This window comes from Acomys minous (genome assembly GCF_964271855.1).
Source record: "Acomys minous genome assembly, chromosome: 11".
NCBI classification, from domain to species: Eukaryota; Metazoa; Chordata; class Mammalia; order Rodentia; family Muridae; genus Acomys; species Acomys minous.
Window position 1 is genome coordinate 44894932 of NC_140492.1, and position 71298 is coordinate 44966229.

General features: G+C 44.0%; 2 protein-coding genes across 6 annotated transcripts; both read right to left on the minus strand.

Annotated features, from left to right (window-relative positions):
• Positions 1 to 29256: 29256 nt before the first annotated feature.
• On the minus strand, positions 29257 to 40098 carry DPPA2 (developmental pluripotency associated 2). 2 transcript variants are annotated; one of them, XM_084802600.1, is made up of 7 exons: positions 39943 to 40098; positions 38330 to 38459; positions 35468 to 35619; positions 35324 to 35377; positions 33649 to 33910; positions 31160 to 31313; positions 29257 to 30469 (listed from the first exon to the last, which is right to left on the minus strand). In XM_084802600.1, exons 1-7 carry the CDS (start codon positions 39973 to 39975, stop codon positions 30352 to 30354), a joined length of 903 nt encoding a protein of 300 aa, XP_084658726.1. In that variant the 5' UTR covers positions 39976 to 40098; the 3' UTR covers positions 29257 to 30351. The 2 variants fall into 2 exon arrangements, with proteins under 2 accessions (XP_084658726.1, XP_084658725.1); XM_084802599.1 differs by having other exon boundaries at positions 31160 to 31355.
• Positions 40099 to 49773: 9675 nt separating this feature from the next.
• On the minus strand, positions 49774 to 59077 carry DPPA4 (developmental pluripotency associated 4). Of its 4 annotated transcripts, none has more exons than XM_084802253.1 (7): positions 57319 to 59075; positions 55516 to 55627; positions 54193 to 54251; positions 53943 to 53993; positions 52921 to 53221; positions 50934 to 51129; positions 49774 to 50293 (listed from the first exon to the last, which is right to left on the minus strand). In XM_084802253.1, the coding sequence occupies exons 1-7, from the start codon at positions 57337 to 57339 to the stop codon at positions 50260 to 50262; spliced, it is 774 nt and encodes a 257-aa protein (XP_084658379.1). In that variant the 5' UTR covers positions 57340 to 59075; the 3' UTR covers positions 49774 to 50259. The 4 variants fall into 4 exon arrangements, with proteins under 4 accessions (XP_084658379.1, XP_084658377.1, XP_084658380.1 ...); XM_084802251.1 differs by having other exon boundaries at positions 54088 to 54251; positions 57319 to 58960; XM_084802254.1 differs by lacking the exon at positions 53943 to 53993 and having other exon boundaries at positions 57319 to 59077.
• Between the last annotated feature and the right edge of the window lie 12221 nt (positions 59078 to 71298).

Consider the following 71298-nt stretch of genomic DNA (forward strand, 5'->3'; position numbering starts at 1 on the left):
CAGGCAGTCCAGCTAGCCTTTCTTGGCAAGTGTGATCCCTCCATGCGACACAGGATTTGTCTGCACAGGCATTATAGTTCAATGTGGAGTAGATGCAAGTAGACCATCTATAAATTACCCAGTCTGATATAGGAGTATATACTACTATGTAATATAATCCATGATACTATAAAATCTTCAATTCTTCTTCCACTAATAAGGAACTTTGCCAAGAGTTATGATTGGAAACAGGAAAACAAATAACACACACATAATAGATGATAGATAGATAGATAGATAGATAGATAGATAGATAGATAGATAACTTTTAAGAGAGAGAGAGAGGCACCAAGCCATGGTGGTACATACCTTTAATCCCAACACTTGTGAAGCAGAGGCAGGCAGATCAGTGGGAAGATAATGAAAATAAACAGCTTCATTGCCAGCTATTCACTGTTATGCAGTGCGCGGTCCAGGACAGCCAGAGATATACAGAAAAACTCTGTCTTTAAAAACAGAGAGAGAGAGAGAGAGAGAGAGAGAGAGAGAGACAGAGAGACAGAGAGACAGAGAGAGAGAGAGAGAGAGAGAGAGAGAGAGAGAGAGAGAGAGAGAGAGAGCATCAGTTGTGACTCTTATTTCATTTACCAAACAAATTAAGCTCTTAAAACATACTCAAGCCAGGTGTGGTGGCACACGCCTTTAATCCCAGCACTCAGGAGGCAGTGGCAGGCAGATCACTGTGAGTTCGAGGATAGCCTGGTCTACAAAGTGAGTCCAGGATGGCCACAGCTACACAGAGAAACCCTCTCTCGAAAAAACAAAAAACAAAAACAAACAAACAAACAAAAAATACTCAATATTGACAGGATAGCATTCAGTAGACTAAGGTAAGGCCACAAGAAGTGTTCTCTCTCATGAGAAAGGTCTGTCATGGGAAGATGGTGAGAATGATGAAACTCATGTAGTCTTACAAGGTGCTATGTGACTGTGTATCAAAGAAGGAAATACTTTTCATTTTTAAAAAATCTACCTTCTAGGCAAGATAGAAACTCAGTGTTTAAGGTAATAATTGAATATAGGGCATAAAGGAGAAGTCAATATTTTGTACTAGTTACCTTTCTTTTTAGTTAATTAATTTGTTCATTTTATGTATATGGGTATTTTGTCTGCACATACATCTGCATAGTAGCAGATGGCATCAGACAGGTGGGAGCTGCCATATGAGCCCTGGGAATTGAACTCAGGACCTTCAAAAGTGCAGTGAGTGCTCTTAACCACTTGAGCAATCTTTCCAGCCTTCAGTTAGTTTTCTTACAGCTGGGATAGAAAACCCAGACAGAAACAACTTAATGCAGAGGTGGCTCATTTGGGCTTAACGAACAAGTGGCTCAGGGAGTTTGGACCATTTTGGCTGGGAAGCTATGGTAGCTCACAGCTCTAACCATTATGGCAGGAATTCATGACTCACCTAATTACATTTTTCCAAATCAGAAAGTAGAAAGCTAGGCTGGAAATCAGACCTACATCTATGCTCCAAGTCCACCCCTATATCACTACATCTGTAAGTGGGTCCCATGTCTAAGAAGTCTGAGAACTTCCCAAATAGCATCACTAGGTGCAGACCGTGTACTTGAGCATCTGTGCCAGTGTGGTATGTTTTACTCCCAAATTACAATAGCTAAACCACAGAGACATAAATGCACAAGCACAAGCCATCTGAAGTCACTCTTTTATTGTTCAACAAAATGAACTTGATGCCAGGTGGTGGTGGCACACACCTTTAATCCCAGCAGTCGGGAGACAGAGGCAGGAAGATCTCTGTGAGTTTGAGGCCAGCCTGGTCTGCAGAGCAAGTTCCAGGACAGCCAGGGCTATTACACAGAGAAAACCTGTCTTGAAAAACAAAACAAAACAACAAACAAAATGAACTTGACATACAATCCTCTCAGACCTGAATTTGGAAGCAATTGCTTCCATTTGAATCTGTGAACTTAAATTCTTGAGTCTGTGTTACCACTGTCTTGTGATGTACTTCTATAATCCCAGCAGATATATTTTTCCTAGAAAAATATTGTATTTCTTTATTTAATAACCTCTGCTAAAGTTGGACATGATGGTGCATGCCTATAAGTGTCTCAGCACTTAGGGAGGCAGAGACAGGTGGATCTCTGTGAGTTCAAGGCCAGCCTGTTCTACAAAGTGAGTCCAGGACAGCCAAGACTAAACAGAGAAAACCCTGTCTCAAAAAAGAAGGAAGGAGGAGGAGGGGGAGGAGAAGAAAATGAGAGGGGAGTGAGGGAGAGAGAGAGAGGGAGAGAGAGAGAACAAAAGAAATAACCTCTGCTGAATGGTTTTTTCCTCATTAAAAATCAATTAGAAGTATAAAAGTCATAGAACTAGAGTTTGCTGCAAGAAATAATGATTTCTCCCAAAGGGCTGTTATTAAAGGAAACATTGTCCCACAAGCTTAACTTTAGTGGAGTTTATTATGCTTAATGACTTTATTACACCTAAGCTTACCAACAAAAGATACACACAAGGGGTAGAGATGGCACAGCAGTTATGAACACTTGCTGCTTTCCCAGGAGTGGTTCATAACTACATGTAATTCCAGTTCCAGGATATCTAACAAGATCTTCTGGCATCTGTAGGCACCATCATAAATGGGTGCACTCACCTGTATGTGTGTGTGTGGCATGTGCACACTCTAAATAAATGACTAGGTAACTGACTAAGTAGGCGATAGATGTGCAGAGCCCTGGAATCTGTGTTATGATGTTCACCTGTCAGTGGGTCATTGTGCTGATACAGGGCAGCATAATTATGAAACGTGGAGCATTGTAAGCCAAACATGCAGCGTCATGATGGTAAAATGGACAACTGTGACTGTACAGTACAACATTAAAATGGCACATTGGGCTGCACATGGTGAAACACATCTTTAATCACAGTACTTGGATGGCAGAGACAGGCAGATCTCTGTGAATGCCAGGATGGCCTAGTTACACAGAAAGTTCCAGGATAGTCAGGGTATCATAGTGATACTCTGTTTCAAAAAAAGAAAAAGAAAGAGAGAGAAGGGGAAGAGGAGAGGAGAAAAAAAAAGAAGAGAGAGAAGAGAAGAGGAAGAAAAGGAAAAGAACAAAAAGGTTGGTACCTTATAATATTGTGTTGTTACAATACATTACAGAGGGTCATTGTAATGCCATGATGCAGCATTGTGGTGGCACGCTGAAGCACTAGGTATCAAAGTCAATGCTTTTGAAGGCAAAAAAAAAAAAAAAGTAGCGCTGTGATGTCACAATTGAGCACTGGGAAGTTACAATGCAGCATTATGATGGATGGAACAAGGAGTATTTATAATGTCACAGTGGAACATTTTTTGTTATAGTACAGAATTATTATGGCACAATGAAGCTTTGTGATGTCACAATGCAGTCATGTGATTGCACAGAAGAGCAGTGAAGTATCATTGTGCCAGCACAACGCAGCACAGTTATGGAATGCAAAGTGAAGGGCTCTCGCAGGCCCAAGCAAGGCAAACATGATGCTGACAGCTCTAGCCCATCTCGCCTCCCTCTTCTTTGCTAAACTAAAGCTAGCCACCAAGGTCTGTTCCCCTTTTTGGCCACTTTCTTATGCCTGACTAATTTCTGCAGCTAGTCACCAAGATCCAACTATCAAAACATCAAGGTCCAGCAATCAAAAATACCATTTAGCTACCAATCAGAGCCAGGCACGGTGGTGCACACCTTTAATCCCTGCACTGAGGGTGGGGGAAGGAGGGGACAAAGCAGGCAAATCACTGTGAGTTCAAAGCCAGCCTGGTCTACAGAGAGAGCTCCAGGACAGCCAAGGCTACACAGAAAAAATCTTGTCTCAAAAAACAAACAAGCCGGGTGTGGCGGCCCACACCTTTAATCCCAGCACTTGGGAGGCAGAGGCAGGTGGATTGCTGTGAGTTCATGGCCAGCCTGGTCTACAAAGTGAGTCCAGGATGGCCAAGGCTACACAGAGAGATCCTGTCTCGAAAAACAAAAACAAAAACAAAAACAAAAAACAATCAAAAAACAAACAAAAATACCCAATCAGAGCTTACCAACTCATTCTCCTTCTAGCTCATTCTAAGACACACCTCCCCTTTCTCCCTCTTAAAATTAACATTTGCATAGCTATTTGCTGCTGTTTCTGCCTTATTCCAACTCAGTAACTTGTCTCTTTGTCTTGCTTAATAAAGCATCTCTTTGTGTTTGGTTTGTGTTTGGCAAATTGGTGTTTGAGTGTGGTCTGTACCTAATCTGGGATCCAGGGGGAGTGCCCTGAAGTACACAGGTCCTTCCACTAAGTACTGTGCTTTGAAATACAGCACTGTGAAACAGAGCAGGGTGCAGCATTGTAATAGTAAATGGAGCCTTGTGATATCAAAATGTAGGATCATGATGGTAAAATGGAGGGCCGTGATTACATAATGCAGCATCAAGATGCTGTACTGGAGCATCATCTTGTCACAATAAACCACTATGATATCAAAGTGCAGTATTGTGATAAGACAAGGAGCATTATGATATCACAATGGGACATTTTCTGACATAGTATGGCATTGTAATGGAACAATTTTTGCTGAGCATCCCAACACTAAAGGCAGAAGGTATTATTGTAATGTAACAGTGCAGTGTGCTAGAATAAGGAGTATTGTGTATCACATCACAACATTGGATGGAATATTGACATGGAAATGATACATTAGATCTTTATTATGTTAAAATGCAGCATTAATTACGACATCACAGTTGCGCAATGCAGCATTAATATGGCAAAGTAGTCATTGTGATGTCAAACTCAACATTTAATGGCACAAAGAAGCAATGGGTAGTCAAAATACAGCATTGTGATGTCACACAGAGCTTTATGATCTCAGAAAGCAGCAGGGTAGTGGTAGAAAGAATCAGACTGATGTTTCAATAAAGCATTATGTTCACACAATACAGTATTATGACACAATGAAGCTTTGTGATATCACAATGAAACATGAAATATCAGGATGGAATTCTGTGATCTTATAGCACAGCACTGGATTATTACAACAGGGCATTTTGATGCCCCAATGTGATATGAGGTTGATACCAGAGCAATATGACATCACCATATAAAGCTGTGTTGGTACAATAGGTATTTGTGATCCGTCAGTAGCAAGGCAGCCTTGTTATGAAAAAAAAAAAAAAAAGGAGGGTTTTGATGGCACAGTTAGGCATGATGATGCCACACTAGATCACTGTGACAATAGAGCACTGTGAGGACATGATAGATCTTCATGAGGTTTTTTTAAAATATTACTTAAAAAGTTAAACTTTACTCCTTCTATTTACTATCTTAGTTGCTGTGATATTGCTGTGAAGAGACACCATGACAAGGGAAGCTTATAAAATAAAGCATTAGCCAGGTGGTGATGGCACACACGCCTTTAATCCCAGCAGAGGCAAATGGATCTCTATGAGTTCAAGGCCAGCCTGGCCTACAAAGTGAGTCCAGTACAGCCAAGGCTACATAGAGAAACCCTGTATGAACCCCCTTCAAAAAATAAATAAACTAAAAATAAAATAAAATAAAGCATTAATGAGGACTTATCTATGGTTTCAAAGGTTAGTTCATGATCATAGTGGGAAGATGGCAGCAGGCAGGCAGGCATGATGCTGGAGCAGTAGCTAAGAGCTTACATCTTAACTTCTGCAAGATGAAAGGAGAGAGAGAGAGAGAGAGAGAGAGAGAGAGAGAGAGAGAGAGAGAGGAAATGACATAGGTTTCTGAAACCTCAAAGCCCATTCCCAGTGACAAATTATCTATCATATTGAAACATTGTGCATGGAACATGATACATGTCCCATGGTGTCATTAAAATGCTCTGTGGCAACATCACCATGGTACATATGAGTGTTATAATGCTTCAGAGTACCATCACAATGCTCCATTGTTATATCAAAGTGCTCCACTGTGTGCTATCACCATAGTGCACTGTGTATGGTTATACTTTGTTATTACAATGCTTACAATATACAATGTTATTACAACACACTGAGACATCACAGCACTACCTTGTGATATTACGGTGAGCCATCATGACATCATAAAGCTGCACTGTGATATCACAAAGCTTCACTGTGATATTATAATGCTCTATTGTGCCAATACAATGCCCCATTTTGACACAATGATTTCTTGTGGCATATAGTACTCTGTGTGCCATCAGAATGCTATATATTTTTTAAATCACCATGATCGATCATAATGCTGAATTATGACATCATAATGTCCCTTGGTGCCACCACTGTACTACACTGTGACATCACATAGCTCCACTTTACCACCCCAGTGCTAAAGAGTATCATTGCTCTGCTCCATTATGACATCACAGTAATCCACTGTGATTAGGTCATACTTCCTAATCCTTCCTAAGTGGTCCACCAACTGGGAACAAGACATTAAAATATATGAGCCTATGTGGGGTATGCTCAATTAAACCACCACATTTATAATGGGGTCTATGTGACAACATTATAGAGTAACATTATAAGGGCACAAGTGGATCTCTGTGATGACATTATAGAGTAACATTATAAAGGCACAAGTGGATCTCTGTGATGACATTATAGAGTAATAGTACAAGGGTACCAGTGAGCATTGTGATGGCATAATGAACCACTAAGATTGCACAATACAATTTTACTGCCCCAATGCAGCACTGTGTTGGTAAGAGAGAGCATTGCAATAGCACATGGTGTATTGTGATGGGACAAGGAATACTGTGGGTCAAAATGGGACATTGAGATGGTGTAGTATATACAGCAATCAGATGCCACAAGGGAATTCAGTATTGTGATAGCACAGTGGTGCACTGTCATGTCAAAATATAGCTTAGTGGTGGCATACAGTAGCATTCTGATGTCACAGTGGAGTTATATGATGGCACAGAGAACTACGGTGGCACATTAGATTGCCATGATGTCATAATAGAGCATAGTGATGGCACTCTCCAGCATTGGGGTGGTAAAATGTAGCTATGTGATGTCACAGTGTAGCACAGCGATGGCACAGAGGGACATTATGATGTCATAATTCAGCACTGTGACCAATCATGGTGATGTCTAAGTTCATCATTGTGATGGAACATGGACTACTGTGTGTCACAATGAATCACTGTGATGTCAAAATATGGCATTGCTATTGACACAATAGAACATCAGATCACAGTGGATCTTTGTAATGTCACAATGCAACCTTTGATGTCACAATGTAGCACTGTGATGCCACAGTTTAGCACTGTTTTGACAGAGGAGAACACTGGTAAAAACACAGAACTTTGTAACATCACAATGCAACATTATGATGACACAAAAGAACACTGGAATTAAAAAGTGGAGTATCATGATGACACAAACCACCTTGTAATGTCACCATACACTACAGTGATAGCACAAGGAAGCACTGTGATAGCACAATGGACAACTATGACATCACAGTGCAACATTTTTTTTTATGGCACCAGAGTTGTCAATTGCAGCACTGTGGTGACAAGGATGCATTCTGATGTCACAGTAAGGAATCATGACAGGACAAGGAGCCAGATGATATGGAGGCATTTTCTCAGTTGAGGCTCCCTCCTCTCAGATGACTTTACCCTGTGGAAGTTGATATAAAACAAGCCATCACAGTCTCCATAACACCACCTGGCTTAAAGCTCTGTGTGCACCTCAGGCTGGCCTGACACTCACTGTGTAGACAGGATTGCTTCTAACTCAGTCTTTCTGTCCCAGCCTCCTACGTGTTGTGATTATAGGCATGCACTGTTATGCCCAGCTCTATGTAATACTTTAAAATATGAAAAAGCAAAAGTTTCAACAAACTAAGGTGGGTCTATAGTCAGTTTTATTTAGGACTTAAAGTTATGTAGGAGATGGAGTTTGATTTGTGGAACTCGGGACCTCATGCATGCTAGTCAGGCACTACCCCTGAGCCACACCCCTAGCCCAGGAGATAGGATTTCATATTATTATCATACACACAAAAATTATAACAAAAATGAGCTGAAGAAAACATCCAGCTCCTAGTCCCTTCCATGTGTTAATAGACATGTTTTCCAGATGGCCAATGCCTTAGTAGTACAAGAAAATTAAAATACATTTCAATTTCTCCTTGCAGAAAGTGTTTTTTAAACAACCTTGAGCATCACTAGACTACTGTGGAGTGTTTAGCTGAAAGACCCTTTAAGGTCAAGTACGAAATGGCTGAGCACATCCGCAACAATGATGAAAATGGCAGCGCCAATTAGAGCATTAGTATATCAAAGATTAGACATGAAAGAAAGCGTCAAAATCTTCTCACCCTAATCTCTTAAATTACACAGGAGAAAATTGGGTGTCAAGAGCTGTGGCGGTACCGGGCTGCAGACAGAGGAATAACTTCTAATGTTCTCTAGCGCAGTCGGGTTAACTGCGGTGGATGAGCTTCAAGATAACTAGCCGAGAAGGTTCTGAATCAGTCCCACATGAGTATAGGATTGCTATCTGGCATGACAGAGACGGACATTACCCTAATCTGATGATTATACATTATATACATTTACTACGAGGTCATATAACACAAATACATGCAATCACTATACATCAATTAGAAGTAAAAAAAGATTATTTTTCAAAACTTGTGACAGTTCTGAGAGCTTACCATGCTTGTGAACTAACGCCCAAAGCAGAGGATATGAGAGAATCCTAGGGTCAGAATCAAACGAATCTGTCTCTCGGGTTATAGCATGCTGCGTGAGTTTCTTCTTAATGTTGGTTTCTATTACTAAGTCTCTTAGGTAGGGATGAGAATATGGGCCCAAATAGATACTGTACAATCAGACCTGCATGACCGCTGAGAGATCCTGCTTGGAAGTCTTCCATTTTACTGGCTTTCATGAAGTTTGCCTGCAATCCCAGTACGCAGGATTTAGGAGCTTAAGGCCAACATGAGCTTCAAGAGACCCTAGTTTGGGCTGGAGAGATGGCTCAGAGATTAAGAGCACTGACTGCTCTTCCAGAGGTCCTGAGTTCAATTCCTAGCAACCACATGGTGCCCTACAATCATCTACAATGTGATCTAATGCCCTCTTCTGGTGTGCAAGTGTATATGCAAGCAGAACACAATATACTAAATAAATAAATAGACTCTAGTTTAAAAAAAAATCACTAGGCATTGGTAGCACACGCCTTTAATCCTAGCACTTGAGAGGCAGAGGCAGGCAGATCTCTGTGAGTTCAAGGCCAGCCTGGTCTACAAAGCGAGTCCAGGACAACCAAGGCTGTTACACAGAAAGACCCTGTCTTAAAAAACGGAAAGAAAAAAAAAAGATTAAAAATAAAATCTAGGTGTGGTGGTACACACCTGTAGAAGGAATCTCTTGTGTTTGTATGGAAGTATCACCTGTCAATAAAAAGCTAATGGTCTATCGCTGAGGCAGGAAACAGAAGGTGGGACATCTGGCAGGCAGAAAGGAGTTTGGGATAGAGCTCTAGAGGAGTGGGAGATTTGCAAAGAAAACCTGAAAAGGGACAGATACATAGTCCCTGAGCACAGATAACTAGCCATGTGGTCGATTGCAGATTAGTATAAATAGGTTGTTTTTTGGGTTTTGGTGTTTTTGAGATGGGATTTCTCTATTACATAAAGCCCTGGACTCTCTTTGTAGACCAGGCTGGCCTCGAACTCACAGTGATCCACCTGCCTCTGCCTCCCAAGTGTTGGGATTAAAGGCGTGTCACCACCACACCAGGCTATAAATGTGTTATTAAGTTATGATCTAGTCAGAGAAGAGCCTAGCTATATGTATTTGTAACTATATTTTGAGTCTCACGAATCATTATTCTAGGAGCTTGGGACCAGGAGGAAAAAACCACCCCCAACATACACCTTAATCCCGTCGCTCAGTAAGCAGAGGCAAATGAATCTCTGTGAGTTGAGAACATCCTTATCTATGTAATGAGTTCCAGGCCAAGCAGGACCTGGTCTCAAAAAGGAAAAGAAAGAAGGAAAGAGAGAGCCGGGCGTGGTGGCGCATGCCTTTAATCCCAGCATTTGGGAGGCAGAGACAGTCGGATCACTGTGAGTTTGAGGCCAGCCTGATCTACAAAGTGAGCCCAGGACAGGCAAGGCTAACACAGAGAAACCCTGTCTCGAAAAACAAGAAAACAAAAAAAGAAGGAAAGAGAAAAGAACTCTGTGGGCTGACAGACATGACCTCAATTCTTAAAAGTTCTTGTTATCTGCCTAGATATTGCAGAATTTACTCCCTCCCTCCCTACCCTGTCTGTTTTGACTCATCTTCAAAGCCCAGGGCTCAGTTATAACTGACACACAGAAAAAAATCCTACTTTGAGAAAAAAAAAAAAATGAGGTCAAATTGCTTTCTGGGTTAGTTCTATTTTTAGTCACGATATGGCATAATTTATCCTCGTGTCAGAGGAGCATCCGTCTGAACACACAGGATCAGTCTGTATGCATAAATTTAACAGGAGCTTCAACAGATTCTCATTAAGTGAATAAAGAAATTAACTGGATGATGATACAGTAGAAGAAAAAGGATGTAGCAAAGATGTTTCTGGAAGCACAGGCTAGTGCAACACCCGAGGCTAACAGGTTTAGGTTTCCTCATCTCTAAGGTTTTTGTAGGGTCAGCCACTGAGATTTGGATCATAGTGAGCCTTTTGTACTTCACCTTAAACTGAAGTGTAGGGTTGGAGAGGTGGCTCAGTGGTTAAGAGCGCCACTTGTTCTTCCAAAGGTCCTGAGTTCAATTCCCAGCAACCACATGGTGGTTCACAACCATCTATAGTGTGATCTAATGCCCTCTTCTGGTGTGCAGGTGTACATGAAGGCAGAGCTCTGTATACATAATAATAAATAAATAAATCTTTTAAAAAACACAAAAATCTGGGTGTGGTGGCAGACATCTATAATCCCAGCACTCAGGAGGCAGAGGTAGGTGGATCGCTGTGAATTCGAGGCCAGCCTGATCTGCAAAGAGGGTCCAGGACAGCCAAGGCTACACAGAAAAACTCTGTCTCAAAAAACACCCACAAAAATAAATACGTAAATAAATAAATAAAATAAAATGAACTGAAATGTATCCGTCAATGTCAGGTTGCAGATAGTGCACAGACTCTATTTATACCTCAGCAAAGAGCTATTTGGGCTGAAAACATTAACAGAGATTATTCACTATTAGTGACTCATATGATTTTTCATTCAATAACGAAGACAAGACATAAGCCAAATATTTGTTTAAAACATCCATTTATTATGTATGAATGAATGAATGAATGCATAATCTATGTATAAATTAAATAGGATGATAACACTTCCCAGTGTTAATCCCACTGAATGAGAGTAAAAATCATCAGTCAATTTTTTTTTTTTTGGCTTTTTGAGACAGGGTTTCTCTGTGTAGCCTTACCTGTCCTGGACTTGTTTTGTAGTCTAGGCTGGCCTCCAACTCACAGAAACCCACCTGCCTCTGCCTCCCAGAGTGCTGGGATTAAAGGCATGCACCACCACACCTGGCTTAGCCAAATTCTTTAGTCAATTTATGCAAGCTTTGTTTTCTGTCAGACATAGTTATTTCCCTAAATTGGGGCTGGGGAAAATGGCATCAAACATGGAAGAAGGTAGGGTGTATACAGCCTCAAAGCTGCCAGGCTAGGAAGTCTCCAGGGGTTGGGGGATTTCTAGAGGAATGGCAGTTATGTAGAAAGTTGGCTGAATGTTTCAAAATTATTTGGCAGAGTATTTTATCAGGGTAAATTCAAGGTCTTAGTCAAACTCCATAGGGCGGGGAACATGTCAAATTTCAGAACACATTAGAGCATGGTCTGTAGGCTTTGAACATTTCCAAACCTACTTTAGTTGGGATTCTTTAATGCTTATACCCACAAGTCTGTTTCCCATGCCACGCTTGGGATCAAAACAGAAAAATATTCAATCTTGAATTTTGCAGTAAACAAAAACAAATTTTTATATATAGCTTCCATCCTTAAGATGGAGTCAGGCGGGGCTGCAAGGATGGCTTAGAGGTTAAAAGCACTGACTGCTCTTCCAAAGGTCCTGAGTTCAATTCCCAGCAACTACACGGTGGCTCGTAATCATCTACGATGAAATCTGGTGCTCTCTTCTGGCCTGCAGGTGTTATATGCAGGCAGAATACTGTATAATAAATAAATAAATCTTAAAAAAAAAAAAAAACAATGGAGTCAGGCTGGTCCATCCAGCACTGGAGAACTGAAGACGGGCCTCAGAAGTTCAAAAATCATCCAAAGCTAGCCTGAGCTACATGAGACACTGCCTCAAGCTGGGGTGGGAGTCACCACCACAAGCAACAAAAAAAAGTTAAATATTAAATAAATAAATGAGCTTCCTTAACCTAAAAGCACCATTCCTTATGCTGGGATCTGGAGCTGCATAAAAAATAGAGTGAGCTGGATATTCATCACTCTGTTCAGGTGCGTGGGCTACATACTGAGTGAGTGCGAGGCTAGCTTAGGCTACTTAGTAAGATCCTATCTGAAGTAAAAAGTGAACAGAGAAGAAAAGCACAAGTGTAGCTCAGTGATTCAATGCTTGCATTGGCAGCATACGAAGGTCTGCAGGAAGCCACATATGAGCCATGCATGGTGGCGCACATCTTTAACCCCAGAACTCAGGACCTTTGGAAGAGCAGTCAGTGCTTTTAACCTCAGGGAGGCAGAGGCAGGTGGATCTCTGTGAGTTCATGGCCAGTCTGGTCTACAGAGTGAGTTCCAGGACAGCGAAGGCTACACAGAGAAACCTTGTCTTGAGAAACCAAACCAAACAAACAAAAACAAAATAGTACTTGGTAACAGGCATAGTAGTACACACCTTTAATCGTAGAATTCCAGAGGCAAGAGGCAGGTGAATCTCTGAGTTCAAAGCCAGCCTGGTCTACGTGGAATTCACTGCATAGACCAGACTAGCCTCAAACTCGCAGAGGTCCTCCTGCCTCTGCCTTCCCAACGCTGGGATTAAGTCATGCAGTACCACAACTAACCATCTTATTTTACCCTATAGAAGTACAACTGTCATCTCAGATACTTGAAATTGCATGTTCAAGGTCAGTCTTTTTTTTGGGGGGGGTTGGTTTGGTTTTTGGTTTTTTCGAGGCAGGGTTTCTCTGTGCCACCCTGGCTGTCCTGGACTGGCTTTGTAGACCAGGCTGGCCTCAAACTCGAAGAGATACACCTGCCTCTGCCTTCCAAGTGCTGGGAGGCTTGTGCTATCACCTGGCTCAAGGTCAGTATTGCTGGATTACTTCATTGCAGGTTTTTTTGTTTTTGTTTTTTGTTTTTCTGTTGTTGTTGTTGTTGTTGTTGTTGTTGTTTTGTTTTTGAGGCAGTCTCTTTGCCTAGGCTGGCCATGAACTCACAGAAATCTGCCTTACTGCCTCTTTAGTGCTGTGATCAATGGTAAGCACCATCACACTTCATAGAAATAGATGGATAGATAAAATTTAATGAAGGGAAATGCTTGCCTAGCATGCCAAAGTCTCTGGGTTCAGGCACTGGGATGAGAAGGAGAAGAGTGAGACTGTCTAAAGTCATAGTTAACCAGAAGGTCCCAAGAACAGAAAAGAATAAAGTATGACAAGATGATAAAGGAAGTGGATGAGAAAGAGTGATGGGGGTGAATATGAAATAAGTACTATGATACACATAAATTTAAAATACAGTGAGAGCCATTGTTTTTACGCTGAAAACCAAAGTAATTAGTTAATTGATTTTAAAGATGTATTTATTTTATGCTTATAGGTGTTTTGCCCCTACATAGCTTTTATGTTCATGCAGTGCTCATAGAGGCCAGCAGAGGGCGTCAGAACCTCTGGAACTAGCGTGGTAGACAGTTTTTACCTGCCAGGAGAATTCATGCTGAGTCCTTCACAAAAGCAGAGCTCTTAATCACTGAGCATCTCTCTAGCTCCAAAATTATTATTACTTTTTTACTTTTTAGAAATGCATATATTTGTATATATCAGGATGTCAGATCCCCTGGAATACAAGTTACAGACAGTTGTGAACTGCTACCTGCATGCTGAGAATTGAACATCTAGTGCTCTTAACCACTGAGCCGTCTCTCCCATCCGCCCCCAAATCACATCTTTAAGAAGGAAAAACTGGGACTGGAGAGATTGCTCACTGGGTAAAGGCACTTGTCACACAAGCTGACAACCTGAGTTTTATCCCTAGAGCCCAAACAATAACAACAAACAACGGGAGATTACACATGTACTAATCCTAACACGTGGAAATTGGAACAATCAGTCACTAGAGGATAGCCTGAGAAACATTCTACTACAGGTTAATTATACATAAGCATAAAGCCAGTTATGAAAGCCTCAAAAACATGATCCGCAAAAATACCGTATATGCTTAGTTTGGTTTTAAAATTTAATATTATATTTATGTACTGAGAAGGGTACATCCATCAAGTGAGTATAGAGCACTGCGTAAAAGTTGAGAGAGTGAAATCTTTCCTTCCGCGATCTGGGTCACCAGGATCTGGCTCATTCCTCTCTCTTTCTTTCTTTTGTTTTTTGTTTTTTGTTGTGGTTTGGCTTGTTTGAGACAGGTTTTCTCTGTGTAGCCTTGGCTGTCCTGGACTCAATTTGTAGACCAAGCTGGCCTCGAACTCACAGCGATCGCGATCTGCCTGCCTCTGCCTCTCAAGTGCTGGGATTAAAGGTGTACGCCACCACACCTGGCTCTCATAGTACTTTTAAAAGACATTTCTATTGTCAAGAATAACAGTAGCCAGGTGTGGTAGCTCACACCTTTAATCCCAGCACAGGCAGGCAGATTGCTGTGAGTTCAAGGCCACCTTAATCTACAAAGTAAGTCCAGGGCTACATAGAGAAACCCTGTCTCAAAAAACCAAAAACCAAAAATAAATAAATAAATAAATAAATAAATAAATAACAGTAAAGGGGGCTGGAGAGATGGCTCAGAGGTTAAGAGCACTGGCTACTCTTCCAGAGGTCCTGAGTTCAATTCCCAGCAACTACATGGTGGCTCACAACCATCTATAATGAGATTTAGTGCCCTCTTCTGGCATTCAGGTGTACATGGGGACACAACATTGTACACATAATAAATAAATATTTTTTAAAAGAACAATAGTAAATGAATTTCTTTACATATGAGATCTCAGCTGAATGTGGTGGCACACTCCTGTAATCCCAGCACTTGGGAGGCAGAGGCAGACAGATCTCTGTTAGTTCGAGGCCAGCCTGGTCTACAAAGTGAGCCCAGGACAGCCAGGAGTACACAGAGAAACCCTGTCTCAAAAAACCAAAAAAATAAAAAATAAAAAAACAAAACAAGACCAAAAAAAGAAAGAAAGAAAAAATAAAGTGAGATCCCAAACCTGTTCATCTTTAATATTGTTAAGGATGCAAACAATGTGTTTACAGAGTCCATATGGTATTAGTGTTCAGCAGTTGATGACATTAAAAGCCGATGATTTCTTTTCTCAGATAGGGTTAGCAGATGTGGCAAAGAGTAAACACCCCACTCTGTTTCTCTTTTCCTTTAAGGTGAAGAGGAAGTGAGGTTGGGCTTTAGCAAAAGTGGTCAAAAAAGATTGTTTGGTGATAGCCACAGGCATGTTACTCCTGTGGTCATTTGGAGCCAAGCAGGTCATAAGGCTGACCTCATGGGCAGAGCTCAAACAGCATAACAGATGAGTGCTATTATGGGGCGACACTGACGGATAGGATTTGCTCAAAATAGCACAACGCACCCAGCTCTTGGACGGTGAGCATTTATCATTGGTGATTAATCCTTCCCAGAGTCCATTTCGAAGCTAACAGGGCATTCTTTGACACTTGTTTTTCTTTGTGTGGCAGCTACAGAGAGGCACCCACTCAGAAAATATTTCCTTTGTTCTTCTATGTAAAGATTCCCCCCAAGTATTTAAATAATGGACTGCTTCGTAGATTAGTCCCAGCTCCCAAACCTAACTGGGCGGTGGCAGTGTTGAGGCAGGGTTTCTCTGTGTAGCCCTGGCTGTCCTGGAACTCATTCTGTAGACCTGCCTGGCCTCAAACTCAGAGCTGGGATTAAAGGCATGTGCCACCATACCTGGCTTGACCCCTTTTCAAGTATGTTCTTAGTTATAATAATTTATTTTTCTATACTTTTATCTTTTTCTTTCTTTCCTTTCTTCCGGGAAAAATGTTGCTTTTGTTTGTTTGTTTGTTTGTTTGTTTGTTTTGTTGTTGTTTGGTTGGTTTTGGGTTTTTTTGTTTGTTTGTTTTTGGTTTTTTTTGTGTTTTTTGCGACAAGGTTTTTCTCTGTAGTCTTGACTGTCCTGGACTCAACTTTTTAGACCAGGATGGCCTCGAACTCACAGGAATCCGCCTGCCTCTGCCTCCTGAGTGCTGGGATTAAAGGCGTGAGCTACCACACCTGGCTAAAATGTTGCTCTTTCTTTTTGTTCTGTTTTGTTTGTTTTGAAACAAGGTCTCACTATTTAGCCATGGCTAGCCTGAAACTCACTATGTAGGTCAAGCTGGTTTCAAACTTGCAATGACCAATCCTCCTGCTTCTGCCTCCTAAGCACTGGAACTGCAGACATTTCTCTTATAAAGACACACTTTTGGTTGTCTACCATAAATGTCAGCAAAGTGTTGGAAGAGATTACACATTAGTAACCATAACACATCTTAAAACCATGAGTATAGAAACCCTGTCTCCAAAAAACAAAACAAACAACATGAGCATATTCTCAAAAGGCTCAGGAAACGAAAGCAAGTTTAAAAACATTTAACATACCACAACTTTCTAGGAAGGTTGGTAAAGTTTGGTGGCCCTGAGGATGCTGGGATAAGAACACGTAAGAGAGATAGCCCTGTTATGGATGCGTAAACTGAGGTGCTTCCTTATTATTTGTGCTCCTCCTCTGGCAGTTACTCTTGTACCATTTGGGAGGTAGAAGCAGGAAGATCAGGAATACAAGGTCCAATTCAGTTCCTTAGTGAGTTCCAGGCCACACCGGGCTACAGAAGACCCTGTATTCAAAAACAATTGGCAGCCAGGCATGGGGTCATACGCCTTTAACCCCAGCACTCCGGAGGCAGAGGCAGGTAGATCGCTGAGAGTTCGAGCCGGCCTGGCCTACAAAGCGAGTCCAGGACAGCCAGGGCTACACAGAGAAACCCTGTCTTGAAAACGAAACAAAACAAAAACAAATGGCTGAGTGTGGTGTGCACACCTTTAATTCTAGCACTGGGGAGGCAAAGACAGTTGAATCTTTAAATTCAAGGCCAGCCTGATCTACATAGTGAGTTCCAGGACTATGCGGAGAGTTCTGGTCTCAAACAACCAGCAACAACAAACAAAAACAAAAAAATAGAGAAGTAGCAGGGAGTGGTGGCGCACACCTTTAACCTTTAACCTCAGCACTCAGGAGCCAGAGGCAGGAGGATCTCTGTGATTTCGAGGCCAGCCTGGACTACAAAGCAAGTCTAGGACAGCCAAGGCTACACAGAGAGACCCTGTCTCAAAAAACTAAAATAAGAAAAAAACCAGAGAAGTACAGGCAGGATGATTGCTACAAGTTCAAAGCCAGTCTGGTCTTCATAGCAAATTTCAGTTCAAGCATAGCTACATACTGAGAGATACTCTCTTAAAAGAAAAAAGCTGAGGGCTGGAGAGGTGGTTCGGTGGATAAGAGCACTGTCTGTTCTTGCAGAGGTCCTGAGTTCAAATCCCGGTAGCTACATGGTAGCTCATAATCATCTATATCTGATATCCTTTTCTGGCATGCAGGTGTACATGCAGTTAGAGCACTCATACATAAATAAGTAAAATTTTAAAGAGAGAGAGAGAGAGAAGCTGAGAGATGGCTCAGTGCTTAAGAGCACAGACTTCTCTTCCTGAGGACACAAGTTCAGTCCCCAGCACTGACATCAGGTGTTTCACAACTGTCTGATTCCTCAGTCTCTGTGGACACTTGCATGTGTACACACACACACACATACACATAATTAAAATAATAAAAACAAATCTTTAGAGTTAGTTTCAAGACTGCACAAAGAAACCCTCTCTTGACCCTCCCCCCCTAAAAAAAAAAAACTGATCTGAAAAAGGAGGACTATTTCATATATTGATACTAAGTGCCAATACAATACAAAGTCGTGAAACTGTATATAAATTTTCACATCACTCAACAGGCCAGTAGCAGAGGTTTAGTTCCGGCACACTTAGAAGGGAGCTGGATAATACTGTTGTGGTGGTTGTGTTTTTTAATTAACTTACAAGGATTTAGGTGGCATTTGGCACTTCTCAAAACAACCTTGGCTTTTGGTCCTTCTTTCCTCAGCTTCATCCCTGTGCACGCCCCACACCACGTGTCCTCCTGCTCCCAGCATCTTCCTTCCCACATTGAAGTTAAGCTGTTGTACTTCTGCAAAGGTCCTATGTTTCTTTCACACCATCCACAAGGTGGCTCATGACAGCCTGTGATTCCAGCTCCAAGGGATCCAGAGCATCCCTTTAGCCTTCGATGGCACCTGAACCCACATGGTATACATGAATTCCCATGAGCACATCCACAAAGACATGATTAAAAACATTTTGGGCTTTTGCTTTCTGACAGTGGGTCAACCACTCGATTTAAATAGGAAATGGTTTATTATAGTTCTGCCCTTATTTCCTGAAAACTACTATGCAGCATTTCTTAGAAGACATCAGACCACTGATATTTTTAATACTAGCAGCACACTGTGACACATACTTGTAATCTCAGAGGTCTGAGGCCGGTCTGTCTACCTGGCTGTTTCCAGGCCAGACAGGGCTGCAGAAGAAGATCCTAGCTCAAGAATAAGGTGGAGAGGAGCTGGGAGGTAGAGAGGGAGGAAAAACATAATCCGGATATATTATGTGAGTAAAAAGTCTATTTTCAGTAAAAGGAAAAATGATTTAAAAGTAAGATTAATGGCAGGGCTTTATTTTGGGTGTTTTGGTTTGGCTTTTTTGTTTGGTTGTTTGGTTGGTTTTTTGTTGTTGTTGTTTGTTTGTTTTTATTTTGAGATAGGGTCTCTGTGTGTTAGCCTTGGCTGTCCTGGACTCGATTTGTAGACTAGGCTGGCCTCGAACTCACAGCAATCGGCCTGCCTCTGCCTCCTGAGTGCTGGGATTAAAGGCATGCGCCCCCACACCCAGCCCTTGTTTTGTTTTTTAACAGCCCTTGGCTGTCCTAAAACTTACTTTTTAGACCAGGCTGGTCTTGGATTCAGATATCTGCCTGCCGCCTCTGGCTCCTGAGTGCTAGGACTAAAGGCGTGTGCCGTCACCACCCAGCTCAATGACAAGAGTTCGTGTCTAGCATCCTTGGAAACACATCTTTGCCAACTCCACAATCTTAGAATGAGAGTGGGGTTGTAAGGACCAAACACAGGCTGTAATTGAGATAACTTGGTTTTGTTTTTGTTTTTGTTATTTCTTGTTGTTGGTCAGTTGGAGACAGAGTTTCTCTGTATAGCCCTGACTTTTCCTGGAACTCACTCTGTAGACCAGGATGGCCTTGAGCTCACAGAGATCCAACTGCCTCTTCATCCCAGAGTGCTGGGACTAAATGTGTGCACCACCACCTGCCTGTTTGCTTAAACTCATGCTTGTTTTTAATGCCTCTATTTCTCAAATGTTGGGATTACAAATGTGCCAGCTGAGGGGTTTTCTTCTTCCTTCCTACCTTCCTTCCTTCCTTCTTTTTTTTTTTTTTTTTTTTTTAAATACAGAGTCTCAAGTAGTCTAGATGGGACTGGATTTTCCTGTGTAGTCAACCTTGACCTCCTGATTTCCTACTTCCATTTCCTGAGTGCAAAAGTTAAGGCGTTTTCCACCCTGTCAAACTTGAGTCAACTTTCGAAGCAAGAAAATTAAACAGTCATAGGAATCCATGTGTTTTCAAGACCGTACTTAAATGGCATCCTATTTAAAAGATCATGGAAAAGCGGATTGTTGAGATCCCAGATGAAGCTGGGAGCACTGAGGATGTATTTTAGCTGTTAGAGGACTCGGCGACCAAGCACAAAGCTATGGGTGGGATCACCAGCGCCACAGAAACTAGGTGTGATGGCTTACAACCCCTGCAGTCCTAGCACTCGGCCAGCACTCAGGAAGTGGAAGCAGGAGGATCAGGGGCAGTTTATGCGAATCTGTCAGAGACATCCACACCCATGCCCTCAGATGTGTCTAACTTTTTTGTTTGTTTGGTTTTGGTTTGCATTTTGGAAACGGTTTTTGTAGCCTTGGCTGTCCTGGGCTCACTTCTATAGACTAGGCTGGCCTTGAATGCACAGAGATCCACCTGCTTCTGCTTTTGTTGAGTGCTGCGATTAAAGGCGTGTGCCACCGAGCCTGGCTGTCTTACTTCTTTTAATCCCTCTTTCCTTCTTTCTTTCTTTCTTTTTTTTTTTTTTTTTTTTTTTTTTTTTTGGTTTGTGGCACATGCCTTTAATCCCTGCACTCGGGAGGCAGAGGCAGGCAGATCGCTGTGAGTTCGAGGCCAGCCTGGTCTACAAAGTGAGTCCAGGACAGCCAAGGCTACACAGAGAAACCCTGTCTCGAAAAAAACAAAAAACCAAAAACCAAACCCTCTTTCTTTCTTTTTGGTTTATTTTCAAGGCAGAATTTCTCTGTGTAGCTTTGGAAGTCCTAGACGCGCTTTGTAAACTCACAGCGATCCACCTGCCTCTGCCTCCCGAGTGCTGGGATTAAAGGCATACACCACCACGCCAGCTTCCCTCTTTTTTTTTTCCCTTTCTTTCTTAAGCCTACATTAAAATTTATTTAATAAACACCTCACCAAAAGAATCTATTTATCCAATAGAGAGCATTCCTGAAATAGGATTATCATTTGGGGGTAGGGGTATGTGTGTGTGTTTGTGTGTGTGTGTGTGTGTGTGTGTGTGTGTGTGTGTGTGTGAAGTAACCTCACTGTAGCCCAATCTGGCTTCAAACTCACAGTAAACCTTCCGCCCCACTTCCCCAGCGCTAAAATTACAGACATTAGCCACCATGCCCAGCTGGAAATAGAATTATCCTTTGAATAATCACTTGGAGGGAATAGTAGTTGAGGCAGGAAATAGCTGAGGGAGCCAAGGACCATGTGGTTTAGGGTAAGAAAACTCTAATTTCTTAGATACATTATCAAAATTATCAGCGAAGGGATAATTGCACCCATAGCCTTCCTTTGTAGACTTCTCTACGGAACATGAATTATAGATATTAACAACCTGGTTGGGTATCACCACCTGGTTTGGTGTAATCACTACCTTGATGAAATGTGCTATTGGAAAGACAAGGGGTATTTTTGATATGAAGCGAAATTACAAGGAAAGGCCTTACAATCATGTCTCAAACAATACATTCTTAAAAAACACAGTTCACCATCTTTAATCATTGGAGAAATGTAAATTAAACTAAACTGAGATTCCAACTTCATCACACACAGTTGGAAAGGCTACCAGCCAGAAGAAAGATGACAGCAAACGCTGGTGAGGGTGGAGGGAAAGAAGCCTTTTTTTTTTTTTTTTTTTTTTTTTTGGTTTTTTGAGACAGGGTTTCTCTGTGTTAGCCTTGGCTGTCCTGGACTCGCTTTGTAGACCAGGCTGGCCTCGAACTCACAGCGATCTGCCTGTCTCTGCCTCCCGAGTGCTGGGATTAAAGGCATGCGCCACCACACCCGGCTTTTTTTTTTTTAAAGAAGCCTTTTATAACGCTGGTGAGGATGTAAATTTGTGCCTCTATGAAAGTCAATGTGGAACATCCTCAAAGTAAGAAACGGAATACTCAGACAACCTAGGTACCCCTCTTTTGAAACCACAGGGACTCTAGTACATCCGTGTTTACTGCCACATTAGTCATGATAGCATGTCAAAGCCGTGGTGGTGGTGATGGGGTTCTAGGTTGCTGACATATTGCTAGGGACATTGTTCAGAAAGAGGCATATGTGCAGGTGAGAGTCCTTAACTAAACTGGGCATGGTGGCGCACGCCTTTAGTCCCAGCACTTGGGAGGAGGGGCAGGCAGATCTCTGTGAGTTTGCAGCCAGCCTGGTCTACAAAGACAGCCCAGGACAGCCAGAACTAGTACTCAGAGAAACCCTGTCTCCAAACAAACTAGAGAGAGTCCTCGGCTGTCAAGTGTATTAGTAAAAGGTGTATGTGTGTATAGCCCAGACTAAGTGGAGACCCAGATTGCTAAACTATTTCCTATGTTTGCCTGTCTTTAAAATAGATTAATAAATTAAAAAAAAAAAAAAAGCCAGGCGTGGTGGCCCACACCTTTGATCCCAGCACTCCGGAGGTAGAGGCAGGTAGATCACTGTGAGTTCAAGGCCAACCTGGTCTACAAAGTGAGTCTAGGACAACCAAGGATACACAGAGAAACCCTGTCTCAAACAAACAAACAAACAAACAAACAAACAGATTACATTGGGGTGGAGAAATGGATCAGCAGTTAAGAGCACTTGGTGCTCTTACCAAGTTTGGTTGCCTGCCCCACATTAAGCACTCCTCAAACACCTGTAACTCTATCTTGAAGGCCTTTCTTCTGGCCTCTGTGATGCCTGCACATACATGTAAATAAACATATACATAAACAAATAATAACATAGATATTAAAAAGGAATGAAAATGCTGTTGGCAGTGGGGGTGGGGGGGTGGGGGGCTGGAGAGATGGCTCAGTGGTTAAGAGCACAGCCTGCTCTTCCAAAGGTCCTGAGTTCAACTCTCAGCAACCACATGGTGGCTCACAACCATCTATAATGTGATTCAATCCCTCTTCCAGCCTACAGGTGCATATGCAGCCAGAGCACTGTATATATAATAATCAATAAATAAATCTTTTTTAAAAATGCTGTCAGGAAACCCATTACTTTGTACACTGCCTTACTTTTGTTTAACATGTGAGTGTGTGCTGGGGCACTGGGTCCAGGATAGCCCCGTACACATACACAAATATGTAGGATCTCAAGATGCTCAAGTCTTCTAAGCAACATGGGAAAGACCCTAACCACATTCTTCTGTAGTCTCCCCTGAGCCCCCACCATCCTTTTTTTTTTTTTCCTTTTGATACAGAACTTTACCATGTAACTCTACAACTCACGGAGATCTACCTTCCTCTCTCCCATGTGCTAGGACATTATAGGCATACGCCATGTCTGGCTCTGCGTTCTCACTTTCATCATGAGTGGTGCTTAGTGTAATGTGGTGCTGTGTAAGCAGAGAACGAACTGCGTTGTTTAGGGAATGATGATAAGGAAATAAGTCTGCACACCTTTAGTTCAGATTAGAAACAAACAATAATTTGCCATCACACAACAGTGTAGGGTTCGGTTTCTGCAGTGCAATTCTAAGCTCAGGGGCAGACTAAGTGCTAAATAAAGGTGGCCCCCTCCCTCTATTTCAGATGTACAATTAAGAGCTCTTCCTCCTTTTTTTTTCTTTCCCTTCCTCCCTTTCTTTGTGTGTGTGTGTTGTTGTTGTTGTTGTTGTTCTCATGTGGCACAGTCTAGCAACAAAACCATAAAAATCACTATGTAGTCCAATCTGGCCTCAACTCCTCCACCAAACTCCAAACTCCATAGAGATGGGAGACCTCGTTCTGTAATGGCAGAGGGTCTAAATACCATCTCACAGAGCCAGAACTCAGTGATCAGATGATAGGCTAATAATTGGTGACCTTTTAGGTGAATGGGGTCTGAAGTAGTAAATTCTAAGTGGGAGAGATAGCTTTCAGGTACATGGGGTCTAAAGTAATAAATTCTGGGACCAGGGTTAAGGTGGAGGCTAGTGGACAATCTTTAACTCAACTTTCTCGGTTTGTTCCTATTACCAGCCTGCAATTCTCAGCTTGTTCACTCAGCTGGCAAACACTGGGTCCAAGCTTCCAGGAATATTGTTTTTTTTTTTTAATTTATTATTAATTCATTCATATTACATCTCAATTGTTATCCCATCCCTTGTATCCTCCCATTCCTCCTCCCTCTCACTTTCCCCCTACTCCCCTCCCCTATGACTGTGACTGAGGGGGACCTCCTCCCCCTGTATATGATCATAGTCTCTTCTTAGTAGTCTGCTATCCTTCCCCTGAGTGCCTTCCCATCAAGGGCACGTGGTCAAATATGGGGCACCAGAGTTCATGTGAAAGTCAGTCCCCACTCTTCACTCATCTGTGGAGAATGTCCTGTCCCTCTGCTAGATCTGGGTATGGGTTAGATGTTTACTGCACGTATTGTCCTTGGTTGGTACCATAGTTTGAACCCCTGGGCCCAGATCTGCCCATCATAATGTTCTTGGGTTTTTTTTTTTTTTAATCTTTTAAAAAATATTTTATTTAATTTTAGTTTTTTTATGTGCATTGGTGTGAAGGTGTCAGATCTTGGAATTACAGTTGTGAGCTGCCATGTGGTTGCTGGGAATTGAACCCAGGTCCTTTGGAAGAGCAGGCAATGCTCTTAACCACTGATCCATCTCTCCAGCCCTGTAGTCTTGTTTCTTTAGCTGACAATATCACTGCTGAGACCAGGCCATCTAGAATTTCACACTGTGAGTTCGAGGCCAGCCTGGTGCACAAAGTGAGTCCAGGACAGCCAGAACTACAATAGAAACCCTGTCTTGGAAAAACAAAGAAACAAAATAACCCAAAACCAACCAAACAAAAACAAAAAAAGGAAAGAAAGGAGGTGGACGTGATCGTGCATGCCTAATCCCAGCACTCAGTGAGGCAGAGCCAGCCAGGTCTACAAAGTGAGTCCAGGACAATCAAGGCTACACAAAGAAACCTTGTCTCAAAGAGAGAGAGAGAGAGAGAGAGAGAGAGAGAGAGAGAGAGAGAGAGAGAGAGAAGCAGCTGAAGAGTGGTTCAGTAGTTAAGAGTGCTTGTGATAGATAGATAAAGAAAAGCCAGATGTGGTGGCACATACACTTAATTCCAGCACTCAGGAAGCAAGTAGATCTCTATGAGGCTAGTTTTGTCTACATAATTCCAGGACAGTCAGAGCTAAAAACAGACAGAACCTGTCTCAAAAACAAACAAACAAACAAACAAAAAACAACAACAACAACAACAAACCCTTGCTATTCTTCTAGAAAATTCAAGTTCAGTTCCCAACATCATATCAGGAAGTTCTCAACCACTCTAGCTCAAGGGGGTCCATCACCAGTCTGTCCTCTACAGGCACTCTCAAGATTGCCTGGGAAAGATGGATTCACTGGTGAAATAGTGGCGTGAGTGGAAGTAACCAACCACTTTGGATATTTAAAGCCTGCTGGATGATCAGAACCTGTTCCTGACTGCATTAACCAGGTCAAAAGCCTACGGTGGGATAGTCACAGGTCCTGAGGGAGAACCTAGTGCTATCATTCTGCTAAATGGATAGAGTAATAATTCGTCCCTAAGTTTTTTGTTTGCTTTGGTTTTTGGAATCAGGGTTTCTCTGTGTAGCCTTTGCTGTCTTGTACTCGCTTTGTAGACCAGGTTGGCCTCGAACTCAGAGATCCGCCTGCCTCTGCCTCCCTAGTGCTGAGATTAAAGATGTGTCTCTAAATTCTTATATTTATACCAACCCTCATCAGATCTTGGTTTTGTAATAAATAGTGATTAGTGCAGAAGCCTACCCCTAGTCAGCATACAGAGAATAAAAAAAAATGTGGAGTGCTAAGCTATAAACGGAAGGTCTGCCTCACACAGCCCCTGTCCTCCACTGCTCAGGAATCAAGAGATTTTGGAAAAGGGCTTAGAAGGATTATAAGAGCCTGAGAAAGGAGATGTGTGCAGAGGAACAGTATTTGCCAGATGTGACAGGGTATTTGCACACATGAGCTCATAGCAGCTGGGAGTGCACATACAAGGTCAAGCCACTCAAATTCCAGCATAGACTGGGCAGGAACTCTTTGAGTCCCACCATACTTGAGTTGTTTGCAGTGGATAGCTGCTAGCAGTCAAGTGAGACATTAGTATTTCATTTTTCTTGGGGGAAGGGGGTGTTGCTATTCAGACACTGAATAGCCCTGGAACTAGTTATATAGACCAGGCTGGCCTTGAACTCATAGATGCACCTAGCTATGCCCTACCGCTGCACAGCAAGGCATAATATTTCTAAGCTCTCTTTCCCCTTTTACCTTTTGATTTTTTAAAAGCCATTTATGTATACAGTGTTCTGCCTGCATGTACACCTGCACACCAGAAGAAGGCATGGGATCTCATTATAGATGGCTGTGAGCCACCACATGGCTGTTGGGAATTGAACTCAGGTCCTCTGTAAGAGCAGTCAGTGCTCTTATCCTCTGAGCCATCTTGCCAGTCTTATCTTTGGAGTATAAGATTTATTTATTATGTATACAACGCTCTTGCATGTACACCTGCAGGCCAGAAGAGGGCATCAGATCACATTACAGATGGTTGTGAGCCACCATGTGGTTGCTGGGAATTGAACTCAGGACTTCTAGAAAGAGCAGTCAGTGCTCTTAACTGCTGAGCCATCTCTCCAGACCTTATCTTTGGAGTTTTGAGATGGAGTCTTTCCTGTCAGGTGCTGGGTGAGTGCTGCCAACTCAGGCTTCCTTTTGTAGTCTAGCTACTAGCCCTGGTTGGTATAGAATTTACCGTGTAGACCAGTCTGACCTTTGAAAACTTTCAGAAATTCCCTTGCCTTTACCTCCCAAGGGCAGGTTTTGTAGGCATGCACTACCCCACCCTTGCTCAGGACATTTGCAAATTCTTTGTGTTTTAAATTTAAGTCTTCATAGAAGAGACTTGGTAAGAAAAAGAGATAACCAAGGAGTGCGGGTTTTGAGGGAGGAGATTTTTTTTCTGTTTTTTTGAGACAGGGTTTCTCTATATAGACATGGCTGCCCTGGATTATAGACCAGGCTGGCCCTGAACTCAGAGATGTGCTTGCCTCTGCATCCCAGTGCTGGGATTAAAGGTGTGTGTGCACCACCAAGCCTAGCTGGGAGGAACCATTTTCAAATCCTTGGCATAATCTTTGAGACAGTACTGTTCTGTGGTGTAGTCTGAGCACAGTGGTTCATATTTGTAGCCCCACCCAGTCAGGAGGCTGAGGTAAGATGAGTGAATGGATCCTGAGTTCAAAGGCCAGTGCAGGACAGCATATTGGGAAAATGGATAAGCTTGTTTGTTCCTGACTTTCAGCAATCTTTCTTTTGTTTTGTTTTGCTTTGTATTTGTTTTTTGAGACAGGGTTTCTCTGTATAGCCTTGGCTGTCCTGGACTCACTTTGTAGACCAGGCTAGCCTCGAATTCACAGCAATCTGCCTGCCTCTGCCTCCCCAGTGCTAGGATTAAAAGTGTGCACCATCATGCCCGGCCCACTTTCAGCAATCTTTTGCATTACTGAGAGTGCCAGTGATGGGTTAATCCATGGCCTGACATGGACTCTGAATTCGCCATCCTCCTGTCTCAGCTCCCTGCATACTAAAATTATATGGCATTGAGATGGGTGTAGTGGCACAGGCCTATAATCTCAGCACCCTGGGAGAGAGAGGCTAGCCAGGGCTACAGAGAAACCTTGTCTCAAAAAAATTTTTTTCATTAACATAAGGAATCTGATCTCTATAGCTTACTTTAAGTGACTTAGCATTAAACACATTCATATGCACTGTGACATACACATCTAAGATGGGAGACAGCAGTAGAGACAGTAACTAAGGATAAAGAACCACTAAGCTGGGTGTGGTGGCTCACCTATAATCCCAGCACAGAGGAGGCTAAGGGAGAATTAATTCCAAGGCCAGCCTGGGCTCCGAGACCTGGGCTCCTGGGTTAGAATGAGACCTTGTCAAAAGCCAGAAGGAAACAAATGCCAGGCTGAGGATTATCCTGAATATGAAGTACTTGAATAGCACCCAGAAAGCGGGCGTGTTGATGCACACCACACCAGCACTAAGTAGGTAGAAAGGTCAGAAGTTCAAAGTCAACCTTGGCTACAAGAGCGTGTTAAGCTATTGGAAAGCTCAAGATGCTAGGAAATGTCACTGCCATGTGCCCACAATGTGGGTACCGTGGCACACCTTTAAATCTGGAATTATGAGAAGCTGAGGTAAGATCAAGAGCTTGGCATCAACCTAGGCCACAAGGTCGAGGCACAAAAACCAAAACTGTCTCAAACCTATGCGCAAGACTGAAGAGACACCAAGGTGTGCTTGTGAACTTGGGAGACCAACCTAGGCTCTACAGAGTCTCTATCCCTCCCATAAAACTACAACTGGGGATGTAACTTTGTGTATGGTACTGGCTAGAATCTCCAGGTTGAATGCCCAGCACTGCATGAACTCTTATCTGGTGGCACACATCTGTGAATGCCAGCACTTAGGAAAGGAAGGCACAAGGATCAAGGCTAAGTCATCAACATTCAGGCAAGGAGATGGGAGGGGTTCACGGGACCCATGCTCTTCCTGGGGAGCTACTGTCGGTTGATGACTGCCTGGGCATGGGGAGTCTCCAATTGTTTAATGTGTTGCCTGTGCTCTGGTAAATAGCTCAGTACTCATGTCAATAGTCAGGGGCCCTGGAGATAGAATTGGCGGGACTAAGACTGTGATAAGAGAAAGTAGAGATAGCCGGGCAGTGGTGGCGCATGCCTTTAATCCCAGCACTTGGGAGGCAGAGGCAGGCGGATTGTTGTTGAGTTCAAGGCCAGCCTGGTCTACAAAGTGAGTCTAGGACAGCCAAGGCTACACAGAGAAACCCCGTCTCAAAAAAACAAAAACAAAACAAACAAACAAAAGAAGGTAGAGATAATGAGCAAGATCAGAGTAGGAAGTGTTAAGTAATATATTTGTTTTTGAGACAGGGTCTCTCTGTGTAACCTTGGCTATCCTGGACTCACTTTGTAGACCAGGCTGGCCTTGAACTCAGAGATCGGCCTGCCTCTGCCTTCCAAGTACTGAGATTAAAGGCACGGGCCACAATTTTTTAAAATTAAAATATTCAAGGCTAGCCTGTGCTGAATGAGATACTTGTCTTAAACATATAAAAACAAGCCGGGGTGTGGTGGCACACACCTTTAATCTCAGCACTTGGGAGGCAGAGGCAAACAGATCGCTTTGAGTTCAAGGCCAGCAAGTCTACAGAGAAACTCTGTCTGGAAAAAACAAAAACAAAAAACACCCTTAAATAAATAAATAAAAGAAATCACTCAAAGACATAGATATTTTACATGTATATTGCTATATAAAAGCCAATCTGAAAGGCAGCATTATATGATTTCAAAGGTATGGTATTCTAGACACTTGTCAACACCTACAGAGTGTCTAGCACAAGCAAGGAACTCTATACTACAGTCAGTATTATGTCAGTACTGGTTAGGCATGTAATCCCCACACTTTGGAGAACCACCACAAGTTATAGCTAGCCTGGTTTACCTAGAAATCCTAGGCCAGCTAGAGTTACACAATAAAGCCTTACTCAGAAACAAAGAATAAAAGAGGGGCTAGAGAGATGGCTCAGAGGTTAAGAGCAGTGGCTACTCTGCCAGAGGTCCTTAGTTCAATTCCTAGCAACCACATGGTGGTTCACAACCATCTTCAATGAGATTGGGTTCCCTCTAAAAAAAATAAAAATAAAGGGCTGGGCGTGGTGGCACACACCTTTAATCCCAGTACTTGGGAGGCAGAGGCAGATGGATCACTGGTCTACAAAGTGAGTCTTGGACAGCCAAGACTACACAGAGAACCCTTGTCTCGAAAAACAAACAAACAAAAAAAAGTACTTTCTGCTTTCCTAATTTGAAATTGTTTCCGCTAACTATAACCTCCCTCCTCAGGGGTGGAAAAAAACCCTGTGAAAAAAGTGCAGCAAAACCAACCCATTAGCCGGGCGTGGTGGCGCACACCTTTAATCCCAGCACTCAGGAGGCAGAGGCAGGTGGATCGCTGTGAGTTCGAGGCCAGTCTGGTCTACAAAGCGAGTCCAGGACAGCCAAGGCTACACAGAGAAACCCTGTCTCGAAAAACCAAAAACAAACAAACAAACAAAAAAAAACAACAACAACAAAAACCCCAACCCATTAAAACAATCATTTCCTAAATAGCTAAGCCTTTAACCAAGTCTAACATAAAGCCATGATGAGATGCCAAAGACTTTAGAAGTCAGCAAGGTGTTATTAGATGGATGTTGATTTGTATGCACTCTCCACTGTACTGTTAGTAGCAGGAGGAGGGACTTCTGAAGACCAAGATGTCCAGTATTTCTTGCCATTATAGGGAACACAGACTACTTCTCTTTGGTTCTTCCAATGCTTTCAGGTCAGAACAAAACCTTGGCTTGTCTGAGGGGGTATATGTAGAGGTAGGTTAGTGTTCTTCTTTGCCCTGTTCCGCTTTCCTTCACTTGTAAGATTTCTCATCATCTTCTTATTGCTGTAAGACAAATGTTAAAAGAACTGTAAAAGAAGTTGCTTGCGGGGGTTAAACCCAGTTTTCCCTTCACAAAGATAAAAGCTGGGTGTGGTGGCATCTGGGAGGGAGGCAGAAGCAGGCAAGTGAATCTGTATTGCGTTTGGAGTCAGTCTGGGACCTTATCTCAAAACCAAACCAAAAGGAACTCATTTAGGCCGGGTGTGGTGGCCCACGCCTTAAATCCTAGTACTCAAGGCAGAGGCAGGCAGATGGCTATGAGGCTAGCTTGATCTACAAAGAGTTCCAGGACAGCCAAAACCATTACACTGAGAAACCCTGTCGACACCCGGCCCCCTCCCGAAAAAAAGACTGAGAATAAGCCACACTTATGGAATTCTAAGTTGCTTACTTTTTTTTTTTTTTTTTTTTGAGACAGGGTTTCTCTGTGTATCCCTGCCTGTCCTGGCCTCCCTTTGTAGACCAGACTGGCCTCAAACTCACAGGCGATCTGCATGCCTCTGCCTCCCAAGTGCTGGGATTAAATGGGATTAAAGACATGCGCCACCACGGCTTCCTATTTCTACCTGATCTATATGGCAAATTAAGGATAGAGGGTCTTTTCCCTCTGGTTTCTATTCGGTTATTCAGGAAATTCATCTAGACATCTTGCTTTTTCCATTTCCAATGCCTAGAGAGATAATAAGGGGTTACCTTTGGACACATTCAGGACACAGCAGATTGTCTTCCACGCCTGGTGCTGGGAAAATACAGGCTGGTAACAGGAAGAGAGAAATCATCCTTTGGGGAGTGTCTGGAACCCAGGTCTGACCAGCGTGGAATTGTAGGTGAACCCAGCCTTTCCTGTCTGCGGGGAGATGTTTGCCATGAACAACACACCATCTGCATCCTGGGTAGCAGAAACAAGCAAAGAGAAACAGCAAGGTCAAGAAAACTCTACACCACCTCTCAGGAAGCTACTCTCGAATTTGCTATCCTAAATTTTGCTAAAAATCAGATGCATCTTCTGATGGCTCGTAAACTGATGGAATTCTTAGGTAATGGGCATTAGAAAAAATAAATACATGGAAAACTGCTCAGATGACAGTTTCTTCTTTTTTCTTTTTCCACAGACAGGGTTTCTCTATGCAACAGCCTTGGCTATTCTGGACTTGCTTTGTAGACGGAGGCTAGCCTCAAACTCTGCCTGCCTCTGCCTCCCTTAGTGCTGGGATTACAGGCGTGTGCCTCCCTGTCCACTCACATAACAGTTTCTAATGACAGGAATCTTAGCTGCTTTGAAGAATGCTTGCTTTTGTGCTCAATAGTTTGCTAAATGGTTTAAATATATTAATACATTTACTATGCATACTAGGCTTTTCCTATAATCAGGGAAGTAGCTAGTATTTGTGGTATTAAATACCATTTTATCCAATGAACTTGTACCAGTATTCTGACAGCCCACTTGTCTGTATGTAGTAAAGTGCCTTGTTCTCATCTGACTTAAAAAGCCATGACTGTGCCAGCACTTGGGAGGCAGAGGTAGGTGGGTCACTATGAGTTCAAGGCCAGCCTGGTCTACAAAGCAAGTCAAGGACAGCCAAGGCTACACAGAGAGACCCTGTGTCGGAAAACCTAAATAATTAAATAAATTAAATAAAAATTAAAAAGTGGCTTTCTTCTCAAAAGCAACCTGGAGGTTCAATACAGTTCTCAAACTTTCAAAAATCACATGGGAGCACAAAAGAATCTGCAGGGCCAATGCAATCTTCAACAACAAAAAGAACTGATGGGCATCTGATTAAGTTACACCACAGAGCCATATTGACTAAGGTGATGTGGTCCTGGCATATAGATTAATGGAACAGACAGACATAATGAACCCGTGTAGCTATGGCCACACAAATATTTTTGTTGTTTTTTGTTTATTTGCTTGCTTGCTTGCTTTTTTTTGGTTGGTTGGTTGGTTGGTTTTTCAAGACAGGGTTTCTCTGTGTGGCCTTGGCTATCCTGGAACTCACTCTGTAGACCAGACTGGCCTCAGACTCATGGAGAATCACCTGCCTCAGCCTGGTGAGTGCTGGGATTAAAGGCATGTGTCACTGCTTCCCGGCTTGGCCACATGAATTTTGATGCAGACGCCACAAATACACACTGGAAAAAAGAGCCTCTTAGATGAATGGTTCCCGAAAAATCAGATAGCCACATACTGAAGATCTCCTGACTCTGTACAAAACTCAATTCGAAATGGATCAAAGATTTTCATATAAGATGTGAGACTGTTGGGGCTGGAGAGATGGCTCAGTGGTTAAGAGCACTGGCTGCTCTTCCAAAGGAACTGAGTTCAATTCCCAGCAACCACATGGTGGCTTACAACCATCTACATGCAGACAGAACATTCTATACATAATAAATAAATAAATCTTAAAAAAAAAAAAAAGATGTGAGACTATTAGAGGAAAATGAAAACACTTCTTTGCCAGCTATACATACATACCAGAATATCTAGAATATTCTGGTATCTAGAATATCACCCCCCTTTCTTGTAAACAGTCTTACTATCTAACAGTCATTGCTGTTTATCAGTAGAAGGGGGGAAAGTCCTGGGGCTGGAGAGATGGCTCAGTGGTTGAGAACACTGATCTTCCAGAGCATCCAGGTTCAAATCTTATCACCCACATGGCAACTCATAACTGCCTTTAACTCCAAGATCTGACACTCTCACACAGGCATACATGCAAGTAAAACACCAATGCACATAAAGTAAAAGTAAATAATAATAATAATAAAGAAGCTTTGTGTGAGTCAAATTTATAATCTAAGTCAGTGGTTCTTAACCCCTTTGGCAAACCTCTATCTCAAAAGCTATTTTACACTGCTACTCACAACAGTAGCAATGAAAACAACTTTATGGACGAGGGTCACTACACAAGGAACTGTATTAAAGTGTTGTATCATTAGGAAGGTTGAGAACCACTGCTCCAGTACTGCTTGAGATGTAGTTTTTGATTACCCAGCTTGTCCTTGACCTCACCATAAAGTGAAGGATGACTTGACCTATTGACCTACTAGCCTCTACCTCCCTATGCACCTCCATATGTACCACCCTAAAGTCTTCAGACCTAACGCTTGCTGCTTTATGGTCTTTCTGATGTTAACTATGCTTGTAAAGAGGAGTACCCACACCTTTCTGTTGGGCTTACCATTGTCTTCGGACAGAAAGGCCCCTGCTGATTGTGGAAGTGGACGGCAATTCACAGCCTTAGGCTGAAATGCTTTCATGGCAATTTTTCCCCAGGCTGCAAACACGGACTCCCGAGCTGAAGTTAGAACTTCCACTACACCACTCTCGCTTTGCTTTTGGCTCTTGTAGCTTGTGGGAGGCCTGGGATCTCTAGTAGCAGAGATCTTGGGTCTCTTGGGAGCTGGCTTCATTCTGGCCTCAAGAGATGTGTCAGGAATGTGCTGTAAATGAAATTCACCAGTATTCAAAAGTGCTTGGGGCTGTTGTGCATATTCCCTGGCAGAGTATGGACATTTTGAAACAGTCTTCTCAACTGCCGTTCGCAACAGGGCAGAAAATGTGGTAGTTAAAAGCACAGATTGGGCTAGAGAGAAGCAGGGAAGATCGTGACAGACTGGAGTTAGGAGTGCAGGAACAATGTGCAATGAGCTGGGCATCTCCAGAATTGCCTGCTATAAACTCCCAGGGGGCTGGAGGCAGGATGTTGCTATCTGGCTTTCAGAACACCTGAGAAAACTCGAGTGCCTCAAAGGAGTAGGTTCTGATAGGACACCAAATGCCTTCTTCTGGTCTCCATGTGCACAATGGTACATGGATCTGCTCGCATTGAAAAAAACTAAGGTTCTAGATAAGATCACAGTTCAAGGCCAGGCTGGGTTGCATAGTGAGATAGGGGCCCAGCCACTCCCTTTGTTTTCCAGGATTTGTTGAAGGTGGCTTAAGGTTTTGTTGCTTTTGTGCGTGTGTGGTTTCTTGATTTTGTCTTCAGTCTCACTCTGTAGCCCAGGCTGACCTTGAACTTGTTGCCTACCTTCCTGGCAAGTGCTGAAATTACAGTATACCATTCATCTAGCTTTTATTGTTCTTGAGGTGTCACCTCATATTGGCCTAGGACTTACTGTGGGGCTGAGGAAGAACTCTAATTGTAGACTCCCAGCCTAACCTCCTCTGTTCTGAGATCCCAGGTGTGTGTCATGCCCAGCTGTAGTATCCAGTTTCAAAACAATCAAAACCACAGTGGACAGGGGTTTGGGTGCTTCTAAACAGTCTTACAGTACTACAGTCACATCAATATATCATGTGAAACTTAGTGGTGCAGGCCTGTAATCCCAACTGTTAGTAGTTCAGGGGGGGTTGAGGCAGAAGGATCACATGCTAAAAGGTTGCCTCAGCAGCTTCTTGCTAGGGAGGATGACTCTTTCCTGTAACCTTGGCACTTGGGAGGTAGGAGGAGGATTCAGCATTCATATCTCCTTCGCTACACACAAGGAGTTGTTGGCCAGCCTAAGACACTTAGAGACCTTCTCAATACAGACTACTATATGTAGTGGCACACATCTTTAATATCATCACTCAAGAGGCAAAGGCAGATGGATACCTGAATTCTAAATTTCAAGCTGTCCAAAAACTACACAATAGGAACTTATATTTAAGAGAGAGAGAGAGAGAGAGAGAGAGAGAGAGAGAGAGAGTAAGAAAGAGAAAGAGAGGATTTGAGTCCAACCCACACATTTGGTCCCCCAAATAAATGTCAGTAACATTGCCTTAGGAGGTTACAATACACAAATATTAGTAAGACAGCCCACGGGGGTGGGGGGGGGGCCCACTTCCACCCCACCACATCCATTACTTACACATTTTTGTTTAGAATAGGAATGTCTCTGGATTCTCAAGTAAACCTCAACTTTCTAAGGGAGAAAAAAATAATAAAGTTAAAACTTGACCAAATGCTCCATACATAGTCCATGCAGCATAGAATCCCAGTGGGGGCCACAAACCTTGCCATCCGTACTCAAGTTATGATAGCGACACCATTCCCGAAGAGTGTTTCGGGACACATTATTAATAGGTGGCAGAGTGGCAGGCGGAGGGTACCCTGGTCTGAATTTTCTAGGAGGTTCAGGTTGCTGAGAAGTTGGCAGAGGGGGAACTGAGAAAAGAACAGAGACAAAGCAATAACTATAACATCTGCTTTAGGATTTTTCTCACAAACCAGTTTGTATAGAAAAATAGCTTCAGCCGGGCATGGTGGCGCACGCCTTTAATCCCAGCACTCGGGAGGCAGAGGCAGGAGGATTGCTGTGAGTTTGAGGCCAGCCTGGACTACCAAGCAAGTCTAGGACAGCCAAGACTACACAGAGAAACCCTGTCTCAAAAAATAGCTTCTTTTTGTTTTTTGTACAGTAACAAATGAGAAAATGAAAAAAAAAAAAAAAAAAGGAATTCACTTGACCAAGATCAAGTATCTTCTAAAATAAAAAATCCAGGACACCAACCCACACCTACTTTTTTTGTTTGTTGTTTTGGTTTTGGTTTTTTTCCCCCTGAAATAGGGTTTCTCGGTGTACTCTTGGCTGTCCTGGACTCACTCTGTAGACTAGGCTGGCTTTGAACTCACAGATTCACCTGCTTCTGCCTCCTAAGTGCTGGGATTAAAGGTGTTCACCACCACACCTGGCTCAGCCAAATTCTCTACTCACCATGCCCAGCCACACTTACATTCTAAATCTTACATTTTTTTCTTTAAGATTTGTCTTAACAGGGTGTGGTGGTGCACACCTTTAACCCCAGCACTCGGGAGGCAGAGGCAGGCGGAGGGTTCGAGGCCAGCCTGGTCTACAAAGTGAGTTTAGGATAGCCAAGGCTACACAGAGAAACCCTGTCTCATAAAACCAAAAAAAAAAAAGATTTGTCTTATTTTAATCATGTTTGTGTATGTGCCAGTCAGTGTGCATTCTCAGACAGATTACTTTGTGTAGTCCTGGTTGTCCTGGATCTTGCTTTGCAGAGCAAGATGGCCTCAAACTCAAGATTTGCCTGCCTCTGCCTCCCAAAAGCTGGAAATAAAGGTGTATGCTACCACATGTAGCTCTGGCTGTCCTAGAACTCCCTCTGTAGACCAGGATTAAACTCTGAGATTAAAAAGACTAAAGGTTTGCATCCCACATCGGTTAAACTTCATGTAAGGATACTTACTGCAGGAGGGGCCTGGGCTTCTCCCCCAGCACCATAAAAACTGTACATAGTGTCAAAATACATGGCAGCACTTATTGCTTAGAAACATGAAGGTCAAGAGTTCTAGGCCATCCTCAGCTATATAAAAAGTCCCAGACTAACCCAGTGGTGGCGACACACACCCTTTAATCCCAGCACTCGGGAGATGGAGGCAGGTGGATCTGAGTTTGAGTCCAACCTGGTCTGCACAGTAAGCGCCAGGACAGCCAGGGCAGTATAGAGAAACCTTGTCTTGGAAAAAAAAGTTGCCAGGAGTGGTGGCACAAGCCTGTAATCCCAAGGCTCTGATGACAGAGATAGGAGGATCTTTGTGAGTTCAAGGACAGCCTGGCCTACAAAGTCTAGGACAGCCAGGGCTGTTACACAGAGAAAACCCTGTCTCAAAAATATATATATATAGTTACATGGGAACATGATTTAAGAACAAGTCAAAGAAGTCTAGATTATGGACCACAGAACACCCAAAATGTTTCTACAGAATCAAAAGAACCTTCACTAAAATCTACCCCAAATCAGCACCCCACCTAAGTCTCCTTTTCTAATCTGTAGCATCCCCAGCCTCAGAGACTGTGTAATACCTTTCTATGAGGTACTGAAAATTGTAAGAGCTCCCAGGTAGTCTGGGTCTTTTGTTTACTTGTTTAGTTTTAAGACACAGAGCCAGCCAGGCGTGGTGGCACATGCCTTTAATCCCAGCACTCGGGAGGCAGAGGCAGGTGGATCGCTGTGAGTTCGAGGCCAGCCTGGTCTACAAAGCAAGTCCAGGACAGCCAAGGCTACACAGAGAAACCCTGTCTCAAAAAACAAACAAACAAACAAACAAACAAACAAAAGACACAGAGCCTACACTGCCCTTATTCAAAATGCCCTGTTGAGGATGAACTGGAATTTGATTTTCCTGCCCTAACCTAAGGAGTGTTCAGACCATAGGCCTTTGTTTCCATCCCCTCTCAGTAAGCAAAATGTAAGCGCATTTTAAATGTATTTAGTTTTCATAAGAAGAAAGTATACTTTCTTTTTCAGCCTTCCTTTTTAAGGTAGTGGTGGTGTTCACATTTATATTCTCCTGTGCGCTAGACAAACATGCTGTCTCGATCCTTAACTTCATTTTTGGGAAGAGATCATACTACACAGGACAAGGATGCTGTGTGCCTTGATTATTTCCTATCCTAAACATGGCAGTGCATGGGGATTAGCAACCGGAAAATGGGTGACATTTGAAGATTCTCTTCTCACAGGTAATTACCATGAGGTTAAGGGATTGTGTGGTTTAGGAATCCTGCCTGGAGTGGTGGTGTTCACCCTTAATCCCAGAACCAGGGAGGTACAAGTGAGGTGTGCTGGGGTAAATCTGTGAGTTTGAGGCCACCCTGGTCTACACAGAGAGCTCCAGGCCAGCCAAGGCAACAAATGAAATCTTGTATCAAACAAAACTAAGAGTCTACAGCCAGGCACACCTTTAATCCCAGCACTGAGAGAGGCAGAGGCAGGCAGATAGCCAAGGTCCAGGCCAGCCTGGTCTACAAAGTGAGTCCAGGATAGCCAAGGCTACAGAGACACCCCACTCCCCAGTCTACTTTTTTTTTTTTTTTTTTTTTTTTTTTTTTGGCTTTCCAGAAGCTTACCTGGTGGCGTGAGGCCTATGCTTGAAGCAACTTTCAAAGGTTCCATAGGCTGCTCTGTGTTGGGCTCCTCAGTAACTGGGACCAGTGTTAAAATCACACTTTCTTCATTGAGTTCATCCTCAAAGTAGTTCTGCAAGGAGAGGCAGTGAGAGCTTCTGCTTACTTTCCAAGGCAAGCCTGATGACTGCATTTGCCAACTGTGTGTTTAATGCTAGCACTCTGGAGGCAGGGGCAGGTGGATCGCTGTGAGTTCAAGGCCAGCCGGGTCTACAAAGTGAGTCCAGGACAGCCAGAATTATTACACAAAGAAACCCTTGTCTTGAAAATAAAAATGAGGGAAAAAACAAAAAAATCAAAACCAAACCAAACCAAACAAACAAACAAAAGAAAACATCTGGAAAGCAGGCTGCCTGGAACTACCAGGCCTTTGTCAAAGGACTCCCAGGCTGGCCTGGAACCCACAGAGATCCGCCTGCTTCTGCCTCCCAAGCGCTGGAATTAAAGGCGTGCACCACCACCACCACCACCACCACCACCCAGAGGCCCGGAGTGGAAGGACTTTCTGTACCAGAGTAAGTAATCTCAATTGTCCTGTTTTGTAAGTGACAAACCAAGTCTGGAGGGGGGTTGGGGATAAAAGAATAAGGGAGGAATGCCACCTCCCTCAGGAAGTGCCAGAAGACTTGGCCCATTCCCTTCCCCTTCTCCTATTGCAAGTACCTTCAAACTTTTATTGGTTTTGTTTGTTTGTTTTGTATTTGTAGAGCACCTTTTCAAAGTTCTCCAGACAGATTCGCTTTTTTTTCTTTCTTTCTTTCTTTTTTTTCTGAGACAGGGTTTCTCTGTGTAGCCCTGGCTGTTCTGGACTCACTTTGTACACCAGGCTGGACTGAATTCAGAGATCTGGCTGCCTCTACCTTAAAGGAGCAGGCCACCATGCCCGGCCAGATTTTGATACCTTTAAAAATAAAAAAACATGCCAGGAGGTGATGGTGAACGCCTTTAATGCCAGCATTTGGGAAGCAGAGGCAGGAGAAGCTTGGCCAGCTTGGTCTACAAAACCAGTTCCAGGACAGCCGGACCAAACAACAAAAAAACAAAACCAGAACCAAACCAAACCAAAGAGATGGCGCCTTTTAGCAGTAGTGACTTGGCCTAGCCAGTGTTAGCCTCTAGCTTGGTACAGTGACCCCCGTCTGGCCCAGAATCACTCAAGCCTAGACAGGGAAACGCACCAGGCATTAGGAGTATTAGGAACTGGTTACTGCTCATTAGAAAGAAACACAGCAATTTTATTTTCTATTTTTTAAGTGTATAAGTTATCAAAGATATCTATCAAACATTTTCCACCTAATTTTTAGCTCACTTTTCCTGCAGATTTTTTTTTTTAAGCTACCGAACTCCTTGTCTGAGACAATGTACAGGTTTCATCTCGGGAACAGTTTCATTTCAACCCCCAGGAAACACAGTATCAGGCATGTGAACAAAAAGTAGTAACAAGCAGACTTTCAACCCCCAAGTTCCTCCCAAGTCCGAAACAGGAGTGAGAGCTAAAAAAGACAGGGAAAAACAACTGCAACAAAAGAATCAGTTCTCTTAGAAAGAAAAGTTACCTTGTTACAAATGTCCTGGCTGGCCTGTGACATCTTCAGGCAGGCTTGGGCAGAGACAAAGGTTGGAAAGGCATAGGTGCCTGGAGCTCTCTGCTGTAAACCTGGCTGATCTGATCTCTTTTATAGGTAAATGCCTCCTTCAACTTCCTGTTGCCTAAACTGGCTCTTTCCCCTCCCTCCTCCTTTCCCCGCCCTCTTCCCTTTTGACAGTGATTTTTATCAGTTCTATTGGTCTCAGTAGATAGCTGATGGTATATAGCTGAGTTTTTAAGTATATTAAATGCCCACTCCCCTCCCTTTTCTAAACTTGAGCTAGTCCTGGTGGCGCATGCCTGTAATCTCAGTGCTCCGGATGCAGAAACACAAGCAGGAGGGCCATGACCTCGAGGTCTGACTGGACAACAGAGAAAGACCCTCCCCCAGGATGCTAGAGGGGTTGAGCCAGGAACAGAGTGAACTCCTTTAATCTCAGCACTCAGGGAGGCAGAGGAAGGGAGAGCTGTGTTAACTGGAAGCTAGCCTGGTCTATAAAACAAGTCCAAGACAGCCAAGGTTACACAGAGAAATGCTGTCTCCAAACAACTAAAATAATAATAATAACAACAATATTATTATTATGAAATAAAATTAACTTAAAAAAAAAACAATTAAACCAGCACTCAGAAGTCAGAGGCGGGTGGATCTCCAGGACTACAAGAGAAACCCTGTCTCCAAAAACAGTACAAAACAAAACAAAAATTAAGCCATGCTTAGTGGACTGCCAGTGTGGCTCTGTGGTTAAGAGTACTTAGTGAGCCGGGCGTGGTGGTGCACACCTTTAATCCCAGCACTCGGGAGGCAGAGGCAGGTGGATCGCTGTGAGTTCGAGGCCAACCTGGACTACAAAGTGAGTCCAGAACAGTCAAGGCTACACAGAGAAACCCTGTCTTGAAAAACAAAAAACAAAACAAAACAAAAAAAGAGTACTTGGTGGTATACACATACACAGGAAAACCACCCATATATAAATTAAAGCTTAAACTAGAATTTAAAAGACAAACTAGCTTTTCACTTAAGGTAGGTGTGGCGGCATTATTCAGTTCAGTATTCATAAGTTCAGTATTCTGGAAGCAGAGGCAAGCACCAGCCTGATTTATAAATAGAGTTCTAGGTCAGCCAAGAATACACAGTGAGGAATACACAGTGAGACCCTGTCTCAAACAAGCCAAATAAATAAGTTAGCCAGGTTTATCACATTAAAGTTACATGACCCCCTTCCAGGGCGCTCTATCAGCACTCACAGGACAGAACAGACAACCAGCCAAGACTGTGTGTGTGTGTGTGTGTGTGTGTGTGTGTGTGTGTGTGTGGTATGAAATGCCTGTGTTAGTGTGGCAATGGAAATGAAAACAAACACCTAACAATCCTTTGCCTTCTCATTAAAAAAAAAAAATCAGTTATTATGGCACATATTTAGGAGGCAGAGGCAGATCTCTGAGTTTGAGACTTGTCTGTACTACATCAACAAGTTCTGGCCACTTGGGGCTACCCTGATGACTACATCTGAGACACTAACAAAAAAGAAATCCTTTAATTTATTCAATATATGTATACACACACACACACACATATATATTCCAGTTTTTCCAGACAGGGTTTCTCTGTATAACAGCCCTGGCTGTCCTGGACTCAATTTGCAGACCAGGCTAGCCTTGAACTCACAGAGATCTACCTGCCTCTGCCTCCCGAGTGCTCGGACTAAAGGCATGCACTACCATGCCCCACTTTATAGTCTTTTCTTTATTTATTTTTGCATATTATTGGTTCATTTCACTCTTTTCTGTCTCTTTTTTTTTTTAGACAAATCACATGTGACCCCATGCTGCTCGGCTTACTAGGTAGCCAGATCACCTTGCGATTCAGATTGTTTGTCTCCATGTGCTAAGTGTTCTTATTAGAAGCAAGTGCCATAGATGCTGACTGAGAGCCTGTGGAGAGGATTCAGGGCCTAAGAGCACTCATCTGGAGGACTGCGGCTCAATTCTCTGCATCTGTGTGGTACCTCACTATAGTCCAATGTCAAGCACAGTCCTAGGGAACCCAACATCGTCTTCTGGTGTCCTTGGACACCAGGCATACACATAATGCACAGACAGACAGACATGCAGACCAAAATATCAATTCACAGCTGGGCCTGCCTGATCTACAAAGTGAGTCCAGGTCAGCCAAGGCTACACAGAGAGACCCTGTCTTGAAAAAACAAAAACAAACAAAACAAAACAAACCCAATTTACACAGCTGGAGTTGGTCGCACTCTGCTTTAATCTCATCACTCAGGAGGGAGAGGCAGGCAGATGTCTGTGAGTTGCAGGCCATTCTGGTCTACAAAGTCAGTTCAGAACAGCCAACACTACACAGGGAACCACCACCCTCTCTCTTTTTTTTCCGAGATAGGGTTTCTCTGGGTAGCTTTAGCTGTCCTAGACTCACTTTGTAGACCAGGCTGGCCTTGAACTCACAGTGATCCACCTACCTCTGCCTCCGGAGTGCTGGGATTAAAGGCGTGCACCTCCACTCCTGGCTTGAGAAACCCTGTCTCAAAAAACCAATTCACACAAACACACACCCACACTGACTCAAAAATAAAATAAATACTTAGAAATAAATATAGCAGAACATAGTGTTGGTACAGTTTTTAATCTCAGCACTCAGGAGGCAGAAACAGGAGGATTTCAATGAGTTTGTTCAAGGCCAACCTGGCCTTCATAGTCCAGGCCAACATAGTGAGACCTGTCTCAAGGAAATAATACATTGAGTTCAGTGGTACTGTGTATGCCTAGCATGCTGTGGTGGTTTGAATAGGTTTGACTCCCATAGATTCATCTGTTTGAATGCTTGGCCTCAGAGAGTGCCAATATTAGGAGGTGTGGCCTTGTTGGAGGAAGTTCGTCACTGTGTGTGTTTGTGGGGGGGTGTTTGAGGTCTCCTTTGCTCAGCCTCTGCCTAGTCCCATCCTGGCTGCCTTTGTATTAAGGAGCTATTGGTTCCTCCAGCACCATGCCTGCCTGTCTGCATGCTGCCATGGTCCCCACCATGATGATAACTGATTAATCCATGGAAACTGTCAACCAGACTCAATTAAATGTTTTCCTTTATAAGAGTTGCCTTGGGGCCGGGCGTGGCCCTGCACACCTTTAATTCCAGCACTGGGATGGCAGAGGTAGGTGGATCGCTGTGAGTTTAAGGCCATCCTGGTCTACAAAGTGAGTCCAGGACTGCCAAGGCTACACAGAGAAAGCCTGTCTCTGAAAAACAACAACAACAACAACAAAGAGAAAGATAAAGAAGATGAAGAAGAGCCCAGCATAGTGCTACAAACCTCTAATCCCAGCTTGCCGGAGGCAGAGGCAGGTGTATCTGAGTTCAAGGTCAGACTGGTTTACAGAGAAAGTCCAGGACAGCCAGGGCTGTACACAGAGGAACCCTGACATGAAAAACCTCTGCCTCCCCCAAGTGCTGGGATTAAAGGCATGCACCATATGCCTGGCTATGAAAAACCAAAAGCAGCTGGCACGTCTTTAATCCCAGCACTCTGGAGACAGAGGCAGGTGGATTGCTGTGAGTTTGAGGCTGGCCTGGTCTACAAATCGAGTCCAGGACAGCCAAAATAACATAGAGATATCTTGTCTCAACAAACAAACAAAACAAAACAAAAGAAAGAAAGAAAGAAAAGAAAAAGAAAAACCAAAAATAAAGAGAGAGAGAGAGAGAGAGAGAGAGAGAGAGAGAGAGAGAGATGAAGAAGAGCTGGGTGTGGTGGCAGAGGCAGGTTAATCACTGTGAGTGGGAGGCCAGCTTGGTCTACAAAGGAGTCCAGCACAGCCAAGACTACACAGAGAAACCCTGTCTCAACAGCCCCTCCACCCTCCCTCGCCACACACAGCTTCGCATTTGGAGCTTTTCCTCAGGATGTTAGGGACTCTTAGGTTGGCTCTGCATCAGCTGCTATCTCAGCACTTAGGAGGTTCAAGTATAAAGTTCAAAATTCTCCTCAGCTATGAATTCAAGTTCCACATCAGCTTGGGCTAAACACACCCAAGAGCGCCTGTCTTAGAACAGCAAGCGACAGTGGCCGAGAAAGGGAGCCATCACCATCTCTAATGCACTGGACAAGTGTTAAACACTGTTAAAATTTAAATTTGCCATTTTTAGTGTTAATGGTCAGTTCTTTAAGTTTGCATTAGTAAGCATTCATGACATTCATTTTCCTGAAATAAGCGAGGATGGTTTTTGGAGGAGTAACTTGATTCTAATTAGCAGCTGTTGAACTCTTGCTTGCAGCTCTGCACGCCTTGGACAAAAGGACAAACAGACAGGTAGCCTATGCTTAGGCCAGCAAAGCTGTTGGAGACTTTTTTCTGTTTTCGTTCTTTTCTTTTTCTTTTTTCTTTTTTTTTCTTTTCTTTTTAATTTTTAAATTTTTTTTAGGTTTTTTTGAGACAGGGTTTCACTGTGTAGCCTTGGCTGTCCTGGAGTCGCTTTGTAGACCGGGCTGGCCTCGAACTCAGAGTGATGAGCCTGCCTCTGCCTCCTGAGTGCTGGGATTAAAGGCCTGTGCCACTACGCCCAGCCTATTTTTTTTTCTTTTTGAGACAGGGTCCCTTTAAGTAGCCTAGACTGTCCTGGAACTCACTATGTAGATTAGGCTGGCTTGGAGCACAAAGAGATCTTCCTGCCTTCTGCTTCCTGAGTGCTGGGACTAAAGACTGTGCCACCACACCCAGTTGGAAACAATTGGTTCTAGCCTTTTGCTTTCACAAGTGGTTATATATTCTAGGTCTCTCTGGTCTCACTTCTGACTGGCCTGTGGAGAAGCGCTGACCTTGACGGTCTAGCAGAAGGATGCCGTGACTGGTACTAAGACACAAGGTTGTGATTGGCTCAACACACAAACATCAATAGCTCTGATTGTTGCAAAAAGGCAAGAGTGTGATTGGCTCAAAAAAATGGCGGCTCTTGTTTCAAACAAAAGGTTGATTGGCTGAACGGTCCCTCCCCTCTCCCTTACCCTCCCCCTCCCTCCATGCTGGGATTAAAGGCGTGGACCACAACACTGGGCAGGAGGTGAATTCTTTTTGTTGTTGTTGTTTTTTGAGACAGGGTCTCTCTGTGTAGCCTTGCCTGTCCTGGACTCACTTTGTAGACCAGGCCCGCCTTGAACTCACAGCGATCTGCCTGCCTCTGCATCTCGAGTGCTGGGATTAAAGGCGTGCACCACCATTCTTAAATCTTTTCATTTGAGTGATTGCCCTCACGTATTTGCCTTTTCCTCTATCCTCGACTTTGATGGAAACAAGCAAAAGAAATGTATTCTACTATTTTGTTTTCAGACTCCATTGAATCATACAGAGAAGCTAAGTTCAAGGTCCCAGGCCCTAAGGAAGCTGGGGACTTCCCAGTAGTTGAACAGTTCTTGTAAGGAGACAGTTGTCTGAGTCCAGCCATCTCAGGCACGACTTGTAAGGAGACAATTGTCTGAGTCCAGTCATTTCCAGGGCAATGTCTTCATCTCGCTGGCAGGGTCAAACAAATTCATGTTCCTGGACCCGGGGAGCTATTCCAATCCTGATTGATGGAAACTCTCTTGTTCAAACTCTTATGTCAAAATATGATTGGACAATGCTACAACCCGCCTCAACCCCCCTCGCTGTCTGGTTTCATCCTTTAAATAAGCAAACATCACTTCAGCGTCTCAATTCAGTTCTCAAGTCTACTCTGCAGCTTTTATCAATCCTTAGCGGCTTGACTACAATACATTTTTTGTCAACAGCATTGACTCGGTGTTTGAATTATGTTGGATTTAAGTGGACCCCACAACAGACTTGGGTTTTGTTTATTTGTTTGTTTTTTTCGAGACAGGGTTCCTTTTGTAGCTTTCGCTGTCCTGGACTTGCTTTGTAGACCAGGCTGGCCTTGAACTCACAGAGATTCGCCTACCTCTGCCTCTGCCTCTGGAGTCCTGGGATCCAAGGTGTGCACCACCACGCCCGGCTTAGACTCACTCTGAACTTACTGTGTAGCAGAGGCAGGGAGAGACTTTCAACTTCTGCCTCTCACCTTTCTGGTGCTGGGATCACAGGTGAGTGCCACCACATGCAGTTCATGCCACGCAAGGGATCCAATCCAAGGCCTCAGGATTAGTAGGTGTGGACTCCAACCCCTGGACTATTTCTCTCTTACCCTGACCTGTTGATGTTGAGTTCCATCCTCTTTACTCTGTGTGCGCTTTGCCCACAAGCACCCCAGCCTCATAGTGCCTAGAGGTCAGGGCCCAGTGGCTGTCATTCAATCTTTCTGGTAGTTTTAGGCTTCTGGCTTCTAGTAATTAAGTGCCATAGGCTGGTTGTATTATTTCAGGGTCCGTTATCCCCTAACTGATATTACAGCTGAATGCTGCCACTGCCTCACTGGCCATCAGAGAAGATACTCAAGTGTGCTGTGCTCCTTTCCAGCACATTCCTCATAGGCCTTCTCAGCACCTCATCCTATGAGACTGTGTAAAGAAAGGACATCCCTTCAACGATGTGGCCCCACAGGCCATCTCCTCCCAGCACTTGGGAGGCAAAGGCAGGAAGATCTCTGTGAGTTCGAGGCCAGCCTAGTCTACAAAAGTGAGTCCAGGACAGCTAAGGCTACACAGAGAAACCCTGACTCTTTCGGAAAAACCAAAAAAAGAAAAAAGCCATCTCCATCCCTCCAGGCCTATTTTCCTCACTCTTGTTATTCCTTCCTCTCTCATTTGCCTTTACAAGCTGAGTATTGCTACTCGGTCCACATTGTCACTCTTTCTGGCTCAGAATCATTTGCTCTACTGGGGCTTGTTCTCCTCATGTGAGTTCCTGGGTGCAGGTCCTTTAGAGTATCTTTTTCCTCTTTTGTCATCCCAGAAGAGGTATTCAGGACCTCATCCTGGAACATGTGTGTATGTACGTGCATGTTCAAAGGGTGGGTGAGTCAGTGTCCTTAAGTCACCTAAACTGGTCTTGAATGCAGTAAAACCAAACAAATCTTGTTTTTGTTGTTGCTCTTTTTTTCTTTTTCTTTTATTTATTTATTTATTTATTTATTTTTGGTTTTTCAAGACAGCGCCTCTCTGTGTTAGCCTTGGCTGTCCTGGACTCACTTTGTAGACCAGGCTGGCCTCGAACTCACAGCGATCCGCCTGCCTCTGCCTCCCGAGTGCTGGGATTAATGGCATGCTCCACTACACCCGACTTTAAGAACGTTTTTCATTTGTAACAATTTGGTGGTGGTGGTGGTGGGGGGCGGCCGGTTATTTGAAACAATGTCTCTCTGCATTGCCTTGGGTGTCCTGGACTTGCTTTGTAACAATTGTTTTTTGGTTTGGTTTGTTTTGTGAGACAATGTTTCTCTGCATTGCCGTGGCTGTTCTGTTCTAGACTCCCTCTACAGACCAGCCTGGCCTCCCAGATCCACCTGCCTCCCAGAGTGCTGCCATTACTGGCGTGAATCACTGAGCCTGGAGATAACAACTCTTATCTTTTGGTGTCTTTCTTTCTCTTTCTTTCTTTTAGAAGGGGAGTGGGAGGGAGGGAGCATTTGTACTTATTTTCAGAGCTGGGAAATGAACCAGCATTTACTGAGCGTCCATTTGTGGATTAGACCTCTGTTCTAGGAGGCTGTTAGACTCTAGGAGTAAAGTACCGGACAGCGTTTCAGGAGAAGTAGCAAGTGGAAGCTGCAGGCAGGGTCATTAGGACTTCTCCCTGACTGCAGACCTTATCTCAAACCAGACTATGACCTAAGACCTCATTATAAAACATTTCATCTTTACATTCAGAAGAGGAAGTCAAATGATGACCTGAGACAGTATAAATAAGGCAAGAGGTAGCTGGGCTTTAATCCCAGCACTGGAGAGGGAGGCAGAGGCAGGCCGATCGCTGTGAGTTCCAGGCCAGCCTGGTCTATAAAGCTAGTCCAGGACAGCTAAGGCTACACAGAGAAACCCTGCCTTGAAAACCAAAAACAAGTCAGAAGTACCAACTGCAAGTTCAGGCTCACGGGAACAGCTTGAAAAAATAAAAAGTGCAAAGTGTCGGTGCACTTGGGTTCCAGGCATTCGTTGAGACTGTAGTCCCTGTCATTAGGTTTGCGCAATCAACACTGTTCTCCACTGAGCCATCTCTAAGGCCTGTCATTTGAAAGAGCTTGATCTGATAGGGAAGAAGGCATTCCAGGAAAGAGAAGAGGCGCTATCTACAGTGAAAGGATTTGGGCTGAGTATAAAATGGAAGGAAGGTTGCTGGAGGGGATGTCAGAGATAAGGGAGGCAGAAGGTAGGAAGGGCAAGTTTGAGTCATCTCATGAACGCTGGCACTTCCTCAGAATAAGCTGCAGACAAGTCATGACCCGACTTCATTTCCAGGGCCTCTTTTCATGCATTCATTTGAGTATTTTCCTAAGTTAAAAAGAAAAAGTCTGCTTGTCGTGCGTGGTGGTGTACGCGTTTAATGCCAGCACTAGGGAGGCAGAGGCAGGAGGATTACTGAGTTCAAGGCCAGCCTGGTCTACAAAGCGAGTTCAGGACAGCAGGGATACACAGAGACCCTGTTTTGGGAACTCCCTCCCCCCCCCAAAAAAAATTCTGCTGGACAAGGTAGAGAACACTTTTAATTCCATAACTGAGGAGGCAGAGGTAAGTGGATATCTGCTTCTTTGAGACAAGGTTTCTCTGTGTAATAATAGCTCTGACTGTCCTGGTACTCAGAAATTCACTTACCTCTGCCTCCTGAGAGCTGCAATTAAGGCATGCTCCACCACTCCCAGCTGGCTCCCCCTTTCTGAGGACTAGAGGAGGGGATAGGGAGGAAGCTAAAATCGGGATGTAATAGTAAGCGAGTACTAATATCAAAAGAATGTCAGAAACAGAAGAGGGGAAGCTACTAGGCTTGCCTAGTGTTTATCCTGACTACAGGTATAATCAGGGCTGACTGGCCCTTCAGGGTTAGAGTCGCATTAAATCTTTTCTGACAAATAAATTATCAGTAATAACTTCATGTCCCACTGTATCTAGTACTGTGGCTGCATGTTTAAAGTGACTTGGGGGCCGTACTGGGGACAGACTGAAATGTACCCTAATGCTCTGCTTTACTTTAGGCCTTTCCATTGAGACAATCTCACCATACTGACCTCTTGGTTTCATATACTGTGTAGCCCAGGGAGACCCCGAACACATGAGAAGTCCTAGTTCACATTCCAGTTCTGATGAGGAAGCTCTACCTGACAAAATCGGGTAGTTTCTTGGCATAACCTTGGGTATTTTATTGAATTATTAAAAAAAAAAAAAAATCACACCCTGTCCACCATTCCCTACTCTCCTGAGCGCATTCATGGGCTCCTTGTCAGGAAGGACACAGGATTTCTTCACGAAGACTCACTTTTCACCAACAATGAATGGTTTGGCAAGTCCTCTGCCCTACTCTTGGAACTTTCTGTGTGCGCGCCACGAGGTCCACTGTGATCTACACGCAGGCATGCCACACATACAGAAACCATCTTAACTTACTCCGTCAGGGGAGCCAAGCAACAAGCAAGTCCCTTGTATGTTCAACATCTTTTAGAATTAACAGCGCATGCCTGGCACAAGTGGGACTGAAGGTGGTGATGGTATGTTCGCTCCCATCACACCCCGGAGCTCTTCCTGCCTTGGGATGGCGCCCTCACCCTGCCTCCCTCTGCTCCAAGCATTGGTCCCAACGCCTTTTCAAACATTATGTCTAGAGACGGGCAGGACGAATTCAGCGGAAAAGTAACCAGTCAAACAGTAAAGGATCAAAATCAAAAGCCACAAAGCAAACTTGGTGTATTATTTTTGCAACAACAACAGAAAACAAACCCCAAACTAAACACTAACATAATACCACCGAGGGACGAGGGCACGGCAGGCTCCAGGGAAGTCTTTACAGCTGACTGCTGAACTGGCTAGGACCCTGCTGTGCAGGGGACAGGACAAGGAACTGTTTATCTGGAAGATGTCGCATTCCTGCCCCAGGAGCTGCTTGCAGCAAAACAGGCAGGACACTTTCTTATCTTCACACAAGAGCAGGAGGCCACTCCCAGGATTCAGGCAGAGCTCTTTTTGGGTTTTGGCGGACTCACTGGCTTTTTTTTTTTTCTAAGCTGCTTGTGCTCAAACCAACAATGTCCCAATTTCTGGGTGAGATTTCCAGTCTCAGTGTCGGCTGCAGTTCGGTAGACCACACCAGAGTGGGGGGGGGGTGATGCCAGTAGCTGGCGCAAACCTAAGAGATCTTCCCTTTATCCTTGAAGGCTCTTAGTTAAGACCTTGTTCCTAGAAAACAAATTTATTCGTGGATTCATTCGTTTATTCATGTCCTCTTTCCCTCTCTCTCCCCCCTCCCCCCTGAGCCTGCCCCCAGGCCCTGACAGGGTCTCAGATAAATCAGGCTTGTCCCAAAAACTCCTAAATCCTCCCAGTCTACAGATCTCTAGTAGATTACAAGTGTGCCACCCACCCAGTTAAGAGGAGTCACCAAAATCTCAACCTTTAAAATAGACACGCTGTAGCTGGGTGGAGGTGGCACAAGCCTGTAATCCCAGCATTTAGGGAGGCTGAGGCAGGAAGATCTTCCGTGAATTGGTTCAGTGCCTCCACCCTACAGGTCCTGGGACTCCAATTCAGGCCATAAGGCTTGGCTGTGGTTACCTTTATGAACTGAGCCATCCCCTAGCACAAGAGACCAAGCCTAGCCACACAACACAGATCAAAAGGCTGTTAGCTAGGCTTAATGGCAAGGGGGTGGCAGAGGCAGGCAGATCTACATAGCAAAGGCCAGCCCTGCAAACACATCCCCATGGAATTTACTTATATGAGCAAAGTAACACTGAAACCCAGATCTTCAAAATTGCTCTTTCCCCCAGGAAAAGTCAAGTCAAGTGCCCACAGTCCGGGTTGCGGACACAGCACTCACCTATGAACACACTTGGGGCACAGCATGTTGTCTTCCAGATGTGGGGGTGGAAAAGTGCAGGCCGGAAGCAGGAAGAGAGCAATCACTTTTCCTTTCTTATCGGGTACCCACGCTTGCCCGGCATGGAACTGCAGCCGAGCCCAACCACGTGTGTCTGAAGAAAAACTTCTCCCGTGAACTACACACCACATTTCCCCTGTGGAAGCAAAGAGATTTTACATGATCACAGTGCAGCCACACGCTCAGGCACAAGAGTGATCACAGTTTCAGCTCAGACTCAACGCCACCCTGAAACACCAGCCCTGAGAAGACTGGGAATCCAGCCTTTTTCTCAACCCACCTTGTTTCCTGCCACAAAAGCATGCAAGAGACCTTCAGGCTTTAGGGCTGTACATGCAGCACCATGGTACAGTATTTGCTTAGCCTGCAGGAGTCTGACTCCAGCACATCACATGTACACCAAAAAAAAAAAAAACAAAACAAAAAAAACTGCCAGAAGGTGGTGGTGGTGTTTGCCTTTAATCCCAGCACTAAGGAGGCACAGGTACTCTGTGAGTTGGAGGCCAGCCTGGTCTACAGAACTTAGCTCCAGGACAAAGTTACAGAGAATCCTGTCTCCAAAAACTAGACACAAGCTGGGCGTGGTGGCGCACATGCAGAATCCCAGCATTCAGGAAGCCAGACACAGGCAGGATCTGAGTTCGAGGCCAGCCTGCCTCATGAAACAGGCTTTCACTATGTAACTACAGTAGTCCTAGAAGTTAAGAGATCTACCTACTTCGGTCTCCCTTGGGTGACCCGTGAGAGCAAGTGCTCTCAATCCCTGAGCCGACTGTCTTTCCAGCCTTAGAATCAGACTGTATTGCCCACTGCATCACGCTAGGCATGGTTTTCCTTCATTGCGTTTTTTAAACTACTTTTTTCCTTTTCAAGACAGGGTTTCTCTGTTTAGGCTTGGCTGTCCTGTCCTCATTTCGTTGACTAGGCTAGCCTCAAACTCAAACCCGCCTGGCCTCTGCCCTGCCCCACAATGTGCCAGGACTAAAGGCGTGCACCACCACACTGGGCTATTTTTTTTATATGAGCTCTCTATTATTCTTTTGAAAGTCTCCTGTAGCCCAGGTTGTGACCTCAAACTTCAATCCTCGTACTCAGACCCTGGGATCATAGGCTTATGACAAGTTTGATTGTCTTATAATATTTTTGTAACAAGGAACTGGAAATTGTTAAATGTCACCAGCTTAACAGACGCCAAGAGATTTCTAGTCCCAATCCCAGAGAGTTATTTTTCCAGCCTGTGCTTGAAATTCTTTAATCAAAGGGGAAGAAATGACACCAAGCACATTGCGCTTTGCTTGGCGTGTAATTTGAAGTAATTCTCACAGGGTGACTCCTGGATTAATAACCTCATTATACATATTGCTTAGGTAGCTGATGGGAATGCAAGGCAAAAGGAGGCATGCCCGGGCTATTCTTTACAATCTTTATCTCTGGGCTGGAGAGATAGCTCAGAGGTTAAAAGCACTGGCTGCTCTTCCAAAGGTCCTGAGTTCAATTCCCAGCAACCACATGGTGGCTTACAATCATCTATAATGAGATTTGGTGCCCTCTTCTGGTGTATAGGAGTACAAGCAGGCAAAAACACTGTAAGTGGATCTTTGGTTTACAAAATCAAGTCCAGGACAGGTAAGGACACAGAGAATAACAAAAGACGGGGACTGTAGTGCACACCTGTAATCCCAACACTAGAGAGGCAGAGGCCAACGGATCTCTGTGAGTTTGATGCCAGGCTGGCATACAAAGAGAGTTCCAGGACATCTAGGGCTATTATTACAGAGAAACCCTGTCCTGAAAAACTAAAAACCAAATTCTCAACAAATATAAGGTCTCAGGTCCTACTACTCATGATGGGACTCAGAAATAATAGGATGGGTGAGATCCAAAAGTCACCACCAGTGCTTGTGACAGACTCTAAACTTGGACTTACCATAGGTGTCTGGTGTTTCGCTGGACTGCGCGGCCTCGACCCGCTTAGCGTTGGCGGCAATTCTGGCCCAAGACGCCAGTGCTGCCTCAGAGGCAGACGAGGCCACAACAGTGGTGCTGACTTCCTCAAAGAGGACGGGCGGATCAGTCAGGGCAGGTACCTGTTCGTCGGGTACAGGGACTACTTCAAAGGGAACTGTCTCCTGAGAATACAGCTCTCCCGCCTCCTCCATCTTTATCCTCACCCCAGATCTCTTTATTCTGGCCTCTTTTGGAGAGTCAGGAACATTCTTCAATTCGGGCTAGAATATTATAGACAATGGGAAATATGAAGAGCTGACAGCTCAGTGGGTAAGACCACTCACTGTGAAAAGGCTTGAATTCGAATCTCCATAACCCATATATAAAGCTCTATGAAGTGGCTCACATCTGTAATTTCATTCTAATGTTCCTACAAGCGGGGTGAGAGGTGGAACCAGAGACCAGCGTGGGTGCATATAGACTCAAAAAAAAAAAAAAAAAAAAAAAAAAAAAAAAAAAAAAAAAGAGGGGTTAGGGACTGGGGTACAGCTCAGTGGTAGGCATGCATTAAAACCCTAGATTCACTTTCCAGCACCAAAATTGAAAAGGACTTTACTTAAGTTTTATTACTTCATGATCTCTTTAAATTAGGGATAGTGGGGGCCAAGACAATTCCTCAATTTACTTTCTGACAAGGAAAGAGCTTTTTGGAAAAACCAAACTTTTCCTTCTAACAGCGTCTCTTAAAATACAAGCTTTAACCCCAGCACTTGGGAGGGAGGCAGAGGCAGGCAGATCTGTCTGGTATAGGACAGCCAAGGGTACAGAGAAACCCTGTCTAGAAAAACCAAACCAAACCAAACCAAGCCACACCACAAGGTTACATGGTTGGCATTGCATGCTTTACAATCCGACCTTGAGTTTGAAGCCACTTGCTTTCACACACTGACTGCCAGGCTAGCGTGGGCTAATACTAAATAGTCTCAATAAATGAATAGTTACCATTTGCTTTGGGAAAGCCCTTGCAAGGAGTCGTTTATAAACCTGTAATTTCTAAGACAAACAACAACAACAGAAAAGAATTGTTAGTGAAAGTTGGGTTTCAACCCGCCCGCTCGCTCAGCAAGAGGCCCCCACTGGGCCCCACCTGGCCTTTGCTGCTCAGCTTCAACTCTTGGCACCATGCCCGCAAAACATCTCGGTGAATCTGGTTCACTGGGGGCAGGTGTTCAGGAAAAGGAGGAACTGGTACCTTCCTTGGAGTGGGACCCGGAGTCTTAGCGTCTTTTGCTTCCTCCTTTGGTTTACAAGCTGAGAGACAAAAGGAACACAGTCAGGGAGAAACTTTGCACAGCTGTATAGAATTTGAGCCACATGATCACTTTTGGTTCTTTATGTATGGGGGCAATCCCCTGATGTTAGAGGTGCATTTCATGACCCATTAAAGATCAAGTAAAGACCCAATAAAGACTCCAGGCAACAGACCTCAAAGCCTGGAGGTTCAAATCCCACTGTTCTTTGCTAGGCATAAACAATGTGCTCCTCTGAGGATCTCCCAGCAAAGAATACAGTTGGGCCTGGGCATGGTGGCTCACGCCTTTAATGCCAGCACTTGAGAGGCGGAGGCAGAGGCAGGCAGATAACTATGAGTTCGAGGCCAGCCTGATCTACAAAGTAAGCCCAAGACAGTCAAGGCTGCACAGAGAAACCCTGTCTCAAAAAACAAAAACAAAACAGAACACACACAAAAAAAACAAAACAAAAACTACTACTCTATCCCAGGAAATTGACTAATGCCTTAGACCTAAGTTTATCAATACTCAGTATTGCCTGGTCCTTAAGAAAAGGCCCGCCCCAGTCACAGCAACACATCAGCCTCTCGCTGTGCTTCACAGTTACAATTCTCAATTCTGTAAGATTCCTAGAACACATCAAGGACAGACAGATGGTAAGCATCATTAGAGTGCATGCAGACAGACCACCAGCAACCCCTCCCCCGAGGTTCATCCTCAGTTTTAGAAAGAGTGCAATGGGTCCTCAGACATTGCCTATTTATTCCCAAGCAAAGTGGCTATCTGAGCCACGTCATGGGAGCCTGGTGGTGGAGAATTAGCTTCAGCAGTTGCTGGGAAGCCCCTCCATTGCATGTTTTTAAAAATATCATTTTTTCATTAATTCATTCATATTACATTCTATTGTTATCCTATCCCTTGTATCCTCCCATTCCTCCCTCCCTCCCATTTTCCCCCTACTCCCCTCCCCTATGACTGTGACTGAGGGGGGACCTCCTCCCCCTGTAGATGCTCATAGGGTATCAAGTCTCTTCTTGGTAGCCCGCTATCTTTCCTCTGATGGCCACCAATGGACAGGACAGTCTCCACAGTTGAGTGGAGAGTGGGGACTGACTTTCATACAAACTTGGGTGCTCCACTGTATTTTTAAAACTCAGCTGGACCCCAGAGGAAGTACAGAGCTAGGCAAAAAGCAGAATTTCCCTCATCCCTTTTCCACACTTAAGGGAAACTTCTTACGTGTCTTAGAGGAAGATGGGAACCAAGCATTTACAGACTCTTACCTTTGTCTTTCACTGACTTTTGTTTTTTTCCTGTGGCCGGAGTCTTTGCGGAAGATGTGCTTGGCTGACTGGAGTTCTGGGATTCCGCTTCCCTGGCCTCTTCTGTGCTGCTCTGCTGTGCGCAGGAGTGCGTTAGACAGCTATCTGGTGCCCTGAGCCTGCACACCCACCTACTTGCTCTATCTAAGGTCTCCGAGTGGTCACTGCACATGACCGCCGGGTCATCATTTGAATAAGCAATGTCAGCCCTTAGGTCTAGGCCCATCCAAGGAATCTGTGGCCCGATCAATGTACCTCCCACAGCCGACTCCCAGACATGGCCCAGGCTGCGGGGACACTTCCACTCACAGCCTAGTGAGTGACACATTAGCCTCACTTCAGTTTTACTTCAATTCCTACACCTTACTCCCTTCCAAATCTCAATTCTTTTGCTGAAATCTCTTTCCAGCCAAGTCTACCACATACCACTTCCATTTGCTAATTATGAGGTTCGGGTCAATTAATTTCATCTTACTTATTTAAACTGCACATGAAGCAGGGTGTGGCGGCACACGCCTTTAATCCCAGCCCTTGGGAGGCAGAGGCAGGTGGATTGGTTCTGAGTTCCAAGGCTAGCCTGGTCTACAAAAAAAGTTGAGTCCAGGATGGCCAGGACTATTACACAGGGAAATCCTGTCTCAAAAAAACAAAAAATAAAATAAGCTCCAGAAGAGTGGAGCCTCCCTTTCATTGTTGGTGCTCAATCATAAATTGGTTTAATTAAATCCCTAAGCCTGGTGCAGTGTGACCCACACCTTTAGTCTCAGCGCTGAAGAAGGGCAGAGACAGTCCAGGTTACACAGAGAAAACCTGTCTTGAAAACTGAAAAAAAAACAACAACAACAACAATAACAAAAAACCCTTAAATACAGAAAAACAGAATATCGGACCCCTTTAGCAGACACCAGACTAAACACACTCCTTACCTTCACTTACTCTTCATAGAACTTCTCAAGCAGTATTATTTTGGACAGGGAGGACCAAAAGTTGAAAGTTCATTAAAGCTGGGTGGTGGGGGCACATACCTTTAATCCCAGCATTGAGGAAGAAGAGGCATTTGTATACTTGAGTTCAAGACTAGCCTGGTCTACAGAGGGAGTCAGAGCTAACACAGAGAAACCCTTTATCAAATACAAACAAAAACCCCAACAAACCAAAACAAAACCTCACTAAATAATAAAAAGATGCCAGGTCAGCTTGCTCCCAAACCTAGGTCCTTTAGCATTTGCATGTTACTATACATGTCAGTATTTTTACTTCCCAGTCGACACTAGGTTCACATTGACATTCAAGATTAACAACTGCACAACCTTTAAAGTATTTACTTTTGGACCTCAGAAAATTTCAACCCAAGAAAGCTGGAAATGGTGGGTTCTTAAGGAGGAGACCTGCGCGGAGCCTAGAGCCTCACACTGCCTTTAAAAACAAGTTAAAGTGCAGCCGGGCGTGGTGGCTCACGCCTTTAATCCCAACACTCGGGAGGCAGAGGCAGGTGGATAGCTGTGAGTTCGAGGCCGGCCTGGTCTACAAAGTTGTCTAGGTCAGCCAAGGCTACTACTACACAGAGAAACCCTGTCTAAAAAAACCAAACCTCCCCCACCAAAAACAAACAAAAAACCAACCCAAAAACAACAACAAAAACAAAAGTTAAAGTTCAACAAATTATAATGTCCGTTCTTTTCTCCTCAAAGCAAAGGCCGGCTGTGCTCAGAAACGAGGCTTGAGATCCCATTTAGAAAGCTGACCCACAAGAACAACTCTCACCTTTTGTCCAGCGGTCTCCATCTTCAGATTAGATAAAACCGCCGAAAAGAAATTTCTTCCACCTTCCAAACGACCCTCGGCCTCATCCAGTTTAAAAAAACTCCTCCCACTTCCGGTTGTCCAGGCGGGCCTCTTCCATTCTCCTCCCCTCCTGATCCCGCCCCCAACAAGTCGCGTTGCTAAAATCTGGTTTGTGTCTCATTAAATCACCCCGGTCTGTGGTTAAATTATTAGCCTTTTTCCTCTCTGAACTGCTGACTTCCCCACCCCAGAGACAGGGCTTCTCTGTGTAGCCTTGGCTGTCCTGGACTCACTTTGTAAACCGGGCTAGCCTGAATTCAGAGATCGGCCTGCCTCTGCTTCCGGAAGCCTGCACCACCACGCCCGTCTGGCTGGCTTTTTTTTTTCCTTCCCCTTTTTTTAAAGGCAGGGTTTTACTGTCTTGCTGCTTGCAGTCTCAGCCTCGGAAAAACTGCAATCTAGAGGTGCGAGCCGCCACACCCTGTTCCCTGCAACAGTAGGGCGTGGTGGCACACGCCTTTAATCCTGGCATTCGAGAGTCAGAAGCAGGCTTGATCTCACTGAGCTCCTGGTCTGCCTGGTCTACACAGTGAGACCTTGTCTCAAAGTAAAAAGAAGGAGGGAGAGAAAACTGTATTGCTGTGGGAAAGTAAAGTTCCTAGAGGATTCTGGACCAGCTGTGGGAGCAGAATGCAAATTTTTTCCCAAATGGAATTAGAGCCCTCGACTTGAATGAAAACAATCCATTTCTTGTTCCCTTGTGAATTCCCTTCCTATAAACCACAGGGGGGTTGTTTTGTTTTAGGGTTCTGGGGCTCAAGCCATGAGCACTGTTTCTGCATACTAATCAATTCCCTGCTGAGCTACAACTGCAACCCATAAAAAATTACAATTTCGTAACTCCTCCCCATGAAACCTTCCTTTCTTTCACTCTTGTGATGAGGTCCCAGCTGGCCAGGAGCTAAAAGATCTTCCTGTCTCTGCCAGAGGCCTGGGATTAAAGGCACACCTGGCCAGGGCTGGAATTTCTGCTCTTCTTGTCCCAGTCTCTCCAAGGGCTAGAACTCAGGCCACAGCTATAGTTTGCTTGCTTGCTTCCTGTCTTTTTTAGTTTTTTGAGACAGGGTTTCTCTGTGTTATCTTGGCTGTCCTGGACTCACTTTGTAAACCACCATGGCCGGCTAAAACCAAAGCTTTCTATCTGCCAACTGTTAAGAGGTTTTTTTTCTTTTTCTTTTTGTTGAGCCTGGGTTTCTGTGTCATAGAGCTGGCTGTCCTGGATTCACTGTGGTAGATCAGCCTGGCCTTGAACTCATAGATCTGCCTACCTCAGCCTCTTTATTAAAAGTGTGCACTACCACACCTGGATTTTTGTTTGTTTTGGGGACAGGTTTTCTCTGTGTAGCTCTACAGCCCTAGACCAGACTAGACTGAACTCTCAGAGGTCTACCTGCCTCTGGCTCCCTCCCAAGTGCTGGGATTTGGCCTGTACCAAAAGCATGTATCATTCGGACTCCCCCCCCCCCCAAAAAAAAAGTTTTTAAAGGCACTTGGGAGGCAGAGGCAGGTGGATCGCTGTAAGTTCGAGGCCAGCCTGGTCTACAAAGCTAGTCTAGCACAGCCAAGGCTATACAGAGAAACCCTGTCTCAAAAACAAACAAAGTTTTTAAAGTCAAGCCTGGCATGGTTGCCCATGCCTTTAATCCCAGCACTTGGGAAGCAGAGGCCATCGGATCTCTGAGTTGGAGGCCAGCCTCAAACAAGACAAAAAACAACAGGGCAGTTGTATATATGGACTCAGATGTTGTTTCAGGATCCATGAGACCTGCTAAAGATCAAGCTGGCCAAATCTCAGCACCAATGGGGGTGGGGTGATCAAAAAAATCCCACCTCACCTGTGGGACAGTTGGCTACTAGTTATTAACAGTTTCTCTGTGTAGCAGCCCTAGCTATCCTGGACTCACTTTGTAGTCTAGGCTGGCCTCGAACTCAGAGATCTGCCCGCCTTTGCTTCCCTGAGTGCTGGGATTACAGGTGTGGGCCACTGTGCCTGGCTTGGCCACTGACTATTGCTGGGAGTGGGAGTGGGAGAGTGAGTTTTCTTCAAGTATGCAGCCTGAGAGGAAAGGCACATACCAGTAGGTATCCGTGCCCACAGACACACCCTAGCAATCCTGAGTGGATTCAGAAGAGTTAAAAAACCAAACAAAAGAACACATGGAGTTGGGAAGGAACAGTGGTGTTGGTGGAAACACTAAGGGAAGACGGCAGACGGAAGGACGGACGGACTCAGGGTGAGGGTGGGCCAAACATTAGCATCTCAACTACAAGAAAGAAAAAGTACTCTGGTGCCTCAGATTTGACCATGTCCCCTGGAGGGGGAGACCTGGTGGCACTCAGAGGAAGGACAGCAGGTTACCAAGAAGAGACTTGATACCCTATGAGCATATACAGGGGGAGGAAGTCCCCCTCAGGAACAGTCATAGGGGAGGGGAATAAAGGGAAAATGGGAGGGAGGGAAGAATGGGAGGATACTTGAGATGTAACAAGAATAAAAATTAAAAAAGAAAAAGTAGACATGGGTCTGTGGATGGGCAGGTAAAATGGTGGCTTTGGTGGTTGTAGCCTGTCATCTGACACCATAGGAGGACTCTTCTTAGTACTAGTCAGGGTTTTCTAGAGTCAAGAAACTTATGGAATGGAAAAATCACACACCCCCCCCCCATTATTGGAATGATTTATAGACTGCAGTCCAACTAAGCCAACAACGAGCAGCTGTGAAAAAAAAGTCCAAGAATCTTTTCAATTACTTACTCAGTCTTAAGAGCCTGGGCTTCTCAGTTGTCTTCTGTATAAGCTGGAATCCCAAAGAAGTAGGCTCCAACCGATGTGCTGGCACAGTGAGTGCAAGCAGGCAAGGAACAAAGAGCCCTTTCCTTCTTCCACGGTCCTTATATAGGCTGCCAGCAGAAGGTATGGCCCAGATTAAGGGCGTGCCTCAAGAATCTGGATTAAAATTGTGTGTTGACTGGATCAAAAACCTGTGTCTCCCTGCCTCAAGATCCAGATGTCAGTTGTGCCCTCCAGTTCATTCCAGATGTAGTCAAGTTGACAGCCAAGAAGAACTATTACACCATCCCCTCTGCAAAACAGGGTAACAGGGACGTTAAGAGCATGAGGTGAGAAAATAGCATGATACGCTGAGAAAACAGCATCCTAATGGGGCATGCTGATAAAGCCAGTGTGTGGAAAGCTGATACAGCCAGTTTTAGAAATTGAGACCAGCTCCAACTACATGTCTAGACCGTGCCTCAAAAACAGGGTCTGATGACCAGGTGTGGTGGCACACGCCTTTATTCCCAGCATTCAGGAGGTAGAGGCAGGTAGATCTCTGTGAGTGAGAGGCCAGCCTGGTCTACAAAGTCCAGGAAAGCCAAGGCTACACAGAGAAACCCTGTCTTCAAAACCAAAACCAAAAAATGGTCTAGAGAGATGGCTCAGCGGTTAAGAGCACTGACTGCTCTTCCAGAGGTCATGAGTTCAGTTCCCAGCAACCACATGGTGGCTCAAAACCATCTATACTGGAATCTGATGCCCTCTTCTGGCATGTAGGCATATAGGCATTAAAAAAAATACATATATAAATAAAATCAAAGAACAATGACAACAAAAGTCCAAACCAAACCAAATAACAAAAAACAAACAAACAAACAAACAAGCAAAAGAATCCAACAACTAAAAACCAACAACAGCAGGTGACCACAAAAAACCACCAGTGTCTCTCATAGCAGAATAAATTGAAATAATCTCAGATTTAGGTGCTTCTAATAGTGTTAAAGAGGAAATACACATTTGAGACACGTGGAGAATTTCTACTAAGATTTCTTTAGATCTTTGCTGCTATTTTGTTTGTTGCATAGGTCTCTTTATGAGCCTTGAACTTGATATGTAGATCAGACTGGTCTTCAATTTGTAGCAACTCAAACTTATTCTGCCAAATTCTGGGAATACAGGTGTGTTTTTCTATGCCCACCTTATTATTTGTGTTTATTGGTTTAGAGACAAGGGTTTGTTTGTTGGTTTCGGTTTTTCAAGACAGGGTTTCTCTGGGTAGCTTTGACTGTCCTGGAACTCCATCTACAGACCAGGCTACGTTTGAACTCATAGAGATCCAACTGCCACCTGCCTCCACGCCCCAATTGCTGGGATTAAAGGTGTGCACCGCCACAGCCCATGGAGGCAAGGGTTCTTTTTGTTTTTTAAGACAGGGTTTCTCTGTGTAGCCTTGGCTGTCCTGGACTTGCTTTGTAGACCAGGCTGGCCTTGAACTCACAGTCATCTCCCTGCCTCTGCCTCTCAAGTGCTGGGATTAAAGGAGTGTACTGCCATAGCCCAGCGAGACAAGGGTTCTTTATAGTTTAGGATGCTAATCATTAAATTGCTGTGTAGAAGAGGCTGGCTGTGAACTCCTTATTCTCTTTCCATTTTTTAAAAATTTAATTAATTTTTCTTGTATGTGCTTTGGTGTTTTGCCTATACGTATGTTTGTGTGAGGGCATTAGATTTCCTGGAATAGAGTTACAGACAGTTGTGAGCTGCCATGTGGTTGTCGGGAGTTGAACCGGGGTCCTCTGGAAGAGCTGTCACTGCTCTTAATCACTTAGCTACATCTCCACCCCAATTCCTTATCTTTGTGCTTAAATCTCCTAAGCGTGAACACAACCATGACAGCTTATTTTTCCTTTATTATTATCCTTTCTTTTCTTACTTTTTTGGAGATAGAATATTACTGGTTGTTGAGGCCAGTCTCAAACTCAGAGCTCCTAAACTCTCTCGGGCTCAAGCACTTCTCCCTTCAGATTTGAAAGTGCTGGAACCACACATACATGTCTCCAAGCCCAAGTCTTTGGAAAAGGTGTTTTTTTGTTGATTAATTTTGGTTGTTGTTCTTATTCAGGCTTCCCTTTCTTAAAGAGACACAGAACTGCCAGAGCTCTGACAGGACCTCCAACTAATGCAATGCAGCTGAGGAGCTGGAATTAAGCTCCATCTACCATGTGAGGTATCAGCCCCCATTAGGGTGCGTGTCTACATCTTATATTTGGATTTTTACAAATCAAGTCTTCAGGCCAGGCGTGGTGGTGCATGCCTTTAATCCCAGCACTCAGGAGGCAGAGGCAGGAGGATCAATGTGAGTTCCAGGCCAGCCTGGTCTACAAAGTGAGTCCAGGACAGCCAAGGCTACACAGAGAAACCCTATCTTGAAAAAAAGAAAGAAAGAAATCAAGTCTTCTTTTCTTTTTTTCTTTTTCTCTTCCAGACAGGGTTTCTCTGTGTAGCCTTGGCTGTCCTGAACTTGCTTTGTAGACCAGGCTGGCCTCTGGGATTAAAAGCATGTGCCACCATGAGCTATGAAATCAGGTTTTCTTTTTTAAAGGTTTATTTATTTATTATGTATACAGTGTTTCACCTGAACACTAGAAGAGGGCACCAGATCTCAGTATAGATAGCTGTGAGCCACCATGTGGTTGCTGGGAATTGAACTCAGGACCTTTGGAAGAGTAGACAGTGCTCTTAACCTCTGAGCCATCTCTCCAGCCCCTCCTCTCCTTTTTAAAGATTTACTAATTTATTATTATGTGTACAGTGCTCTGCCTGCATGTACACCTGCAGGCCAGAAGAGGGCATCAAATCACATTATAGATGTTTGTGAGCCACCGTGTGGTTGCTGGAATTGAACTCAGGACAACTGGAGGAACAGTCAGTGCCCTTAGCCTCTGAGCCATCTCTCCAGCCCCGAAATCAGGTTTTCAATGCTGAGCATTTAGCTATTAGTGTCTATGCCAGCTGGTCTACACCTCTAGCTATTTGTGTGACTTTTTTTTTTTTTTTGGACAGAGTTTCTCTGTGTAGCCTTGGCTGATGTGTGACTTTAATGGAGATGCATAAGGAGGCCAGATCTGATAGCTTGGGCCTCCTATGGTGCTGAAGAGGCTGATGCAGGAGGACCAACCTGTTTACAGCCAGCTGAGCAACTTAGGGAGACTGTATCACAAATGTAAAAATTAAGAAAGGGCTGAGAAGCCAGGTGCAGTGGCATGTCTGTCATCCCAGCACTAGGGAGGCAGAGGCAGGAGGGAGGGAGAAAGGGCTGAGAAGCCAGGTATGCGGACCATTTCCTGTAACATCTTGGTGTTCGGAGAGATATTCACAGTGATCCTCTGTTGATACAGGAAGTTCAAAATGGCTGAGGCGATAGCTAAGTGGTAGAGCACTCTCTTAGCGTGCTTGAGGTCTTTGCTCAATACCTTTCTACTGTTACCAGAAAGAAAAAGAGAGGACCAGAGAGGTGGCTCTTCCGGTAAAAGTGCTTTTTATAATCTGAGTTTGATCCTAGGGACCTACATGGTGGAAGAAGAGATTAATTTTCCATAGCCGTCTTCTCACTTCAACATGTAAGCCACGACATGGACAGACATGCAGACAGACAGACAGACAGACAGATAAATTTAAAATAAGAGGGAAGGGCTTCGGGGTCTCACCTAACAGGACTCTACTGTCTCTGGTGCTTGCAATGGAGCTCAGCCCTGGAATGTGTCACCACGCCTCCCACCTAGCTGCTCCCTTGGCTGTGCTCCCTGAGCTGTGGTTCTCTTTCCTCAACCTCTTAATTGATTGCCCTCTGGGGGACTCACTCTATACCCCTCCTGCTTTCGCTTTCTGGCCCTGTGAAGTGCTAAGTGCCAAAGAAATTGAGTATCCTCAGGCCATCATTAGCACGTCCAAGATTTCTATAAACCATTGAAAAGATAACACCTTGTGGTTAACACATTATAAAGAGGAATTAAGTGGACCAATTAGAAAACAATTGTCCCTTGTGGGAGAGCGGAAGCTGATTCAACTGAATTATGCCACAGGGCTCTGCAAGTGGCCCTCACAAAGAACAGAGACTACACTTGAGAGGCAGAGGTAGGCAGATCACTGGGAGGCAGAGGTAGGCAAATCACTGGGAGTTCAAGGCCAGCCTGGTCTACAAAGTGAGTCTAGGACAGCCAAGGCTACACAGAGAAATCCTGTCTTGAAAAACAAAGAAATAAAAACAAAACAAAAAGAACAGAGATTAGGAGACTAGGCAACTTTCTTGAGGGAGCCCTGTGTGTTCTCTCCCTGGCTGAAAAGCAAGCGCGCATGTGCGCATGCATGTGGTAATGTGGTATATATGTGTACCAAGCAACTTACTTTTTGGTTTGGTTTGGTCTTTTGGTTTTTTGAGACAGGGTTTCACTGTATAGCCCTGGCTGCCTGGACTCACTTTGCAGGCCAGGCTGGCCTCGAACTCAGGAAGATCTGCTTGCCTCTACTGAGTGCTGGGACTAAAAATGTGGGCCACCACGCCTGGCTACCAAGCAATTTATACACACTTATAGTTACACAACTAAATTACTTGGGATAGACATAGTCATTTTGTTTGCAGGTCTTTTTTTTTTTTTTTTTTTTTCTTTTTCTTTTTCCTATTACTTTGTTTTGTGGGTTTTTTTTTTTTTCATAGTTTGTTGAAGTAGTTGTTATTTTAGAGACTCCCATAGTTGTAAAGTTTTGCTATATGCTAAGGCTGGTCTTGAACTTGAACTTGAGCTCACCCTGCCTCTGTGTCTGAGGCGCTTAGAATGACAGGGTCTGTCACTAGACTGGGGTCTTCATCCAGTCTTGGCTCTTCCCAATCTTTCCTGCAAATAGTGTTCTCAGAGGACATATGTCTAAAGAGAGTGATGCCCCTAGGAGTCCCATTGGTTCCAAAACGGCTAATGGCTAAGAGAACAGGAAAAAACAAAAACAAAGCCAAAACACACCAAATGAATCATTTCACATAGATAACCATCCTAGAATGCTGGAGGATTTGAATAACAATGGCTCCATAGGCTCCTGTATTCGAATGCTTGGTCTCCAGTTGGTAGAATCGTTTGGAGAGGATTAAGAAGTGTGGCTTTTTTGGAAGGAATATATGAGCTGGGGGGGGGCAGGGTGAAGGGAGATGGGGGGGGTTCTTTGACGTTTCAAAAGCCCACACAAAGTCTAATCATATCTCCTTCTCTCTCTCTCTCTCTCTCTCTCTCTCTCTCTCTCTCTCTCTCTCTTCTCTCTGCCTTGAGATGTGAGCTCTCAAAGATGGCTCCAGCTCCATGTCTGCCCACCTGCTGCCATGCTCCCCACCATGATGGTCACAGACTCACCCTCCGAAAACATAAGCCTCCCCCCCCAAAAAACTCTGTCTTCCAGAAGTTTCTTTGGTCATGAGATCTTTTCACAGCAATAGAAAAGTAGCTAAAACAGAGTGGTTTTTTTTTTAAAAACTAGGGTAGTTTGCCAGATATCAAGACTCAAACCTGTAACTGTAACTCTTGGGAGGCTGAATAAGACGCCTTCCACAAGCTTCAGCAACCTTGTGCTATAAAACATGGGGGCCTGGGAGATGGCTCAGCAGCTAAGAGCACTTGCTGCTCTTCCAGAGGACTCAGGTAGGTTCCCAGCACCCATGCCAGGCAACTGCCTTAACTCCAGCTTCCCCTTCTGGCCTCTGCATGCACACTTATTCTACCACATACATAGAAATGAAAATGAGAATAAATCTTTTTTTTTTTTTTTTTTTTTTTTGGTTTTTCAAGACAGGGTTTCTCTGTGTAGCCTTGGCTGTCCTGGACCTGCTTTGTAGACCAGGCTGGCCTCGAACTCACAGTGATCCACCTGCCTCTGCCTCCCGAGTGCTGGGATTATAGGCATGCGCCACCACGCCCGGCTATAAATCTTAAAAAATAAATATAGATTAATGACAGTGGCCTAATTTAATTCTGTAGTTTGTTTGCATTTTTTTTTTTCTTTCAGAAAACCCTTTTGTTAACTTTCATTCACTTTCTTCCGGCTTTCAGTTTTACTCAGATCTGAAAGAAGGTGACTTTTTATGATATGAATTACCTTCCTCCTGAGATAGAAGCATCCCCATGGGGAAACAAACTCAGATGAGAATGATTGCTAATAACTGTGGCTTCAGAGAAGAGGCAGGTAATCATACTTTGCATTCATACTAGCTTGCCTTCCATCTGAGCACCTGAAAGGGAAACCAAATGTAGCTGATGTTGTGCTATAGTTAAATTACAGTCTGTGTGATTTTCCTTATTCCTGAGTGTGATACTGAGTTGAAACATCTCTAGATTGCAGTGTGTATTGATTTCTAGCATGGGCCTTTCTTTTCTCTTATTTTCTACCCCTCCAACATCAGTGCATCGATGAACCTCTGGCTGTCCTGGGTTTGAAGTGTTTGCCATCCTTGGAGAAAAACATCATGATCAGGGATGGAGTGATATTTTTCTCAGCGGCTCTCCGAGGTGATGGTGGCATAGGGGGTTCTGTGCATTCCTGGAAGCTATTTAATCATAGTGAGAAGACATATTCCAGGAAAGCATCAGAAAGCTGGCCTGACTATGCTACTGAAGTATGGCTTTGCAGAACATGCAGTAGTGTGCATGGAAATGATTTCTGCTAGAGCTCTGGATTATAAGGTGATGGTTGTCTTGTACATAGAGAGAAGTCTAGAAATCTTGGAAAATACATTGATATTGATACTCTACTTAGTTCTGTTTTTTGGGCAGAAGGGGGCTCACCATGTATCCCTGGCCGGCTTAAAACTCACTGTGTGGACCAAGCTGGCCTCAGACTTTAAGGAAGGGTTCTGCTTGTCTCTGCCTCCCAAGTGCTACAGTTAAAGGCATGAGCCATCTAGCCAGGCCCTCTTTAAAAAATATTTGTTATTATTCTGGTGTGTGTGGAGGGGTGGGGTGGTATACATACCACAGTACACATATGACGGTCATAGGATGACTTTATTGAGTGTGTTCTCTTTATGTGTGTTTCAGGGATGGAACTCAAGGTGGTAGGATTCACAGATGAGGTACCCCTTCGTCTTCTGACCCTGTTTACATATTTTCTCTAGTAATATTGTGACCTTGTTGGGTTTGTTTATTTGGTTTGTTTGTTGTTGTTGTTTTTTAAAGACAGGGTTTCTTTGTGTAGCTCTGGCTGTCCTGGGACTCTCACTCTGTAGACGAGGCTGGCCTTGAAATCAGAGATCCATCTGCCTCTGTCTCCCAAGGGCTAGGATGAAAATCCTTTTAATCAAACCTGGAAGCATATTGTGGGCTTTTGTTGTTGTTGTTGTTGTTTGTTTGTTGGTTTTAAATTTTAAAATTGCTGTCTCATGGAATTACCCTATTAGAAATAAATAAATAACCAGGCGTAGTGGTGCACGCCTTTAATCCCGGTGCTCCGGAGGCAGAGGCAGGCAGATCGCTGTGAGTTCAAGGCCAGCCTGGCCTACAAAGCCAGTCTAGGACAGCCAATGCTACACAGGAAAACTCTGTCATAAAAAAAGTAAACAAACAAACAAACAAATAAATAAATAATGCCAGGTGTGGTTGGCACACACCTTTAATCCCAGCACTCTGGAGGCAGATGGAGGTGGATCTCTGTGAGTTCAAGGCTAGCCTGGTCTACAAAGCAAGTCTAGGACAACCAGGGCTGTTACACAGAAAAACCCTGTCCTAAAAAAACAATAATAGATAGATAGATAGATAGATAGATAGATAGATAGATAAAATAGTTATATAAGAATTGGGATATAGGTCAGTGACAAAGTATTTGCCTTGAACATGCAAGGGCCTAGATTTGACCCCAGCAGTGACAAAATCAATAAAAATCAAAATTATCTTCAAAGGAGACTATCCATACTTATTGTCTGAGTTACAGTATAAAGAGTAAAATCAACAATAACCCCTCAAACAAACAAACAAACAAACAAGCATAGGGAGGTGGTCAGCGGCAGTGCACACCTTTAATACCAGCACTTGGGGGCTAGAGAAATGACTCAGAGGTTAAGAGCACTGGCTGTTCTTCCAAAGATCCTGAGTTCAATTTCCAGCAACCACATGGTGGCTCATAACCATGTCTAGCCTGGCGTGGTGGCTCGCACCTTTAGTCCCAGTACTCAGGAGGCAGAAGCAGGTGGATTGCTGTGAGTTCAAGGCCAGTCTGGTCTACAGAGTGAGTCCAGGACAGCCAAGTCTACATAGAGATATCCTGTCTCGAAAAACCAAAACCAAACCAACCAAACAAAAATAACCATCACCAATGAGATCTGGTGACTTCTGGCATGCAGACACATATGCAGGCAGAATACTTACTGTACAAATAATAAATAAATAAAAACTTTTTAAAAAATGCCAGCATTTGGGAGGCAGAGGCAGGCGGATCTCAAGGCCAGCCTGGTTTACAGAGTGAGTTCCAGGGCAGTCTAGGCTACAAAGAGAAACCCTGTCTGGACTGCTGAGCCCCACCCCGACCAACCCGCCTCAAAAAAAAAAAAAAAAGAAAAGAAAAAAAGAAAAAGCAGGCTGGAGAGATGGTTCAGAGGTTAAGAGCAGCACTGGCTGGTCTTCCAAAGGTCCTGAGTTCAATTCCCAGCAACCACATGGTAGCTCACAACTATCTATGATGTGATCTGGTGCCCTCTTCTGACGTGCAGGTATACATCCAGATAAAGCACTCATATACATAAAAATAAATAAATCTTTAAAAAAAAAGAATAGAAAAGAAAAAGCATAGGGATTGCATCTTACTGTAGAGCACTTACCTAGCATTTATGAGATTGTAGGTCTAATCTGCAGTGCCACAAACACGAACAACAACAAGATACAGCAGGTTACAGTGGCTCACAGCTGCAATACAACATATCAGAGGCGGAGGCAGGACAAATGTTCTGGGGCAGCCTAGGCTACCTAGTGAATTCGACGCCATCCTGAGCTACAGAATGAGACATTGTCTCAAAATAAAAAGAAAGAAAGAAAGGAAAAAAATATACACATGTGACAATATTATCCATTTATTATTTATTTGTAGAAAGCTTTATATAATTATAGAAAATGTTTACTTTTTCTTGGGATTGTGAGGGAAGTTTGAGACAAGATGTTGCTATATAGCCCTGGCTGATAATGTGCTATCTCATGCTAGTCTTGATTGAACACTGGGCAATTCTCCTGCATCAGCCTCCCACGTGCTGAAATTACAACTCTGTGTCATCATGCCTAGCTCTGAAATTTTTAATCCCTGACAATAAAAGCTGTACCATTGATAAAACCCTTTCTCTGTCTTTAGCCTTCCCTCCCTCCCTTATACACTCTTCCTCTTCGGCTGAGGATGGAGTCTAGGAGTTCAGAAAATACTAGATAACTTTTGACCACTGAGCTGCTTGTCCGTGTGTGTGTGTGTGTGTGTGTGTGTGTGTGTGTGTGTGTATGTGTGTGTGTGTGTGTATGTGTGTGTTCATGGAATTAAGAAGAAGGAAAAGAAAAGAAGCATTTTACCTGTTTTTTAACTTAGACTGGGCAGTGGTGGCACATGCCTTTAATTCCAGCACTTGGGGGGCGGAGGCAGGTGGCTCTCTGTGAGTTCAAGGGCTCTTCAGTAAATTTCGCTCAGGGCATGCTGCCTTTCTGTTTTGTTTGTTTCAAGGCAAAGCTTCTCTATGTAGTGCTGGTTGCCATGGAACTCTCTCTGTAGACTAGGCTGGACTCAGAGATGCGCCTGCCTCTGCCTACAGATTGCTGTGATGAAAGACATGTACCACCACACCCAGCAGCCCTGCTGCCCCGCTGCCCCATTATCTTTTTCAGAACACATACTCTGTACTTTGATTTTGTTTCGGAATAAATCCTTTGCTAGTCTGTTTTGTTTGTTTCATTTCTTTGAAAAAGATGCCAAGGATCTGAAAACATTTGTTTCAGAGACTGCAGATAACAAGAGTAGAATAGATTTGGTCTTCTGTGGAGGACAAGGTTTAGAAAGTTTGTCGCTTTGTCCAGGGCAGAGGTTAGTTTTCACAAGAAGGGACACGAATATTTGAATATCTCAGTTTGTGTCGCTGCCAGAAGTGTTGCTATCAGGAATGTCACAGATGTTAATTTTTAGCACTTGTTGCTGGGGGGGGGTGAACTCAGGACTTCACAAATGCCAAGGACATAGCTCACCTAGAGTGACATTCAGTCCCTTGGTAAGTTTTCTTGCAGGGTTAAGGATTGAAGCTAATGCCGGGCGTGATGGCGCATGCCTTTAATCCCAGCACTTGGGAAGCAGAGGCAGGCGGATCGCTGTGAGTTCGAGGCTAGCCTGGTCTACAAAGCGAGTCTAGGATAGCCAGGGCTACACAGGGAAATCCTGTCTTGAAAAACCAAACCAAAACAAAAAACAAAAGGATTGAATCTAGCCAGTGTTTTACTAGTAAGCTATATCTTCAATCCAATTTCTAATTTTATTTTGAGACAGTGACTTGTTAACTTTTATAGGTTAGCCTTGAACTCACTGGGGTTCAGACATGTCTTTGAACATGTGACCCTTTTGTCTCAGCCTATGGAACAGCTGATATTACAAGCAGCACCACTATTCCACATTATTTTTTATAGCATGAATGCATAGTTTTTATTTGCCAATTAAAATGAATAAGGAACACATTCACATACAGAGGCAGAAACGGAGAGAAGGTATGTGCTCATGCTCTGTTATAAACTAAAACATTCGGTGAAGAAAAATATGTCAGTGTTTGATTTTTATTTATCCTAATCCAAAGGAGAATGGGATGTCAGCAAGTGTGTGCAAACATTCTCTCTCACTACTACAGTGAAACAGACTTTCTGCTTGTGTTGGCAAGTTGGTTAGCAGGGGCCAAAGGTCAATTCCAACAAACCCCAATTGACTGCTATGGGCCAGCACCAATGGGAATTTATTGATGAGCACATTGTGTTACCGGGCGATGCATGGTGCGAATTTTACTTTAGGAATTTCACTCTGCAAAGGGCCTGTCGTGGGGCTCTGTGCTAGAGAATTTGAAGCTGTAATGGGTCTGAAAAGGATGACGTG

Bases quoted from the DNA above. Each gene is read 5' to 3' on its own strand.
- DPPA4 (XM_084802251.1), bottom strand. From the start codon at position 57,339: ATGGAGACCGCTGGACAAAAG. The intron at 53,994-54,087 runs GTGGGGCCCAGT...TGTTTGTCTTAG, and splicing joins AGCTGAGCAGCAAAGGCCAG to AAATTACAGGTTTATAAACG. The intron at 51,130-52,920 runs GTAAGTCCAAGT...TTGCTTCCACAG, and splicing joins CGAAACACCAGACACCTATG to GGGAAATGTGGTGTGTAGTT.
- DPPA2 (XM_084802599.1), bottom strand. From the start codon at position 39,975: ATGTCACAGGCCAGCCAGGACATTTGTAACAAG. The intron at 33,911-35,323 runs GTAAGTAATGGA...TTTCATTTACAG, and splicing joins CCTATTCTAAACAAAAATGT to CACATTCCTGACACATCTCT. The intron at 30,470-31,159 runs GTAACCCCTTAT...TTTGTCTTACAG, and splicing joins TGTCCTGAATGTGTCCAAAG to CAATAAGAAGATGATGAGAA.